Here is a 72089-nt window from a genome sequence, read left to right on the forward strand (position 1 = left end):
ATTTGATATATGACTGCTTGGTAAAGTGCGTCTCAGATATTAGGCAGATGTCGATTTTTTCGGTTTCTAAAATCATTTCCAGCTCGCTTTGATGTTTAAACAAGCCGTTTGCATTCCATAGCATTATTTTTAAAAATCTAGTCATTTTTATTCAACTAGGTGTAGTGTTTTTTCGATCTTCTGCAGTAGTATTATATGAAATAGAGTATGCTTTATTAAAAGTGATATTCTGCTTTAAGTTGCTAAAAATTTGCCAACGAATAAACAAATAAAAAAATATAAAATAAATTAGCCGAAAATTTATTCAAAGTCGAAAATACATACACATTTTTGTAAATAGGAATAAACAGGGAGAAGAAAAATACTAAATTTATCCTTTTTTCTGATTACTTACATTTTTAAAACACCAGAAAAGGAGCAAAAAACTAATATTAACCATTAAAACCATATAATGTGACTAATGGCAATAAATGAGGTTAATTAAATTTGTTTTTTTTTTTGGCGTTACAGATTTTATTTTATTTTATTATTCCACATAAAGCTTCTTATTTTTTTAACAGCTGATATGCGGCATCCCCCGTTTGGTTAACTGCTTCGAAATCCCTTAGGATAGAATGCCTCCATGGTCGTCTGTGTCCTTGAAGGTTCCATTCCAACGCTGTTCTGTTTATGCTTTCTCGGTCCTTTCTGAGAGTTATGCCCGATCCATCGGCATTTACTACCTCTTATCACCTTTAGGATTGGTTCTTGCTCGGTGATCTACCACAAGTCTGCATTTCGGATAATGTCAGGCCTAAAAACTTTATATATAACCCGAAGGCATTTGTTGTACGGTTTGCAATTTCTGCGTAATGCTTCTTGTCACCACCCACGTTCCACTACCAAATAAAAGTATGAATTTTACACATGGGTTAAATATTCTTATTTTAGTTTTCTGTGAAATTTGTCTACTTTTCAAAATTGCCTGTAACCATCCAAAAGCTGACCAAGCTTTATTTAGATGATTTTCTGCATCTTCTTCAGCTCCTCCGTTAGTCCTCCAAAACAGCATAAACTTTCAACATATTGCACCCTTTCGCCCTCGATTACAATATTACAACCTCAGAAGGTCTAGCTGGGAGTCTGCTATAATTGGAACTATGGGGTTTTCAGTAGGAGCGCTTCAACTTTTTTTTTGAATAAAACACAAACGGTTTGACTTTTTTAACTAATTTTTTTATTATCGAGTTTGAACATATACATTTAAGTATGAAATTCGATTTCTTTTGCATAACCACCGCGTGCACGTTTTACGAAGTCCAATCGTTGAACCCAATTTTCGACCACTCTTTTGCATAAATCGGCCGAAATTCCAGCAATTTCGCTTTCAATATTGGCTCTGAGCTCACAAATCGTCGCCGGCTTGTTACTGTAGACCAATGACTTCACATAACCCCAAAGAAAATAGTCTAGAGGCGTCAAATCACACGAGCGCGGCGGCCATTCGACCGGTCCATTTCTGGAAATAATGCGCTCATCGAACTTACTCTTCAACAAATCAATTGTAGCGTGTGCTGGGTGGCTTGTGGCCCCATCCTGTTGAAACCACATGTCGTCTAAGTCCATACCATTCAATTGCGGCCAAAAACAATCGTTTATCATGTCGCGGTATCGATTTCCATTCACAGTAACGTGGCGATCGTTCTCGTCAACGAAAAAATATGGGCCAATTACGCCGCCGGCATGTAAACCGCACCAAACAGTCACTCTTTGTGGGTACATTGGTTTTTCGGCAGTCTCTCTTGGATTATCTTTCGCCCAAGTGCGGAAATTCTGCTTATTGACGAATCCACTGAGGTGAAAATGTGCGACCTCACTGAAGATGAAGTGCGCGATATGCATTTTGATTTGAACGCCCGTTTTCATGGTAAACCTGAGTAACTTTAACGCGTTGCTCAAGTGTGTAGCGTTCCATGATGAAATGTATACTAATGAAGTTTACAAATGACAAGCGAAAAATAAAAAATATTGCGTCGTTCGCCCTGTCTATCGGAAAAAAGTTGAAGCGCACCTATTGAAAAACACCTTATATACGACTTAGTATAATATCTTTTTGAAAATATTTGGTTTTTAATTTAAGAAAAGAATTGGATAAGAAAAAGCGGACTCGGTTTAAGGAAGTTCAGGCAGTATTTCCTTTTTTATAAGAAGTAACTTTTCTTTCTTGACATCAAAGCTCTAAGTGCACAATAAGTTCGGAGGTGGCATAAAACTGTAGATGCATCTGTTTCTGGAAAAACGTTATGACGCACGCCACAAATAGGAAAGAGGAGCTTGGCCAAACACCCAATAAAAGTGTAAGCGACTTATATGTATATGATAAATGCGCCTCTAACCACAAGCTTATTAATATATTAACCAATACTGCAGATGGTAACCGAAGGTTCTAATCGGGGTAAAGTGGTGGCTAAAACATTTCATCGAAATGGGTCCAGTTGTTATTTCGTGGCATTGACCGTAAGAGCTTAGGCAGCAAGCAGATAGTATACATCAGCATGCCCCATTTTTTATTCTGAATCGCCTTTTTTAACCTTTTAGAATCTTAGGGTATCTTGCCGCGTTGATGGTGTCCCCTTGAGCCAGATATTCATTTCAAATTGTGCCTTTATGATCCAAAAACATGGACATCGTTATTATTTTTGGTTGAAATTTGAATTGTTTGGCGGGAAACGAAATGTGTAGAACCACTGTTGAGACTGTATTTATTTTGGGCCTAAAGTGAGCAACCAAAGTTTCATTTTCAGTAGCAATTGGGAAGAAAAAATTATCGGCTCTTGTGTTTGCAGTGCTCCAAAAACTCTCTCGATGTCTCCACTGGATTCAACTTGTGTTGTCCCGTCAGCTGGTTTGGGACCAATTTTATAGGTAGTTTCCGATATCCGAGCATCCAATCTGTGACAATTTCCTCACACGGATGAATGAACATGAACGGAAATATCGTATAACGTTCCCTCTAATTGTATGAGGTTAATGATTTTGTGACCACTGCACTTTTCCACTTTTCTTCGTATTGACTCCGTTAAGCTTTCACCAAATGCTCTCTCAAGCATATTCCGCTCATTAATGAACCTCGTGAACTGAAAAAGGATATGCCTCGCCGTTTCATGCTCTTCGGGATACTGCGGGCATAAGGGCCGCTCTCTCGTTCTCTAGTCGAATTAATGGGTACTTCCAGGTATTTGAGACATGGCTAAGATGTAATATCATGGTTAGCTACCGTGATCACTAAGATCTTCACGTAGCCGCCGTGTTTCCAGTAATGTGATCTCAGTTTTTTGAGTTGCAAGCTCCTTATTTCCGAGGAGGTTAAAATCGAAAATGTCAGAAACATCATTAAAGGTGTCGTCACACCAGTGGTATGTGGGGCATGCCCCACCAACACTTTACCATTCCTCCCCTCTCGGCTGATTCCTCACTGAACGGCTAAAAGCATTTCATCAAGGTGGAGCCGTGCTTGTGCGTCTTAGAGATACCAGGTAACTGCGTTCAGGTTCCTCTCCTAATTGCGTATGGGGGTTCTACGCTATCAATAGCCTCCATTAGCCTTGTGACTAATAGGGCATTGAAAAATTTGAGACATCGTTGCTCGCTATCGACTTATCGTCTGTTTGGGTTCGTCTTGGGGCTTACCTCAGGCGTTCATGTTTGTCGTCTGTTCGTAAATAGTGTCATTCTAACAGGAGATCTGCTTAAAAACGGCTTCTTTGGAGAATGTTCTTTTGTTGGATGTTCTATCTCGATCACATTCGTCTTTGTACTCGCATTCTATGTATGTCACTGAGTCTTATAATAATTCTTGCTGCAAACTTTTTTATTGCTTCCCATTTCTCTTTCATGTTCAGCATTTGCATTACCAGTTTATCTGGTTTATCTGGTGTGGGAACGGCGACGAGGACCTTTGAGAGCTCGGAATGATTTTCGTGAAATCCGGCGCAGTGAAAATTCACTTGTTCTGCACTCTCTGCACTGTGGCACCCAGGGCAAGACGAATTATCTGCTAGATTAAATCGGTGAAGTTTCGCAAGAAAGGCGCTAAGAATTTGGCTTAGATTGTAATCTGTTTTCCAGTGCTTTTTGCTTCTCTATTCATCTACTTTGGGGATCAACTTATATGCCCAGTGAACTTTAGATGAGTGATCCCAATAATTTTGCGACTTTGCTATCGGAAAAGTGCGCTCTGTTATTTTGTCTTCAGGCTTCGGATTGCTTGTCTCCATGTGAGTGATACAGTCGTTTAAGTTCCTCCATCTATCTGTCTGTCCGTTTATTGACCTATCCACCTATCTGCCTATCCGCCTATCACTCTGTTTGCCTATCCGTTCATCCATCTATCTGCCGATCCTACTATCCGTTTATCCACTTATCCACCTATCCATCTATCTGCCTGTCTACCTATTCGTCTATCCATCTATCCTGCAGATAATAAGTTAAAGAAGGAAGAAGCTAAAGGTCTAAAGCACTTTCTCCATCAGTGGCTCAATTTATTTAGAGATCGACGTGTTTTTTTCATATGATTGATTACATTTTCGGATACCTTAAAGCTGAATATATTTGCATGAATTTCAATTTTCTTTTTTTTTTTGATGAATTCTAAAATGCTTAAAATTATAATAATACCTCAGCTATTCTCAGCAAAACGCGTTATCTTTCACTTGCGTGCTTAACAGCCAAGGTCTCTGCTTCAAACCACTTAAACCCTTAAGTATATACTTATGTAAGTTTATGTATATGTATATGTACATATGTATAAGTATATGAGCACCTAAAGCATGCGTGCTGTGCCGTTGATCCTATTAATGCTCTCGAGTCACAATTCTAAATTAAATCTTTCGCTTTACTTTAAGTATAGAATACACCCCCAAAGTCATCACCCATTCATATGCTCTCGATTCGCTAAGAGAGTTGCACGTTTGTTGCTTTTAAACACATTTGGATTTTTTCATGTCAGCACATTTTGCTTACACTTTTATGGTTGCAAACAATAACAGCTGCAAAGTAAAATCAAAAATGCACGAAGGGGAATACATCACGTTTTCGGCGACGGATATGGAAGATATAGCGGAAGCAGTGAAGGTGGCAAGTATGTTGAAGAAAGAAAGAGTCGCGGCAAACGAAAAACAAATAAAAAATAACAGAAAAAACAAATCCTCGAAAACCCATTAAAAGGATTACTTAGCATAAAATTGTAAAGTATAATACATTTACAGAGATAAATGTGTGGTAGGCGTACGCATGTACAGACAAACTTCTCTATAAGGAATTGTAAAAAATTGGAAAAGATAATTCTTTAAATAGATAAAAGCAAAAAGAAATGAAAGTGATGAGTTCTTTTGGATTGAGAAACATTTTCTCATATTTACTCTTCAAAAAAAAAAAAAAAAAATTATGGTATTAAAAATTAAAATTGTAATACATTAGAGAAGTAGTCACAGAGTTTGGTTCTTTGTTTTTCAATGCATGTAAGTTAGTAATTTCCAAAAGTGGTCACCCCTCGGAAGGCAATGGTAAATCTTTGTGTGTATTTCTGTCTTGAAAAGCTCCTCGGAAGCGGCAGCAAACTATAGATCTTTTCATTTGTCAAATAACTTCAAGACGTATATCACAAATTGCAAGCGGAGCTCGTGTAAGCGCCAATTATATAAAGGGTGGTTAAATTTAAAGGGCCGGTGTTGATTTTGAATTAATATAAATACAACCTTTTTAAGAAATTCTTGTTATTTGACATTTAGGTGTGATTTGCATTCAACATCTGCCCTTGAAATTTAACCTTTTATATACCTATACTTTTATAAGTAAATACGCAAGTTTTGATCCGATGAAAAATACGTTAAAACATTGGCATCGCCTTAATTATCCTTCACCTTCATTGGAATCTTTTCTCATCGGAAGATGTGTAATGTAACACAAACTTATTAGCTATGGTTTTCTTCTTACTTAAGCTTATCTGAAATAACTCCATTCTCATACTCTCGTAAGTAATGTAACACAAACTTATTAGCTATGGTTTTCTTCTTACTTAAGCTTATCTGAAATAACTCCATTCTCACACTCTCGTGTACACTTTCCATTTCTTAACGGACTTATTTCTTAACTGATTTTCGTGACATGAAGAAGTAAACTGACAGCTATTACAAAAATGTAGGTGATGGTAAAGCTTCGCTTGTAATTATCGATTCCAATTGCTGTTTTCAAAGTTTGAAGGCTCGTCTAAACCCATAATGCTTCTCGTGGTAAAGAAATACTACAAACAAATGCGTACAGAAAAATACTTTAAATAAATGCACTAAAGGAAGATTGAAAATACTTCAAATTTCAAGTTAAAGCTGTAAAAATTGTTTGTTCCAAAGAAAAATTCGCTTATGGAAACAAAAAAAAAAACACTGAAAGTAGAGTTCAAACGCAAAATTTTTAAGGTTGATTTGGAATAGAGAAAATTTCATCATTCCGAAGTTCGTTTTAGAGAAGTTTGACTGTATGTAAAAGGTATAAAAACAATTGCGCTCAAAGTTACTTATATTAAAATATATGTATTTGTAAATATACAAGGTGGCGCAAAATTAGTCATCTCTTCAGAAAATTTACAATTCATGCAAGTGCCGTTGTAACTCAATCATATTTGACACTTGTGAACTAGACAGCTGCAATATACAAACAAACAGAAATGGGTTGGCGTGAAGGTCACAATAAAGATTTGCATATTTAAAATATGTGTTTTGTATTTAGTGATAAGTTATACAGAAACGAATAATTAGAATTAGTCAGAAACGATGACTAATTTTGCGCCACCTTGTATATACGTTCCATTGCAAATAATATATTTGTGCTATAATACCATAAAGTACCGTGATTTGCACTTAAACTTGAGCACGTGTGTATTAATATGCGCAAATTTAATATATCTGTTGGTTGATTTTCGTTGTGCGACTACCGCTGCGTATGAGTAACATTTTGCTTAGCCGCTCAAGCAGTTGCAGCCTAGGTGACGTGGTGACAAGCAAATAACTAGACACGTTTCGGAGTGAGGTACAAATTGATAATTCTTTTTCGATAGGGCTGCGAAACTTACTTTATGTATTTACAATTATTTATTAATTTATTTATTTATATTTATTTTTTTAACTTTCTGAATGGCTGGGCATAAACACCACCGAGTGAGGCAATTAATTTTATTTATTTTTTTATTTTGTACTGAAATTTTTTAGAATTCTATTATTTTTTGAAAAAAAAAAAAAATAGCCTGTTGCGTGTTATAAAATTGATGTTGGTTACAATTTTTAAGTCATAGAAAGAAATGCTCTACAAAATAATTTACAGAGATTTCTACGTTCAACAGAACCGCTTTATTTTCATATTTTTCTTGTGGTGGGGTGTTACAAGACTGTCTAGGAATTTAAGTTTATAACATTTTAAATTAAAAAAAAAAAACTTCATAACTTGTAGCATATGATGTTGCTTATGCAAACAAGTTTTGAGGGATTTTCATAGCAAGGCGTAACTAGCTTTAAATCATATCGTACCACTTTTTAACTATTGTATATTCGTGCTAAAGTGTTATCATGCTCGTAATAAAACAAAAAAACCCTCTATATGGGTGGACATTTTTTTTAGCCAATGCTGATTTGATTTCTTAAAGTTTAACTGTAAATGCTTACCTTCTTTGCCAAATTCAAATTCATGAAAATCAGTAAAAAAAGAACCCGTTCTTTCACTTAAGTATGAAATTTATTCTATTTCTAAAATGTTTTTCGAGAAAATATTAAAGCTGTTGCGAGCAAGACTAGCGCTTATATTTAGCTACATATTTAGCTTTGCTTTGTTGTTGTTGCGAACAAACACAACGACTTATCGAGGAAAGAGAAGTTAAAGGTTGCGGCTGCATACCGTTAAATCCAATTTGAGTATTACCACACTCAACGTGGTGGTGATTTTTTTTTGCCTCAGCGCTTGCATAGAACAGTGTTTGATTAGATGCAAAACACTCGATTATTTTCCTTACGGATAATAACTTGAAAAATGATATTTTGATTTAAGACTGCGTATGTTGTTGATACTTTGTTTTCGCCAAAAATAGTTACGATGGACGTGGTTCACCTGACAAGCTCCAACATTTTCGACGCTTAACATAACAGATTCACTTTTCATTGCCAGTGACGATGCGATGCAGAAACCCTTTTATTTTCTGCCGTTCAAGACGCATCTCTCACGTCACCAAACGTCTCTCGATATTCTTCTCCTTCAATTGATTTGGCACCCAGTTACCTGCTTTCTGGACCATTCCCATTGCGTGCAAACGTTTACCGACGGTTGATCTGTCAACATCCAACTTTTCAGACATATCATCAAAAGTTCGACATGCGACTTCACCCAATAATTGTTATACCTATTGTTATATCAATGGGAAAATTGATCCTACCAAACTGCATATATGGAGATACTGAGTATGATGATGCGGAGTATACCTTCTTTAAATGCGAGAGGTGGAACATAGAGAGAACAGGTCTGAACCTAGGTATTGGTGTATATAAACCTGAAGAAATTACCGAGAAAATGATGATAGACGAAGAAAAATGGAATGCCGTCGCAAATTTCGAGGAGGATATTATCCGGAAAAAGAAGCGTGAAATAGAAAAATATGCTGAAGAACATTGATCATAGGTTTCTATAAGTGAGTAAGTAAGTGTCCTTCTTAGGACGCCGTCTTGGCCCTCTACCTCGAAGCAATGCGGAGGCAGTCCCGGGGTGAAGGGACAAATAATAGAGAAGAGGAGGGATATTTTTAGTGGAATCACCACACACGTGGCAGCGACGATTACTATATGGTGCGACCTCACCAAAAAACCAAAAAAAATGTAATAGTTATAGTTGAGTATCATCGAATTTTGTTTGGTACCCTTCACTATCTTTATCACTCTCGTTGAAATTGCCACTGTGGAAGCGTCAAAACCAGTCTTTAAAAGTTGTATTTGATGTGGCCTGATTATCGTAAATATTGATGAATACACGACACTTTTCAGCTGCACTTTTCTTTAAAAGGTAATAATTAATAGGTTTCAGATAAAAGAGGATCATTACGCTTCAGACGAATGTCAACTGCTGCGATCGGGACCACACATATACACCTGAAAATCATCAGTATATTACTAGAGGGAACACAAAAATAGAATCAGCAGCGACACCTGTTTTACGAGGGCGGAAAATTATTCCCATACCCAATATTTTTCGGAAAATTATAATTAAAAAATAAAACAATAAATAAAGTTTGGCAACTGATTCCGGATGCTGTTTAATATATTGATGCTATTTGGAAGTAAAGAAAAAGGAAGCGTAAGTGTATTCCTGTTCTGAAAAGATGGTAAAGAATTTTAAAAGGGTCGTTGTTTATATAGAGTAATTTTATGTTATTTAATGAATTTATATTTTCAACTTAACCATTCCCGTGGATTTGTCCAATATATTTTGACAATGTATATGATTGGCATCTACTCGTTATGGTTCTTTGCATACTACAAAAGTAACCTTGTGATGTTTTTTGGCTGTAATTTAAAAAAAAATGAAAAACTTTGATTCTTCTTGTGGATTATTTTTATTTGGTCTTTTAATTTTTTTTACATCAAGTCGAGAATATGATGTCATGTAAATGGCCGCCGCTACAGTTGATTGCCATTTGAGCCCCATTTATGGTATTTTCCATCACTTTGGCCAAAACTTCCGGCGATAGGTCCTCACATTCTTGAATATTGTCTTGATACTGTCTTTAAGAGCTGCGAGAGTCTGAGGCTTGCTGACATAAGCCCGCGACTTCAAAAAGCCTCACAAAAAGAAGTCTGGAGCGGTCAAATCAGGCCATCTTGCTGGCCAGTGCAAATCGCCAAAACGGGAGATTAGGCGCCAGAAAATGCATCCTTCAGCATATCGGTTGTGGTACGTGCAGTGTGTGCCATTGCACCGTCCTGTTGGAACCACATGTTTTCCAGTCCCAATTCATAAAGTTGCGGCAAAAAGAACTCGCTGATCATTGCTCTGTAGCGCTCACCATTCACAGTAACCGTTTGGCCCGCGACGTCTTCGAAGAAAAAAGGTCCGATGACTCCTCCAGCGAAAACAGCACACCATACAGTGACTTTGAGCGGGTGCGATGGCTCTTCGTGGGTTACACGCGGATTTTCAGTGCCCCAGAAGCGTAAATTTTACTTAGTTACGTACCCGCTAAGATGAAAATGGGCCTCATCACTCATGATTATTTTTGATGAAAAATCATCTTACCCTTGGTGGTGATTAAGGATGGCTTGAGCGTATGTTAGACGCGATTGGCGGTCAGCAGCTGACAGCTGATGCACCGTCTGGACTTTCTACGGAAACATCTTCAAATCATGTACCAAGATTCGCTGTAAAGACCGTCGACTGATACCCATTTGCGTGGCACGTCGTCTAGTCGATGTCGACGGCGCTTCCATGACATCCTCGGCTACAGCAGCAATATTCTCTGCACAACGGCTAGTCCGGGGTCTGCCACGCCTGGCAGCATCTCGTGTTGTGCCAGTCTCTTCGAGGCGAGCGGCTAACGTCGCAGTGTTTCACCAGTAGGCGTTGGACGGCGAGGAAATCTGCGACGAAATTCACATTGTGCCAAAGTCACCGACCGATTATTGGTGAAATAAATAGTCAGCAATATTCCGCGTTCTGGAGCAGTGTAGCATAACATTGTTTATTAACGTGTATTTCGCATGTGTTTACTACACAAATGTCAAAACAGAACTGACATTAGGGGCCAATCGCACAATTTATAGCATTTTCTGATAGGAGGATTACTTTAGCGCCACCTGTTATATCGCATGGTGTTTTTGTCAGTAAAGCTTTAATTTACTAATGTTTTTTTTAGGTTTTAGAAAGATGAATATTCTAAATCCAGAATTCGTAATTTGACCTACAACTGTGGTAACTAAAACCATACAGAAATAAAATACAACTTAATATTTTCTATTGAATGTTTGGATCTAAGCAATTTCTGTAACTTTCCATGAACGAATTCTGGATATTGCATATGCCACATTGTCCGGACCCAATGAGTTGTTTTGGTTTCGTCTTTCAACTTTTTAATCTGCCTCGCCGCAACTGTTTGACTGACGTTACATTTGAATTTATTTATTTTCACAAATCGTTCCATAACACGGGTCATTTCTTTTCTCAGGTGAAACACACGACAAGCAGCATATGATATGAGTCGAAATTCATTTAAATAAAAGTACACTTTCTAAATAATAAAGGTTTTACTCTGTTTGCGTGAACCGAAGGATGTTCCGTCTAGGGCTCATTCCAACAATGCAAATTTAAATAAAATATAAATATGAAATAAATAGAGTTCGACAAATTCTATCCTAAATATATTATCGTTCTGAAACAGCACCTTCTTTTCGTCAAATGTGGCCGCGGAAGTGGTCCAATAACTCACTGTAGTATTGTCTAGTGGCCGTTCTTCCTTTTTCTAAAAAATCTATGAGGATGATTCACATCCCAAAAAATCGTCGCTATGATCTTTCTTGCCAATGGAACTGTCCTCGCCTTCTTTACAGCAGATTCACCGGGAGAATTCCATTGTTTTGACTGTAGCTTAGTTTCTAGGTGTGCAATGATGAATCCCGGTTTCATCAACGGAGACAGCTCGTTCGGAACTCGCTTGAATTGTTCCAAATATTGCTTCGAAGTTAACAGCCGCATCCGCTTGTTGTCCACCGAGAGCAATCGCAGCTCCCAACAGGCCGACAATTTTTTCATCTCCAACTTATGATGTAAAATATTAATTTCCGTTCCGGTTGACACAACTATGGCCTCTGTTACTTCTCGCACTTTCGCTCGTCGATCAGCGAGAATCATGTTGTGTACTTTGTGAAGGATTTCCTCGTTAACCACGTCTGCCGGATGTCCTGGTGGCTTCCCATCAAAAACGGATATTCGCCCACGTTTAAATTCGTTGAATCAATATCTAACTGTGCTCATAGATGGCGGATCGTCCCCATAGACAGCATCCATCTTTGCTTTTATCGCCTCGCATTTTGCCCATCCAAAAGCAAGAGCAATACTTTTGAAATAAGTTCAAAGTCTTTTCTTGGTCAGGGCCATTTTGAACCAACTGAAGTGTATAATTAAGCATTAGAGAGCTCTGAAGAGTATCGTAAATTAATTTTGTTTAATCTACGTCTAAATATAGCCTCGGGGTAAATCAACGATGTCCTTCCACCCTCATTGTAAACGTCATCCCCCACTAAAATAAGCAAATTTAGCTTATATTTGTTCATATTTTCTGCAAATTTATAACTCAAACAGATACAAAGTTTTAAACTCTTTAAACCATTGTTTGTGCACTGGTTTTGCCACTGAAGCCCAATGTGCGATGTCACTTTTATTAAAAAGAAATACCACTTTACATACTTTATTTTTGCTTTTCACGTCGCGTCTGGATTTGCCAGCCTTTCAAGGTAAGCCAATTCGTGTGCAGATGCGGAAGCGGATATGGTAGTTGAGGGTGACTATGGAGTGATTTGCAATGGCAACCAAGCCGGAGACATTTGCTGATGTCGCCGCGGCACAATGGCAATGTCGCGGCTGCTTACACTCGCATGTGAGTTTAGTTACGGCGGAGACGACAATTGGACACGCTAGCATGACACATACATGCATATATGAATATGTATATGTGTATGCTTACAATTTTAAATCGATTACATACCCCGTAGTAAAAGGAATTTGGCTATAATCAGTGTAGAATTAGCTCAATGGGGGACTAGTATCGGACTTCGCTCTAGCTCTAACGTGTCTCTAACTCATGCGTGTTTTTCCAGAATATCTTTAAGCAGCGCTGTTAGCATGTATTCATTAGAGACAGGTACATAAGAAACAAGTAAGCCACTAGTTCCTCAGAAAATTGTTGCCGTCTCTTAAGCCGAAAACCCACTGTCCGGCTCTGTGACTGTTTACCTTTAGTTCAGCTTTTCACAAAAGTAACTATTTACAACTGGTTTATCGGGGGACTAATGCCATATTTGCGAAGTGGAAGTCCACTGCCACAATTTATAACTGTTTCGCACTAGTTTGAAGATAGTCATTAAAGGAACTAGTATACAACTAGTACATTACTAGTTTCTCTTGAGCCCACACTTGAGCTTCACTCTGTAACCGTTTTTAATTACTTTTAAGAAAGTCCCAAAGGATCCAGTACAAAACTAGGATATAACTAGTATACAACTAGTTTCTCAGAGGTCTGTTGTCACCTGTGTAAACCGAAAACGCACTGTCCCACTCTGTAACTGTTTTGCATTAGTACGAAGACATTCACAAAAGGAACTAGTATGCGACTAGTATGGAACTAGTTCATTTGAGTACTGTTGTGATCTTTGTAACCACTCTGTAATCCTGTTTTATAAGTGCGGAGATAGTCACAAGGGGAATTAATATAAACAGAATTAGTTTAAACACAACTAGTATGCAACTAGTACCTCAGAGGTCTGCTGTCATCTGTGTAAACCGAAAGCACACTGACCCACTCTGAAATCCTTTTTTATAAGTGCGAAGGTAGTCACAAGAGGAACTAGTGTAAACAGAATTAGTATAAAAATAACTAGTATGCAACTAGTTCCTCAGGGTTATGTTGCTATATTTGTATACCGAAAAAATACTGTCCCACCCTGTAACCGTTTTTTTATTAGTTCAGAGGCAATCTTGAGAGGTAGCCCCGAACTAGTATGAAAGTAGTATGAAACTTGTATACAACTAATAGGACTATGAATAAGTTCGTGCGGTTTTTTTTCGAAATTTGAAACTTTATTGACGTAAAATGGTTACAAATTTAATATTCAAAATATTGTCCATCGCTTACTACTACTTTTTCCCATCTTTCTGGCAATTCACGGATTCCCTTTGTGAAAAATTCGGTCGGTTTTGCCGCCATCCACGAATCGATCCATTTTTTGACTTCATCGTAATTACGGAAGTGCTGGTCAGCCAGGCCATGTTGCATCGATCGGAAGAGATAGTAATCGGATGGCGCAAGGTCTGGACTATACGGCGGGTGGGGTAGGACATCCCATTTGAGCGTTTCTAAGTATGTTTTGACCACTTGTGCAACATGTGGCCGAGCATTGTCATGTTGCAAAATAACTTTGTCGTGTCTATCGGCGTATTGCGGCCGTTTTTCTCGCAGTGCTCGGCTCAAACGCATCAATTGTCGTCGGTAGACATCCCCCGTAATCGTTTCATTCGGTTTCAGTAGCTCATAATACACAACACCCAGCTGGTTCCACCAGATACACAGCATAACCTTCAGGCCATGAATATTCTGCGCCGACGTCGATGTTGAAGCATGGCCAGGGTATCCATACGTTGCCCGACGTTTTGGATTGTCGTAATGGACCCACTTTTCATCGCCAGTCACAATTCGATGCAAAAAACCCTTTCTTTTGTGCCGTTGAAGCAGTTGTTCGCATGCCATAAAACGGCGTTCAACGTCTCTTGGCTTCAATTCATACGGCACCCAATGGCCTACCTTTCGGATCATTCCCATGGCTTTTAAACGTTTGGAAATGGTTGATTGATCAACTCCCAAAGTTTTTGCAACCTCTTCTTGCGTTTGAGCCGGATCTTGATCGAGCAATTCCTCCAATTCGGTATCCATGAACTTTGGCGGCGCACCCTCGCGTTCTTCGTCTTCCAAGCCAAAATCACCACTTTTAAAGCGTGCAAACCACTTCTGGCACGTTCGCTCAGATAGAGCATGCTCACCATAAACTTCCACCAAGATACGATGACTTTCGGCTGCTTTTTTCTTCATATTAAAATAATGAAGAAGAATTCCCCGCAAAAACACATTATTTGGCACGAAATTCGACATTTTCAAGTGTGGTAAAAATATTGTTGTTTACGCTTCAAATAAAAAACTTATACTGACGTTTGTGCCTTACGACAGTAGCTCTCCAATGAATGTTTGGAAATGTGGATCGATGGAATAATAATCAAGTTACGCCATCTGTTGTAAAACCGCACGAACTTATAAATAGACCTATTAGTTACCATTTTTTTAGTTCCGTCCCATTCACAAAATCTGTAGCCTGGAACTAGCTCCTTAACATACTGTTCTCATGTCCTACTGCAGCATAAGCATCTACATACTTATGCTTACATATAGGTATGTCGTATGTGCATGTGAGCGTATGTCACATTTGTTGCACGCTGCCATATGCCTGCCTATAGCCACACATTTTCCGCATCCTTTTTGATATTTCTCACGCACGCCAACAAAAGCTATGTCATGCTGTGCGTTTTTAAGTTACCCACATTTTAAATGGCTGGCAGTCAATCACACAAACGCAAGCGCAGGGTAAAGCACACACGCTGTTAGCTGTTGGAGCTAAAAGAAGAAAGTTCGCTGGTGATGTTGCCAATATTGTTTGGCTTTCTCGGCAGGATTTAGCTAAAAGTTACGCGAATAACCCAAATGACGCTGTTAACTCAAATTATTACATACATATATGTATGTATGTATGTACCTATGTATGTGCGTACACATTTGTGTGCCTTTCCCACGTTAAGCAACTCAAATCACTGTCAAAATAATGGCATTAACACAGCGGCGGCGGTTGTAACTAAAAACACAAAAATTAAAAGTAAATAGTAAAAAAATATACTCAATAAACTTGTATTTGGGGCAGAGGCAGGCGGTCTACGATATGCATGAAGTATATTTGAAGAAAAATTAAAGCACTTTATCATTTTGACTTTTATACAGTTGAGTGGAAAATGTGGTAAGTGCGGCCGGTGGCGGCTGCAACAACTGCGTGATACATTTTTCTTCTTCTCAAATAAGATTTTTAGATTCTTGATACATACAAGGTTACCGGATGAGTTGTCCAATATACTTAAGGATGTTAAAACGGTTTACTATTGTAGTTTTGACAATAATTTGCGGAATAGTTTCCATGCAAAATAAGTTTTTTTTTTGGGCTTTTTCAAGTAGTCATTTTTAATCACCTGTGCGTGGTTTAAGTTTTCTTGATGAGTTTTACTATTGTAATTAACAGTTGAGTTTTACTCTTTAACTAAAAAGTGAAAAAATTGGACGTTTGAATTAAGACTCGTGAGACTTTTCGCGTTGCTAGTTTTTTAAGCCTTAATCTAATACCAATTAATAAGTACGGTAAGAAATTGGTTAGAGCTTTTGATCTTATTTTTGTCAGTGATAATATATTATAAATTGTAGAATTCAAGAATGTTTCTCACTAACATCGCCTACCACGTGTCTATAGTTCCTAATATCAAGTTTTATAACTTTCCGTCTTTTGCTCTTAATGCCGAAATTTCATTTAAAAAGCAAGCTTTGTATGTCATTTTTCATTAGCCACTCACATCTTCTTGACTTTCTGTGAAAAGCTTGTACCACTTGTAAACATTTTTTTGACTCATAGTACCTTTTTTTTAACACACCTTGAAAAAAATTGCCTCTCATTCCTTAGGATATGGAGCAGATCCTAAACATTGAAGAAATATCAGCCTCTTTTTGAAGAGTGAAATCGCAGGCGTTTTAAAAGGAAGCCACCCGCAGCTGTACCACCCTCAATTATAAGCAAAAAGTATTTTTTATATTCTATAATTAATCGAGCTGTGCATTTCGTGTAACCACCAAATTTGTAGCAAATGAATAATTTCACTTTAAAACGAGAATTTCATTGTAAAAGTATTTGTGTGTGTGTGTTAAAATGCGCATGCCTATGTGCTGCAGAATTCCTGTGTGTTACAAATAAACCTCGAATCAATTAGTGAGTTTTGTAATTTAAACTATTTCTCGATCGCCAGATAATTTATTAAATATGTATGATTTTCCGAGCAAATTCCAACTGTGCGAAATCGGCACCATTAACACACAACACTGCCGTTAATAAACTGGCCGAAAGCCACATTGATGTGGTTGAATAATAAATCCCAGGCAATGCCATGCCATCCGATGCAGTGAAATTCCTTTCGGTGAGTGAGCAAATTATGGGTGTGAAATTGTGCGTAAAATTGTGGGTGCAATAATGAGTGGCAGCACATACTTGCACACATATACATCTTCACATATTTGTAAGTATGCATGTCCGTGTATATGCGTACACGTAATATGCATTAGTGTGAGTGGTATTTGGAACACTGTCGAGTAAATCTGCAACAATTCCATAATTAAATCGCATTTGGAGCAAAACATCAAATCTAATGGCCACACAACACCACAACAATGCAAAGAGTGTTGATGATGTTGGTGGTGACAAACGTGTAACATATTCCAACGGTTTATGATTATTACTATTAGTCTATTTTATTAGTGTACAAGCAAATAGTTTGTGGTATGCTGCTGCTATGCGTACCTATATTTATGTGACTATTTGTGGCGAAACTCAACCAAATATCGGACTTGTGGAGTGGTCACAACATTTACCAATCTCGTAACAAGTGTTGAACATGCGTATGGATTTGGTTATGCTACACTTACCCGCATGACTAAGAAGCGACTTTACCGGATTTTCAATTAATATCGCACATTTGATGACCGACAGTGCAGCAGGAAACTTAAAGGGTTTAAGGTCGTTGCAGAAATTTCAACAACTCGATTTTTTTGCTTTTCTTCAAAAGAAGCCTCAGTAATTTTTTAATGACATACTTTAAGGATTGAAATGAAAATAAGAAAAACTATAAAACTTCTATTCGAAAATTAGTCTATCTTAATCCGATATGTATCGTACTGAAAATATTAAAGCGTTTTTCGCAAAACCTTATATTTATAGGCAAAAGGACAGATACAATTTTATTTTATTTTATTTTATTTTGCATATTTCATCTATGAAATGTTGGATATGGGAATACCCTATGATCTGAAAGTATCGAAAATGTTTAAATAAAATAAAACAGAGTTAAATTTCAGGCAAATTTATTTTATCTCTTTTAAAATATAGCTCTCCTTGGTCGCATTCTCATCGATCACTTCTATCGACTGAAATCTCCTTTCACGAAGTGGTAACTTCAACTTGGGAAACAAAAAGATGTCGCACGGGGACATATCAGGTGAATACGGTGCTTGCACGATGGTATTTACTTGGTGTTTGGTTAAATAATCCAGCACAATTTGGGCTCGGTATGATGGCGCGTTATCATCATGTAAAATCCAAGAATTGTTTGCCCACATTTCCGGCCGGCCAGGCAGACATTAATGATCCGATGGCACTAAAAAGTGACAGATGTGTGTCTTACAGTCCTACCAACATAAGAAAACAATATGGACCGGTTCCCACATGCGCGGCTCGTTTAAATTAAACATTCCCAGTGCCTTCTCATCATAGGGTAAGTTTCCGCCCTCGTGAAAGAGGTGTCGCTGCTGATACAATTTTTGTGTTCGCTCTAGTAATATTCTGGTGAGGTCTCGATCGCAGTTGTTGACATTCGTTTTAAGCGTAAATATTCTTTTTTATCTGACGTCAAAAATGTTTACGTTCGTCCCGAAAAAACAGCATTTGCGGGAAGTCATGATTCATTATTACCAAAGTGGCAATTTCGACGTGAGTGATAAAGATTGCGAAGGGGCACACAAAAATTTGAAGTTACTCAAGTACATACAACAATTATTGGATGAAGACGCATGCCGAACTCTTGATGATATGTCTAAAGAGTTGGATGTTGACAGATCTACCGTCGATAAACGTTTGCACGCAATGGGAATGGTCCAGAAAGCAGGTAACTGGGTGCCACATCAATTGAAGGAGAGGATTATCGAGAGGCATTTGGTGACGTGTCAGATGCTACTTAAACGGCAGAAAAGAAAAGGTTTTCTACATGGCATCGTCATCGGTGATGAAAAATGGATCTGTTATGATAACCCTAAGTTGGAGCCTGCCAGGTGAACCAGGTCCATCGACAACGAAAATAAAATATTCATGCTTCAAAGGTTATGTTGTGCATCTGGTGGCATCAAAAGGGTGTCATCTATTATGACATTTTTTTTTATAAAATGTTAATATAATCCTTTAAGAATATATCAACAAATTTTTAGAACGTCAATTTAAGTATTTCTTATATTACCGTCAACCGTGACGACTCTATTCTTTGCGTTCGAGCGCTGGGAGAGGTATACATAGTTACGTTGTGTTCAAACTTAGACACGTTTTTCTCAAAACTATATTTTTCGAGCTACCGTACACGATAACTTGAAAAGTTATTGACCGATCTCCCTGAAATTTTGCACACATCTTTTTTATGTTACTCGTATTACTTTCTATGCGAATTTACAATTCGAAATTTTTTCGAATAAATCATTTTTTTGAAGCAAAAATAGTAGAAAAATTTGCCCCAAAATTCATTTTTTTGAGAATTTTATTCCGCGAATTTGTTTTTTTTTCATTTATTTTTAATTCATATAGAAATTATGATATTAATAAACAAAAAAAATTTTGGTTCTTTTGCATTCAGTCACTGACGCCCGATTAAGAAAGCCCGTTGCGACCTTCCTGGAAGAGTTGAGTGTACATCCGCCATTTTAAATGATTAAAATAAAAATAAAAAAATTTATATTATTTTAATGTATAAATAAACTGTATGCCAATTTAAAAAAATATATATATTGACTTCTTCATTTTAAATAATTTTAATGAAAATCAGCGAAAGCGTGTGAATCGAGCCCTCATATCGGCTTATTGTTAAAATATTTTATATTGAAAAGTTTATATAAAGAACTCGGCAAATTTTATTTATACTCGCCTGTTTAACAAAAACATGTCTTTTTGAATTAAATTTAAAGTCTGACCTGCCCACTGAATAATTTTAAATGGCCGCAGTATTCTGACTGTGCAAAGGTAGCATAATCATTAGTCTTTTAATTGAAGGCTGGTATGAACGGTTGGACGAAGTATAAGCTGTTTCATATAAATTTATAATAGAATTTTATATTTTAGTTAAAAAGCTAAAATTTTATTAAAAGACGAGAAGACCCTATAAATCTTTATATTTAATATTAACTAAATTTTTTTGATTTATTTTATTTTTTTAATATTAATTATTTTGTTGGGGTGATATTAAAATTTAATGAACTTTTAATTTTTTAAAATCATTAATTTATGAATTATTGATCCATTAATATTGATTATAAGATTAAGTTACTTTAGGGATAACAGCGTAATTTTTTTTTGTCATATCGACAAAAAAGTTTGCGACCTCCTTTCTGGAAGGATTGGGTGTACATCCGCCATTTTAAATGATTAAAATAAAAAAAAAAAAAAATTATATGATTTTAATGTATAAATAAACTGTATGCCAATTTAAAAAAATATATATTGACTTCTTCATTTTAAATAATTTTAATGAAAATCAGGGAAAATATGGCCGTTTACAGGTATCTGCCCCCTTAAACCAACTGAAATTATCACTGGCGATCGTTCCCGACTGCAGCGAAAGCGTGTGAATCGAGCCCTCATATCGGCCGGAACGGGACGGTAGATATGACAAACTCATTTTGATGCATGAGAACGCCAGGCCACATGTTGCTAAATCGGCCCAGAAATATTTATAGAAAATCTTTTCTCACCCTCCGTAGTTCCCCAGATATTGCACCTTCGGTTTACCATCTGTATCGATCAATGCAGCCAGCCTTTATTGGAGAGCGGTTGATTTCTTACGAGAGCATCGCCGAAACTTATTTCCATGCCCAATAATTACAAATTTTTACACAACTATACTTAAAGTAGGGATGAAATTTAAGAATATTTGTGAAAAGTTTTTTAGGCAAAGAAAAATCAAGATCAACTGGTATTGAGATTTGGTTATGTGCAAAATGTGCTTACGTGGTCAATTCCTTCTTCATTCATTATCTGCATAGAAAAGCAACGAAGCATGAAGACACTTTCGCGGAAAGTTAAAATTTATTATTTCCAAAAACGACTGATAGTCACTAAACGCCTTGGATAATACAGAAAATAAAAGTTAAAGACAATATTGACCTCCTTTATCCGAGTGATTTCAAGTTGAGCAGCGCTAAACGTGCACTTTACGAGGGTAGGTAAGGTCACCCAATGAACGTAAGGCACATTGATGAAATCCCAACTACATACGCTCTATCCCATCAATGTGGAACTGGTGGAAAGGGCGCCAGATTATTGCAGCATACCCCAGAAGCAAGCGACCAAAATTAATATAAAGCAGTTTTGTATATAGTCGAATAGACTGCACTTTAAAATACTCTATTTAGCGAACTTGGCTGCCTTATGTCAATGTTCAATAAAGAACAATATCCATCTATAGGTACTAAATGAATTAATCGAGCGAACAAATATCGATACGATTTAAAATTTTGTGTTTAAAATCAATTATGGGTTTAACTAATTTCCTTAACCACCCTTTTTTACTTCTCTACTGGGTGCATTCCACAAGCACATGCGTGTGTAAGGGCTCATATGTACGAGTGGTGACAGTGAGCGGTGCCTGAATTAACGTCCAAAATATTTGTGGCCGCAATGGCAGCATTTGGTCAGGAGACAATACGCTCCGCATGCATTGCTGAGTGGGTGAATGCATTAATGCAAGAGTAGGAAATGGCGACGCCACACTTTGCATCGGTGACTGCTGGTGTGAAATGTAAGGTGCAATTGTGATGGGAATGCGTGTTGTGGTCCACGAAATGCTGTTTAGAGTGTGCGGGCACCACGAGCCCTCTGCTGTATATGTATGTAGGTATATCGGTAAGTGTATGTAAGAGCAATGGGAAACAGTGGGCTGACTGAGGTAGTTGCTCAAGTAAAATTAATTTAATTTTTGGAAAGATATCGGTGCTAAAGATTGCAAATCGGAAAAATGTTGATTAAATTTAGTTCACAAAAACAATTACGAGGGGTGCCTTTTATATGTCGGGATTAGAGAACAAAAAAAAATGTTAATCATCGAAAATCACTTTATTGTTTTTCAAAATATTCTCCATGAAGATCTATACACTTTTGCATGCGTTTGAACCAATTGTCGAAGCACTTTTGCCACTCTGAATGAGGTACCTCCAAAACATGCATTCTGAATGCCGCAACCGCTTCTTCAGGTGTTGAAAAACGTTGACCTCTCAGTTTGTTTTTTACGTACGGGAATAAAAAGAAGTCATTCGGTGCCAAGTCAGGACTATACGGCGGATGACCCATTAATTCGATGTTTTGGGTGCTCAAAAATGCAGTTGTTTGAGCCGATGTGTGAGAGCTCGCATTGTCCTGGTGAAGAGTGATCCGTTTTTGCCGATTGGTTTTCCTAATTTCTGGGAAGACAACTGGCAAACAAATGGTTGTGTACCACTCAGAATTTACTGTTCTGCTTTGTTCTAGTGGTACGGTTGCGACATGTCCAGTTTTTCCGAAAAAACAGGCGACCATTTGCTTCGAAGTGCTTCGTGCGCGAACAACTTTTGTTGGATTTGGCACATCTTGAAACACCCATACAGTCGACTGCTGTTTACTTTCGGGCTCATACGCGTAAATCCATGATTCATCACCTGTCACGATGTCATGGACGTGTTTCGAAGCCCCGCGATCGTATTTTTTGAGCATTTCCTTCGACCAATCGACACGAGCCGTTTTTTGAGCGATTGACAAATTGTGTGGGATCCAACGCGAACAAATTTTTTTGACAGTCAAATGTTTATGCAATATTGAATGTATGCTGGTCCCACTAATGTCCCACGATAGGTCACATGACGATCTTGCAATATCAGTTCGCGCACAGCATCAATGGTTTTCGGAACAACAACTGATTTTGGACGACCTTCGCGAAATTCGCTACGATTGAATTCACCATACCATCGATAAACACTGGTCCTTGATGGAGCTTCATCGCCAAGAAATGAATTAAGTTCATCCATGCAATGTTGCTGAGTTAATCCACGTCGAAAGTTGTAAAATTTAATCGCACGAAAATGTTCACGATTTAATTCCATTTTTGGACCGAGATGAATCTTTTAAGTTACTGTAAACAACACAAATAGCGCTGGTATTTCAAAACGTTCTGAGTACGTAAAAGCCAAAAAATGTCAAACTTTGCGATACAGCTGTCATTTGCCAGATTGCAACACCAGGGTTGCCAAATCCCGACATATAAAAGGCACCCCTCATATTTAGGGAAACAAAATTTAACTGAAATTGATGACCTATATAAGTACAAGGCTCATATAGCCAGTAAAAAAGCAGTGTAAAATAATGCTCGAACGAAGCTCTAGAATACATAGGTACGAGAGCTGCTATATATTTCTGCTTTGGTACCTTTCGAGTGAGGTACAAGTAAGTCAGGCAAAATCTGACACTTCAATTGGAAAGTTTGATATATGTATTATATTTTACCGAAATAATGTCTGTGAGCCATATTAGTGCTGCTAGCAGTGGCTTCAAAAATTAATTAACAAGACAAAACTATGTGGATCGACGAACTAAAATCATCATGCAGCAAATAAGCATCAACTTTTAGCAGCGTAAAAAGAACTGGTGCAATACATTTTTTCGTGCTCCCTGTTCGCCCATTGAAGAAAATATCGACGCTATGCGTGATATGATTGAGCAAAATCGTTATGCCAAATACTGTGAGATTGGGGCATATTTAGGCATTACGTTGACGAGCATTAATGGGAATTTTCTCGACGGCCTTAGGATAAAAAAGGTATGTTCGCGTTGGATCTCGCACAAATTAAAAAAACGCACTGGAAACGAGACTAATCAAAGTGTTTCAAAAATTAGTTCAAACGAATGGGAAAAGTGTGTTGATTATCATGGATAATGCTTCGAAAAAAAAGATAAAAATAAAACGGATTTTTTTAGGAAATAAAATACAGTTTTTTTCATTGAACTAAATAACTTTATTCTGTAATGTATTGCCCATTTTGATCAATGACTTTTTGTCATCTTTCAGGCAGCATCATAGTCCCACGTTCATAAAACTTCTGGTTTTTATTAGCAAACAACTGGATCAGGTACGATTTGACATCATCACCATTATTGAAATGTTTACCATTCAAGGAGTTTTGTAAAGATAGAAACAAAAAGTACTCAGATGGTACTATATTGTGGATATGGCAAAACATCCCAACCAAGCTCCAATAATTTTTGCCGAGTGCCCAAGAAGATGTGCGTATCCTTGCATTGTCATGATGGAATACAATACTTTTTCGATTTGTCAATTCGAGCTGCTTTTCTTCAACTGAATTGTTTAATTTCATTAGTTGTTCAATTTAGACATCAGAATTGATCGTTCGGTTGGATGGTAAGAGTTCAAAGTAGACAATTCCTGTTCCGCTAAATATTCTCATAAACCCATTTTTCATCGTCAGTTATCAGTCGTTTTAAAAATGAATAATTTTCATTACGTTTCTTTAGCAAATCGCAGCTGTTAATGCTTTGCGTTAAATGCATTTCTTTCAGCCCGTGAGGAACGTATGTATCGAGTTTTTGAACATAGCCAAGTTCTTTGAAGTGATTTTCAATGCATCTATGTGATACCTGAAGTTTCTCTTCAATCTCTGTTGGTGTACTGTGACGATCCCCGATTATTGCTTTGATTAGGGCGTCATCAACTTCAACTGGACGACCAGTGCGTTTTTCATTTTTGAGTGAAAAATCACCAGAACGACATTTGGGAAACCAATTTTGACACTGCCGTTCTTTTAAAGCTTCATCACCATAAACAGCACACACTTTTTATGAGCTTGCGATGCGGTTTTCCCTTTGCGGAAATAAAAAAGCAAAATATGACGAAAATGCTCCTTTTGAAAAATATGAAATTTCGAAAATATTAATGATATTCGACTTTAAGACTTCATACCAAAATTTCCAACACTGAATAAATCTCAAAATTTGTAAATTTATTTTGAACATTTTTTCAGTTTAATTTTTATTATACTCAAGCCTGCAAATAAATAAATAATCCGAAAAATGGAAGTCCATCCCACTTGACATGGAATCTCTCCGTAGCTAACCACTGTGCGGTCTATGAGTGTATCAATATGTGTTTGTGGTAAATACACAGTCGTCTAGAAACAGTCGTTTATATGAAATACGTTACTACAGCACTTAATAATTATTTATGTTCATAACCAAAGGGCAAACAAAACACAGCAATGCTCGATTGCTGGGTGGAGCAGGGCGTATGCGCAATATGCGAGTGCAATATGTCACCATATTAAATACATCCTCCCACCTCTACCTTTACTATTTTATCATATTTATTTGTCACTATGCGAAATTGCCCACAATCACTTATTTTGCTCTGCTTCTTCACGCCCAGCCTTTTGACTTCAATATTAATTTCAATTATAAATAATTTATGTGCAAAATTAATTTAATTAAATAATGGATTTTGAATTGGTGACCTCGAATATGAATTTGTAATTCTAGGGAATTCGGGAATTAGTCATTCCGATTTTCAATTAGTGCAGGAATGAGATGAACGATTTTGGCATTTTGCATTTCAGCTATTTGAAGTACATTTTGTGCAATGCGCTTTTGCCGTTAAGATTCTCACTTAGATGTAGTTGGCCATTTGGCATTTGTGGGCCATCAGACAAATGGCAACATATTTTAATTAAATTAACTTACATTTGTGCTTTGTATGAGTGTGTAAGAGTAATAAGTGCATGTACAGCGGGTGGACAAATTATTATAGTCATATATTAACATATTTTGCAATTCAATTAGTTTTAAAGTAATTTGCGCGTACACCCTTTTTTAGGTGCCTAGAGGAGTTTCTTTTCTTATTTGTTGTGTGCGGCTAAATGTTGTTCCTCAAATGGATGTCTTTACAGGTTTATACTGCTTTATCATGACAGAAAAATATATGAAGGTTTGCCATTGCTTGCTCAGAGCGGCTGCTATTATAGAAACTATTTCTATCATTTGCTCACAGTGGCATTCGAACCCGGGCAATGTCGAATGTAGCCACTACTATTCAAAAATCTCGAAATACTCTAAGCACACAGCATCTCAATATTGCTCAAACTGAGAGACAAATAAATCTTTTACCATAAATATACTGAATCATAGAAAGTTACCACAGAGCTTGAATTTCAATTTTTGCTAGGTTAGGCAGCCGCGTCGCACATAGAGAGAACGATGCCACTTAGACCATGAAATGGGTCCATTGTGAGCCGCGGGGGCTGGGCTACATTTCCCTTTCCATATTGAACAATCCTGAGCTGTTGACAAAGCGTAAAAGGTTGTTGATACCTAAAGTGTATAGATTATCTATATTCGTTAAGAAGTATAATCTTAAATATCGGTTCCTGCTTCTGGCTAGAGCTGGGCATGTGTAAAACAGGTGTTGAATTGTTTCCAACTCTTCCTCATTTCAGCAGCTACGACAGAAATCATGCGTGTAAACGCCTAATCTCCTTGCATTTTTGCTATCTTCTGAAAAAGTCTACTAAGTTTAGTTTGACGATGTATGCTAAATGAACATTTTTTCAATTCTGAAAGAAAACTATTGGGCTTGATATGATATTGTATTTTTGCAATTTCTGACAAAATTTTCTTTTTAAAAGCCCCTGTTTCAATTTACAGACCACTTTGAAGATAGAGAGAAACATGCCCTCTCCGTTACGTTCAGGAGTCATTGAACATCATTTGAATGCATGAGCTATCCCGGCTATCCGAGCAGAGACTTTACTTATTTTTTAGCTTTAATCTTCAAATCAAATCTTCAAGAAAATGTACCTCTTTCTGAAAGCTTTCAGAATGTTGAGCGTTAGTAATCATTTCATAAAAAAAGAACTAAAACTTACTGACTCCCCTAACTGAATACTGAAAAATGTGATGACAAAAATACCCAATTCAACCACTCAGAGACCACATAAAATGTTGATATATAACTACAAAACAGCTCCGAGATTCATTACAAAAGTTAGTTACAAAATGCACTAAACTCACCAGACTTGAACTCAGTTTTGAGACTCCTATTCAAGGTGTCTAAGTAGAATGGAAAATGACTCTTCAAAGCTCTTCGTTTATGCTTTCAGTAACTTTGTCATTTACCAACCGATCGACTTCGACATATACAATTTCAATCGCCTTACACCGAAATAACGCGCTGAAATAGTATGCTATGCATAGAAAATAATCGTTCCATTGTTCTAACTCAATGCGCATATCGCAAAGAGTATAGCGGCAAACAGGCACCGTCTGACAATGCTATTCATCGTTTGGTGTCGAACGGGACAGTAGAAGATCGTCAACATGCCATTGATCAACGACCATGACGTTCCTATGAACTTGTTGAAGCAGTGAGGAAGAGCATTGCCCAGGAGCCAACAGTGTCGTATCGTCGTCGCGCTCAGCATTTTGGTGCCACGATGCGGGGCATTTGAAAAGATGATTTAAATTTGTTTCCCTATAAAGTGCAATAGACACAAATAATATTGCCGACAGACCATTCACGTTGCTTGGAATACGGCCAAATAGTCGCTCGAATGGTTGACACTGAACCCAATTTTTGGAAGCAAATTTGAATGACTGACGAGGCACATTTTAACCTCTCTGGCAGCGTGAATAAACACAATTGCCACATTTGGGGAACTGAGAATCCATAAGAGATCCATGAAACGCCTTTGCATGATCGGAAAGTAACTGTTTGGGCCGACATTTGCGCCGAAACCATCATTGGGCCATGTTTTTACCGAGAAAAGGAAACGGTCGATGGAATCCGATATCGATGGATGTTGGCTCATTATGTCTGCCCCCAAATGCGTGAGAAAGGTTTAGACGGTTACTGGTTTCAACAATAACGGTGCGCCATGCCATGCGTCCCGGGACGTCTAGTGGCAAAAAGAGGCGACATCGACTGGCCCTCAGATCACCTGACTTAACACTCCCGGATTTCTTTTTGTGGGATTATCTGAAAAGTAAGGTTTACGCCAACAAGCCGCAGACTATTGACCAACTTAAGCTAAACGTTCGTGCCGAAATTGACGCTATAAAATACGAAATGCTTGACAAGGTGATGACAAACGTAGAAAAAAGATCGCAGTTTGTGATTGTTAATAAAGGTGGACACTTGATTGATATTGTATTCAAAAAATAGTTTTAATAAATTGTAAATAACCAAACCAAATAAAAATACCTCACTTATACAAATCAGTTGTTCCTTTCAAAGTTAGATAAAAGATGGCGCAGCCTGTATGTATAACACCAATTGCCATGTACTTATAGAATCTTTAGCTGATTCCGAAAATTGAGTTACTTTTTTATTATTTCGAACTTTTTTTCTCTATTCAAGTTTTGATTTTGTTAGTTTTTTATAAAAGTATATGAATTAGTTGACCTATTTCTGTGAAGCAATTGAAAAATGATGTAGACACACTGCTTTTGAGAGATTACTTTGCCGTTCGTTTCCCATAATTCATATTAAAATTCTCGGATTGGTCCTACTATAATTTTCTTTTTTTGGCGTTTTAGCTTTTTGTTCACAAATACAAAAATTAACTACATTTTAGAAATGAGCTAGCGAGGCGACATAGGAAGTGGATAAGAACCCCAGGGAGGAATTTTTGCTGTGAACCAGTTTCAAATGATTATACTAATTTAACCACATACTGTACATAAGTACATGAACTCATATGCAAATCATTTTTTCTGCTTTTGACTTATTTATATTAATATTCACGGATTTTATTGGGCAATGGAAATCTCAAATTAAAATTTTAAATTAATTTCTAAACTTTTTCATTATAGTGGACATACTTCTGATGTTTGCCAGATAGTGATAGTTAATTCAAAAATAAAAAATGAAAGATCATGCGATGTTAGAAGTGAACTTCCAAATTTATTTTAATACTTATTATGAAAATAATTTCTATGCACATAAATGCACTTTGTTGAGCTCTCACTTAGCTTATGTCATATGTCATATGCCCACTAACCGATTTGGAAATGATTGTGAGCTGGTGGCTGGTTTCGGAATATAAAACCATATAATTGTCATTCATTTTTCTTTTATTTTAATAAAAAATGCTTATTAGTACCTTTTTATATTAACTAAATTCAATTATACACGCTTCTAAACAATGTCTATAAATCATTAACAAAAAAAAAATATAACAAAAAAATTATATTTTTTTTTATAACTAGGGCTTACTACATGCCTTACTAGCAAATTGTAGCTATGTTCACGCTAAAAATTGTGCATGGGAACCAAGCTGGTTTTAGCTAGTTAAATAATAATATACAATAACTACACAAGTTTTCCCTAATTAAGAAATTTTTGAATACCGCGCCAAATAATTCTTGGCCTTCTAAATCCAGGCAGTTATACTCAATAACTCATTATCGTAAGTAATTAACGAAACACTGCAAGTGCGTGTGCCTTCGATGAAAGTTCTTGGTAATGAGATGGAGCTAAGTGCAGTGAATGAGTCATATGAGGCGGTGCTTCCTGCTAAGCATTTTTTCACTTTTTATTGCCTTTTTAGATGTTCTGGGAGTTTTTCAAATATGTTGATCACAGTTCAGGCCGATTAATTCTTGATGCTGTTTTCATCAGTCTTCGAGGTCGATGACATACCACCACGTTCACCTTCCACGATGGACTCACGATCTCTTCAGAAGCGTTCAGGTTTCATGTAGGGTATCATTACCGAAACAGCTTCCCAATATTTCTAAGGCTTGTGCACCATTGAAGCTATTTCCAATACAAAATTTGATACAAACTCGTTGTTGCAAATTCGAATCCAATTTTAAAACTATAAAAAAGCGAAAAGACGTGCCGAGGTAGATTTACACAAGACGGCGCAAATTTTACAAATGTCAAGCAATAGCAATAACATTTTGGTAGCAGTGTTAAATCCAAGCAATCTAATAAGAGAAAAAAAACAAACAGAACTCAAATCAGTTGACTTAGAGCGCCAACTGGCGGTTGTAAGTTGTCGTTTCCAGGCGAGCTAAACGGTTATATTGTATTCTCAAATTTTTATAAGACACTAAGAAACACAGAATCCCTCAGCTAAGTCCAATTATGCTCAACGGGGAAGCTCTTGTGATTTCGGAAGAAACCAAGTACTCGGCACTAAACATGGATAGGAAGTTGACTTGGAATTCAAACATCTTACAAAGAGTTGGGAAAGCGAACCTAGCTTTTTATGCCTGTAAGTGAACTTTAGGTAAGACCTGAGGAATTAAACCTAAGGCTGCTCATTGGCTGTATACTGCTGTCGTCAGATCCATTCTTCTATATGGAAATATTGTCTGGTGGTGTGCTATGCAGAAAAAACCTATTCTAATTTATTGAATAAGGTGCAGAGATTAGCGGAATTAGCAATATGTGGCGCCATGAAAACGACGCCATCCATGGCTTTCGATATCCATATTACATCTGCCACCCCTAGATCTCTTCAGCCAATACTCAGCGGCCTGCTCTGCTTTAAGGCTCAGAGAGAGCTCACAATGGAAGACTATCACCCTCCCATTCTCTGCTTCGAAAGGAATTTCCTACTGAAAATCCCTTCTAGACTGGAATGGCTTGAAGAAGATCCAAAACCCAACACATCCGTTAAGATCTACACGGAATGGCTTGAAGAAGATCCAAAACCCAACACATCCGTTAAGATCTACACGGACGGATCTAAAATGGACACCGGTGTAGGATCAGGGTTATTTTGCGAAGAGCTTTCTATCAGTGAACCCTTTAAACTACCGGATCCCTGTAGTGTTTTTCAAGCGGAAATAAACGCTATTCATGAAGCCTTAAAATGGTTAGAGTTAAACAGAATATCATTAACAGATATCTGCATTCCATCAGACAGCCAAGCTGCGCTACGAGCCCTGGATGCATTCCAAATAACATCAAGGAGTGTCTACGTTGTCGCCAATTTCTTAATGAGATGACCAAACAATATCGTATAATCTTATGCTGGGTTCCAGGCCGCAGACATATACCAGGGAACTGTAGGGCCAAACATAAGTAATTTTATGGGGGATTAGAGTCAATACCTGTGAAATTGCTAGGCAAACATGGCCAAGGTTAAATCTACGTCTGTCCAAGAGTATTTTAAAATTGAGTAGACCTAGAATTAGGACCTTTGTAGGGACCCTCAAAGGACATTGTCTCATAGGAAATCATGCAAGGAGATTAGACGTTTACATGCATGATTTCTGTCGTAGCTGTAGAAATGAGGAGGAGTTGGAAACAATTCAACACTAAGCAAAATACGGTATGTCAAAATATATTTTATTAAGTATTCCGACAGTAGCACGAAAAGCTATTTGAAATAGGACTCAGAGCAATACAGGGTTTGATTGAAAAGTAATGGCCTTCCCGCGCGGAGCATCTGCCAAGCGATCAACCGAATCGGCTGGTGGAGGAAAATGATCGTTGAACCTTCCCCTTCCACTAGAAACCGGTCCCAGTTCGCTGGCAACAGCGGTGCAGTCAACATCGCTCCGCGCGTCAAAGCTGTTTTAAAAATGTGTAAGGATTTTGCAGTGATGAAACCTTGTGCTTTGAGTACGATCCTGAGGGTAAGAGAGAGAGTGCGAAGTAGCACGAGCCAGTCGCCAAGACCCAAGAAGGCGCGCATGTCAAAATCCAAGGTCAAAACCATGCTGATCATCTTTTTCGACTTTCGAGGCATCGTCCACTAGGAGTTTGTACCTCCAGGAAGCACTGTAAATGCGGCATTTTACAAAGAAGTGCTCCTTCGGTGCTTCCCCACCCTCCCTACAGCCCGGACCTGTCCCCTCCGGACCTCTTCTTGTTGCCGCGCCTGAAAAGAAATCTGAAGGGGAGGCGTTTCGACTCCATCCAGGCCATCCAAAAAACTGTGACAGCCGAATTGAATGCGATTCCGGCGGATGAGTTTAAAAAATGTTTCCTGCAGTGGAAGAACCGCTACTGCTGGATACACCGCTGGGTCCTATTTTGAAGAATATTAGTTGTATAAGGCAAAAGGTTTAATAAAACTGCTTAAAAAAATAAGGCTCATTACTTTTCAATCAAACCCTGTACTAGAACTCAGCTGATTCATTTCGTGTAGGTTAGGAACTATCAAGAGAAGCGAACCATCAACACTTTCAGTTATTTACATGGAAAATAATGTATAAAGAACGTGAATTAGTTTAGGCTTTCCCTGTAGGAAGTCTAATAACATATATGATTCCATACTAAGCATTTAATTTGCGCATGCGGAAAATTTATATAAAACGATTAAAAATTTACTTCTTAAAAATAATTATAATGCAGTAAATTTTTATACTCGCACTATCACACCATCACTTTCCCAATTTCAGTTAAGAGAAAATCGATCAGGTCGTTGATGCTCATAACCCGAGGATAACTTTGTAAAATGACTGTCAAACTTTTGTGCATATCACTAAGAAATGCAAAACATGTTGCGCTCAATTGATGATGATGGATTTGGTATTCAATAACCGGTTGCTACGTTATGCACTGCTACATACCGAATGAATACCGTCTGATATGACCAAGCGATACGTACATACATACTCATATTTACACATACACACCTATACAGATGCAGCAGCATTTGCATAAACATTTATATACAGACATCGTATGCACATACATAGATTCGTTGGCATGAATAATAAATCCAATGCCATTCAAACCATATTGATTGAGATGCAGTTACAGTAGCAGAAAAGGAGCAGCAGCAAACATTGAATGGTCGGCAGCAAAAATGCCAATCGAAGAAAGGACAACAGTGACACCGGAAGACGGAAATATGCGAATGCAAAAACATACTATGGCAAGGGTGATGAGCCAAAGAAAAAAAAAACAAGGGTATTTTAGAGCATTTTCAAATGAAATTCGTTAAATGTCAGTAGTTGAGCGAAATTGGAAATGAGTTCCATTGAAATTGAGCTGCCATAGAATGACAATAAAAAATTATTTGCGACTATCAAAACTTGAAGTGACTTGATGATCGCATTTCGAGTGGCCAAGCGTTGTAGTTTTTTGGTCTTCAGAGAAATTATTAAAGCATAACCTTAAAAATTTATGTACGAGTATTCGAATAAGCTATGAAGTCAAAGTGTCTCATATCTCCTCATATCTAAGCTATTTTGAAATAAAGCTAAATATGGGAATGCTGTCAAAGGGATAAGTATAACTTGCAAGACAGATAAAACAATGCTTGTCAGTTAAAAGCTTGCTTGATAGGTAAAGCTTTCCAAACGACACTGTCTCACACCACTTGAGACGATAAAAAAAGTACAGCTGGGGAGTAAAGTATGACCAGCTTGTAAAGAAAGTAGTGTTAGAGGCACACCGGAGCGCCTTTTGTGTCAACGCTCAACATTTTTCAGATCACAACTAAGCTGTCTGGGTTCTTCATTCCGGAATACTACGCATCAAATGACTAGAAAGTAGATGACTACTGAAGTTAGCATCACAAGTAATGTTTGCCGTATTCACAAAACCACAGCTCTCGAATTTGGTTGGTATCCTTACTGGGTATTGTCCATTGCTTCAACCTTTTTTTTGCAGAATCTGTCTGAAAGATGAGGTGAAATCATCTCAGCACCTTCTTTTCAGCTGTCCTGCTCTGGGTTCCTCCAGTTATTTTACACCACCTTTGAAATGATTTTCTGCGAAATACTATTCCTCTGCTTCAATAGCTTCTTCATTCGACGAACACTTTTCATGATGATATTGGTACGGCCGCTGTAGCTGGATGGGTTCGTCGAGATGAGTCAAATATACTTCTTAATTAAATACTCGCTGGGCACCGTCGATCCAGTTTATCACTTGAATTTGTGTTGTTCTTTTTTCTTGCATTTCGGAAATTCCTTTTTTTTTTTTTTTTTTAATATTAACAATAAGTAATTGGTGTTAGGGTTTGGAATTAAAATGTCCCTTCCCTTTGAAAGAGAACATTATTGTCTTTGGTATTATTTAGTTACAATTTTACTAATACATAGTTTTCTATAATTTTATATTATTATATTTTTTTTTATATCACAGTACGACGGGCAAGATCTGTGGGTGTTTTGCGCTTTAGTCTTCTTGGTTTAAGTTCCATTTCCGGTATCAGCGGAAATTCTAATTCTACAAATATTTGTACTTCACTTGAAACCAACTTAAGTGCCCATTGCGAAATTTTATTTAGGTCAGTACAGTTTTATCTGCAAACACCTCTGTGAAACTTTTAAAGCATTAAATACATATTTTACTCTCAAATGGAATTTTTCCTAAGTTGTCTATAAGTTGCATTAACTTTACTCATCCACATGCTGCCACCATGTTGTGCTGCATACTCAATGCAGAATGAGTTTGTGCATATGTTAGAGTGCATACATACAGACATACGCACATTTATTTGTTGCAAATACTGTCGACAAGTTTTCGTAAGCCGGAATTAAAACAATGCCCTCCTTTGAAATGCTAGCTTAGTTAGTGGCACATTAAGTATCGTTAAACATGTGCAACAACAACAACAGCAACAAAATGATAATAAGCTCAAGTGCATGTGCTTAAGTATTTCAATGTGTATACTTAGTATATTTACAATAGGGAATGTTATTCAACTTTGGAAAGTGTTCTAGTTAACATTGACGCAAAACTTATAGCATAAAATTGGCAAGTACATACACATACAAGTTATTAACTTATAACACATACTTATGCAAGCTAATAACTTGCAACATTAGCAGAATGCTCCAATTAGCACAAGGTTTCTTTTATTTTGAAACCAGTTTGTCTCTTGAAAGGATTTTGCCAACAGAAATTCCATAAACTAAAATATGCTGAAAAATCAGCCAACGGATTGGCGGCTTGTTTTTTTCCACAAAACTATGGGATGTTTACTATCACTTCGCATTAATAAAATATAACAGTTATTGCATATTACTATTAATTTTTTGAAACTTTCATCAAGAAGTTTTATAGTGGATTCAATTGTGGTAATACAAGTATTATGTAATTTTAGCGTGATTTGCAATTCGCTTTGATTTTTAATAAGTTCGGTCTGACGGTGTTTTCTATTTCTACTACTTCAAACTTGCACTTTTTTAAAATAAAATAATTTTTCATTCATTTATTCTTTATTTATTTATTTCAACTAAACAACTGTCGCTGGAACTTCCATATTAAAACTTGTACCAAAAAGTTGTTTTTATATATCTTCTTTTCCTTCTTCTTCTTCTTAGCGTCACAGTCCTTCCTTCACAGCTTCTTGCCATCGATTCCGATTTTCAGCCACTTCCCTCCAACATTGCACGCGCATTTTCCTAAGATCAGCTTCCACATCTTCTAGACACTTTTTCCTCGGGCGTCCCCTTTTTCTTTCTCCAATTGGGAGAAGATCTAGTACCTGTCCCAGCCATCCAAGTCGTTGAGACTTAATAAATCTTATTATAGTTTCATTCGTAATTATGTTGTCCAGTTCGGCATTGCGCCTAATGCGATAAGTGCCAGCTGCCAGTTTAAGCGGACCATAGATCTTTCGGAGCACTCTTCTTTCAGTGGTTTTTATATCATTTATTAAACAACAAATGACTTTCCTGTTGGCCAATTGGTTGGTGGAAGTGGTGATTCGTCCATAATCCAACTAGCGCTACCGCACCATTTTCCGCACAATTTTGCTACCACATCCTCGCTACCAACTTGTTATTCGCAATATGACTATGTCCAGTCTGCGGAGTTTAAGAATCTTTTTAAGTTGTTGACGTCCAAGCCAGCAAGTTGTTTGAGACTCTGGAATAGGTTGACATTTTCTCCTTCCATTGGGCAGGGCATGCAAAATCGTACTCTTTTTCTTCGCTTGTTTACAACTGCGGTGACGATGTGTGTTGTGAGGGATGCCTATTTTGGCTGCTTGTTCCCCAGTATACCAGAAGTCGACTGGCTTTCGTTTGTTTGTGGTTGTAGATGAGCCATAACATTTTGCTAACTTAGCATGTTCTCTAGTCTCTCTATCTCTGCATTCCGCGATTTGTAGATACTGTAAGAAAATTGCTTTCTTGATTGCATCCAGTGGTGTGAATACCGATTCTGCAAGAACTTTATTCATGGCAGATCCTCCTGTTGTTAGCTCATCAGCTTTTTCGTAGTTTTTCGACTTTCTTGTAGTAACATAATTTTTTTTTATTATTTTATTTCACTATACGGGTGGTATGGAAAGTACGAGAGAAATTTAAAGCAATGTGAGTTTTTAAACTAAGGGAGTTTTTTTATCCAATATTTGAGCGATTTCCCTCGACTTCAATATATTGGGTAGTCGGAAAAGTATTTTTGTATTTTGTCAATAGATGTCGTTGGAGTCATCTATCTCCAGTGCTACCAATCACATTGTGTCATATCATATGGTGTTAGAAAGGTGACATTTTAAGCTTCATTTAACAAAAAAAAAATTAAATTCGGAGCAGTTGAAAAAAAGTTATAGCTGTTCAAAAATGTGTGAAAATAATGAAGAAATTCGCTATATTTTGAAATTTTTGTGTAAAAAAGGGAAGAATGCCACGCAAGCCACCAAAGTGAAGTTTACCGAGACGATGCTTCGATCAGTTCGTGTAGCACAACAATGGCTCGCTCGCTTTCGTTCTGGAAATTTCGATGTGAAAGATGCACCTCGCGCCGGTCGACCTATCGTTGATAAAGTCGATGAAATTATAGAAAAGATTGACCAGGACCGTCACATAAGCTGCCAGGACATCGCCAATGCACTAAACATTCATCATTAAACGGTTTTGAACCAATTAAAAAAGGCTAGTTACAAAAAGAAGCTCGATGTTTGGGTACCACATGAATTGTCTGTGAAAAATTTAATGGACCAAATTAACATTTGCAATTCTTTGCTGAAACAAAATGAAATCGAACCATTTCTGAAGCGAATGGTAACAGGAGACGAAAAGTGGATCAAATACGACAATAATGTGCGAAAAAGATCATGGTGCAAGGGTGGTGAAGCTCAACAAATGGTCGCAAAGCCAGGATTGACACCTCGAAAGGTTATGCTGTGTGTTTGGTGGGATTGGAAAGGAATCATCCACTATGAGCTGCTCCAGCATGCACGAACGATTGATTCTACACTTTACTGTCAAGAGCTGATGAGATTGAAGTAAGCAATCGAAAAAAAAACGGCCAGAACTGATCAGCAGAGAGGGCGTGGTCTTCCATCAGGACAACGCTAGGCCACACACATCTTTGATGACTTGGCAAAAACTGGGAGAGCTTGGCTGGGCAGTTTTGATGCATCCACCATATAGCCCTGACCTTGCACGATCGGACTACCATTTGTTTCGATCAATGCAGAACTCGCTTAATGGAGTAAAGTTGGCTTCAAGAGAAGCCTGTGAAAATTACTTGTCGCAGTTTTTCGCCGAGAAACCACAAAAGTTTTACACTGATGGAATAATGTCTCTAGAAGAAAAATGGCAAAAGGTGGTCGACCAAAATGGTACATATGTATTTGGTTTAATAAAGTTCATTATAAATATAAAAAAAAATTGAGTTGAAATACGAAAAGACTTTTTCGACTACCCAATATTTATTCCAATGATTCTCCGGTCAGTTTATAGCATCCGTGTGATGATTTGCCGGAAGATCTGCAAAATAGTGTTTGGCACAATTTGGCTGAATTTTTAACGGAGACGGCATTAACTTTCGGAATAGCTTTTCCAACGTAATTTTACATATGAAATAAGTAATAAGCATTCAACAGAAATGTCTGTGGTATCAGAAATTCCACTCATAGTGAAACTTGCAAATAAATTAGTAGAGGACTAATTTTTCGTCGTTAGATAAAATGCGATACAGAAATGTTTGTATTTGAAGCAATTGATCCTTGTGCCCTACTGATTATCATTGTGTCTAATAATTATAATGATGAATGGATTTCGAAATGGATTACTGAATTACTTTCAATGACTTTGGTTACTTTTCCATAAAATACCACCAATTGAGAATCTTTATTAATTTTCTCTCTTCCACCGCTATGCCGACCTTCAAAATGACTACTTTTCGAACACTTCAAACAAGTTCTCTCATATACCCAATTCAAGCATTCAAGAGCAAGAGTTTACCTTGACATTTTTTTCTCTTTTACGTTTTTTTCTGTTCTGTATCCACGTATGCGTGTACATCACAGGTCCCTTGGCAAATTATTTACAAACCCTACTCACGCTTACATGGTGAAACGCATAGAGTAGCATTTAATTTGAGTGACAAGCAATTCTCACCGCATTACCGTCATTTACTGTTAAGCGCTTTACATTTAAAATGAAGTGTCATCGGCGCTGACACACTCGTAGATGCAACCCTGCAGTACCACCCTGCAAACATTGTTTGCTACACGCATTCTAAAAGACACTCCATTGTCATTGGTTTGTCATTATTGTTGTTACAGCTTAATGAACTTGTTGTTTGTGTTCATGTCGGAGTTATTATTGTGATTGCAATTGTCATTACAACAAGCGAATTGTAGTGCCTGGCGGGTGGATTAGCTGCAGAGCTTACGCATTGGAAATTCGTTGATAGTTGTAAACAGTGTTTTGTGTTTTTGTTGGATTCGGAACATGTTAAAGGTCTAATAATCACCACATGTCACCTACCAAATGATAAAGCGTGAATTGCGATTGAACGCGAGCACGTATTTAAAATTGGATGTGAAGGCATGTCGCCCAGATTGGTATTTAGTGAAATTATTAATATTCCACGCGTTTATGTTTTCATTATTTGATTGAGGTTGAAGATTAGATTGCAGTAAATAATTAATTAAGATTAATGTAGAACATGAGCCCTTTTACCAAAATTTATACACCTGGGTTTAGAATTATATTAGTATGACTTATTGGTATGTCTTGACTATTTAATTATTATTTATTTATTATCTTTACTTTTTTATAAAAACATAGTTTCTAGTCTAACGGAAACTATGTAGTTTAATGTTTGAAATAAAACTGAAGTAAAAAGTTTTCATGTAACACTAATGCTATCTGCTGATGATAATAAAACTGATATAAACATCACAAAAAAACCTATTTTGAAGCTTATGAAACTGATGAAGAAGAGCTTGCTAGAGAAATCGACTGGATCCTAAAGAAAAAAAGGCCATCCAAAAAGCGTCAAGCTGAATCTGTAACCAGAAGCTGTAACACCATCAAAATCTACAAATAGTGTTAATGATTCAACAAAAAGTTAGTAAAATACCTCGTCCTCCTCCAATAATTACACAGCCCCACAAAAAAAAAAAATTTAAGTCCCAGAAACTTGACCTCGGTTACTATATGTTTTTGGGGTCGCTGAATCCGAATCCGGAGTCAGTTTCACCCCATCAGGTCAATTTCAAGGTCAAATCATCAAAATCTGTAAAAATGGACCCTAACCATACTATCTTGGGGTTTTTGGGGTCGCTGAATCCGAATCCGGGGTCAGTTTCACCCCATCAGGTCGATTTCAAGGTCAGTTCAAGCTCTAAAAAGTAAATAGAGTGAAAAAATTTGTTATAAGCTGAAACAATGTAAAAGGTATTAAAAAAAAAGAAAATATTGTAACAATATACACACAAATACAATCCCGTCCATTAAATCTATATCACAATTACAATAGATACATTAAAATTTTTTAGAAGAATATGTATTTCACAATACTCATGAAAAATCTATTTTATTACTCTTTTTTATGATAACGAACTATTTTATTGTCAAAAGATCTACGTAGGGGGTTTCGCTTCCGCTTTTTGGAGTTCGATGGCAGATCTCTTTTTAACGACCAGCAGTAATCTGCTAACATATTTATATTCCATGTTCCTTGGTACCTCCGCTCCATTTCTTTAATATCTTGGTGAAACCTTTCTCCCTGCTCTTCGCTGTAATCTCCCAAGTTATTTGGAAAGTCATCTACGTGAGAATGTAAAAAGTGCAATTTCAGGTTCATTAAGCAGCCTTGATTTTTATAACTTTCCACTAAATTCAATACTATTTGTTTGTAGTCCTTTTTTCGATTTCCTAAGAAATTTTCAATTACGTTTTGGAAACACAACCATGCTTCTTTCTCTTTCTCGTCCATTTTGGTAACAAAAACCTTATCATTTATCATCCTACGAATCTGAGGTCTGTCAAAAATTCCTTCACGTACTTTAACATCACTTAATTTTGGAAATTGATTCCGGAGATACCCAAAACAACTACCATCTTTATTAAGTGATTTTACCCATTGTTTCATAAGCCCTAATTTTATGTGCAGAGGTGGTATTAGAATTTTTGATGGATCAACAAGTGGTTGTTCTATTACATTCTTAGAACCGGGTTCGAGCTTTTGTCTCAAAGGCCAAATACTCTTGGAGTAATGATTTGTTCGATCCCTACTGTCCCATTCACATAAAAAGCAAGAGACCTTATACTTTCTACAAATACCTTTGCCGTTTTGTCTGCCTCCCCAGGGTACCTCCTCGTGGTGACGGTGGTGACACTTTTTACATTCTCACGTAGATGACTTTCCAAATAACTTGGGAGATTACAGCGAAGAGCAGGGAGAAAGGTTTCACCAAGATATTAAAGAAATGGAGCGGAGGTACCAAGGAACATGGAATATAAATATGTTAGCAGATTACTGCTGGTCGTTAAAAAGAGATCTGCCATCGAACTCCAAAAAGCGGAAGCGAAACCCCCTACGTAGATCTTTTGACAATAAAATAGTTCGTTATCATAAAAAAGAGTAATAAAATAGATTTTTCATGAGTATTGTGAAATACATATTCTTCTAAAAAATTTTAATGTATCTATTGTAATTGTGATATAATATAGATTTAATGGACGGGATTGTATTTGTGTGTATATTGTTACAATATTTTCTTTTTTTTTAATACCTTTTACATTGTTTCAGCTTATAACAAATTTTTTCACTCTATTTACTTTTTAGAGCTTGAACTGACCTTGAAATCGACCTGATGGGGTGAAACTGACCCCGGATTCGGATTCAGCGACCTCAAAAACCCCAAGATAGTATGGTTAGGGTCCATTTTTACAGATTTTGATGATTTGACCTTGAACTGACCTTGAAATTGACCTGATGGGGTAAAACTGACCCCGGATTCGGATTCAGTGATCCCAAAAACCCCAAGATAGTCTGGTTAGGGTCCATTTTTACAGATTTTGATGATTTGACCTTGAACTGACTTTGAAAATGACCTGATGGGGTGAAACTGACCCCGGATTCGGATTCAGCGACCCCAAAAACCCCAAGATAGTATGGTTAGGGTCCATTTTTACAGATTTTGATGATTTGACTTTGAACTGACCTTGAAATTTACCTGATGGGGTGAAACTCACCCCGGATTCGGTTTCAGCGATCCCAAAACCTTCAAGATAGTATGGTTAGGGTCCATGTTTACAGATTTTGATGATTTGACCTTGAACTGACCTTGAAATTGACCTGATGGGGTGAAACTGACCCCGGATTCGGATTCAGCGACCCCAAAAACATATAGTAACCGAGGTCAAGTTTCTGGGACTTAAAATTTTTTTTTTTTTGTGGGGCTGTGTTATCAATGGTAATAATGATTTTAAAAAACTTCATAGTCAACTTGTTACTGCAATAAAAAATAAATTTTTCATTAAACTTTTAAACAATGATGCCTGGAAAGTAATAACGTTCGATTTTACTACTATCGGTCTGCAACAAAATTATTGTCAAATGAAAATATTCCTTGGCGCAGCTATGAGAATAACCAAAATGGACCAATCAAGGTAATAGTTAAAAGTCTTCACCATTCCTGCGACACCGATTTATAAGAGAATGACTTAAGGTACTTGACCACCTTGGAAAGCTAAAAAGTACAACATATTCAATAATTTTTTTTTCGTGTTCTGTATAATATATTAAAATAAATTTTTTTTTAAATTTTTATTTAGAGCTTATATAATACAAAAAAAAATTGATTTATTAAAATTTCTTTTTTTAACATATATCCAGGAGGCGCCAAAGTCGAGGCCTGAAGAAAATCATGTCTTGCGGCGGACAGTTAATCTTAGAAATGGTAATTCTAAAACAAAAGAGAGAAACAAAATTTTCAAAAGGAAGGTTCCTTGCGTGAGAATTTACCACAAACTGACAAAAAAAAAAAAAATAATAAAAAAATGGCGGATGTTTGAAAAAAAGTTAAGAAAACACCCCTGCTTTTCACAATGTTATGCTTAAAAAGCAATACTTTATTAACTTTTTTTTTGCAAAATGTGGTAAATTGGCATACAAAACATCTTAACAAATAAAACAAGACCAAAATCATTAAAATCGGCTAAGCAGTTTCGGAGATAAAGTGTCCGCCATTCGAAAAAAAGTAATTTCTGGACAAACGCGTTTAAAGTTAAAACTTGCTATTTTCTTTCAGCTGAGTCAGCAAGTAATGAGTGCAGGATGCGCCTGCACATTTTCACTGATTTCACTTTGTTAGAATTCGAATTTAAAAAAACAGTTTCAGGTGATGATTTTTAAAAGTATAAGGATTGAAAAAATGTAAAAAAAAAAAATTTAATTTTTTGAAACTTATAAGGTGGTCAAGTACCTTAAAATCACAAGGGCTAAATGCTTTAAGCGCCACAAACAAACTCAAGTGGAAAACAAAGGAACCACTTGAAATGTTTCTCATCAATTTCGATCCGTTTGAAGATGTGAAAAAAATTTACGGAATTAAAAATATATTGAGTGTAAAAAATGCCAATATTTTGGCCATACTAAAAACTTTTGCGGGAAACCCTCACGATGCGTCAGGTGTGCAGGGAAGCATGCAACCATTGATTGCAAAAAAAACTGAACTAGAAAGCCCAAAGTGTTGTAATTGCGGAGAGTCCCACCCTGAAAATTACAGAGGCTGTATAGTGGCGAAAGAACTCCAAAAGATTAGAACGAAAAAGCGATCCCAAAATGCAAAACCAGTAAACATTACAAACAAATAACACAAAATCCCAAAACGTGCTACAACCACTACAAGTCTTACAAATAATCCGACAAAAGTCCCTACAATAAATAAACCGGCTACATTAGCACAAAGTAACAAAAATGTATTACCGAACGAACTTATTGTGCAAAACCCTCTTTCAGTTATGTTAAGCAAATTAAATGAACAAGGGCAAATCTTCAAATCAATTGAAAAACGCTTGTGTGCCCTTGAACAAAACATGCAATTTTTTGACTATGAATAAAACACTAAAAATAATATTATGGAATGCCAACGGTCTAGCTAAACACCAAATAGAGTTCTGTTAAATCTAATAGTTCTGTTAAAAAACGACGAAATTGACGTCTGCCTAATAGCTGAAACACACTTCACAAGACATTCATATTTGAACTTTAAACATTATTCCCTATACTATAGGTACTGCCCACCCCAACAATTGTGAAAGAGGTGGCAGCGCCGTTCTCATAAAAAATAATATAACTCACCACTTAGAAGTCCAACTCAGCGCCGAGGAATTTCCAACAACTTCCGTTTCTGTCAAGACCTTCGAGCAACAAATATTACTAACAGCGTTATAGGTACATCCCACCCAGGCACCAACTAAAATCTGAAGATTATGTATCGCTCATCGAAAGATACAAAGGAGGCCGTTTTATTATAGGAGGCGATTTCAACGCTAAGCACATACATTGGAGGTCTAGGCTTACAACGACAAAAGGGCACGAAATGTTTAAAGCCATAAGACAAAGAGGTTGCGAAGTAATTCCAACTGGCAAGCCAACATATTGGCCTACAGACACCAACAAAGTAGCTGGTTTGATTGACTCTTTTGTCTTCAAGAATATTCCCCCAAACCATCATTCTATTTCCAAGGCTTCGATCTGAACTCTGACCACTCACCGATCCTTTTAGAAATATCAGGAAATGCGGTACTAAATAAAACGTCTCCTCGCCTATTTAATAACTTCGACGACTGACAGTACTTCCAACTGCAATTACAAACTGTAGTGGTAGATACCGACCGTATCCCGACCATTGATGATCCTGACGATGCCGTGCTTCAATTCACGCAAATAATTCAAAACGCAGCATGGAACAGTACGCCCAGCAAGATGTCACATCAAATAAGAAAAAATACCCATCATATATCAAGTTCCTGATAAATAAAAAACGAAAACTTAGACGTCGTTGGCAGCAAACCAGATATCCTGAGGGCAAATTGAAACTCAACCAAACAACTACACGTTCAAATTCAGACATTCAAAAATGATATTTTCAATCGATTTTTTAAGAAACTCACATCTGATAAATCCACAGACTACTCCTTATTAGTGGTGGGACTATTCGAATAAAAATTATTCGAATAATAAAATCTTTTATTCGAGAGGTATTCGTAATTCGAATAATATTTATTCGAATTTTTTATTTGTTTATTCGAATAATGCTATTCGAATACCTCACTATTCGAATACCTCACTATTCGAATACCTCACTATTCGAATACCTTACTATTCGAATACCTTACTATTCGAATACCTTACTATTCGAATACATCACTATTCGAATACTTCACTATTCGAATATTTTTGGTAAATATTTATTTAGATTAGCGGACTACTAATCGGTTTATGTACAAGTGCATGCACCATGAGAAGGGCCAATGTAATTTTTATATTTTTAAAAGCATTTTCTCTCTGATATAAATGAATATATAGTGACATCTCGTCAAATTAGATTGTAAGCGATGTCAGCATTGAGCAGTTAGTAACGAAGAAGTAATGAGCGAAATTTTCAAAATGAAAACCAAAAACCGCCTGGTTTCTACCTCATAACTGTAGAAATTCTTCAGAGATTGCCCAATAATTGTATTACTTGTCTGTCTCAATTGATTAATTTGTGTTTTTTGTTAAAATATGTTCCTATGTACTGGAAGACAGTAGAAGTAATTATAATTCTGAAAGCCGGAAAATCGCCAAATGATGTGTCTTCATACCGACCTATTTCTCTGGTACCAATGTTGTCCAAACTTTTTGAACGAAATGGCGCATCAAATTAAATAATTCAAAATCAGTGCACATTGTATTCGGCCTGAAAAAAACAATTTACCTACAAAGCAGTCTACATTAACAGCGTAAATATACCGTACATCAACGAGGCACAATATCTTGGAATAACCCTTGATGTTAAACTGCGTTGGGCATCTTAGCTTTTCCTTTTTTAATATATATCTTCAATAAAAATTGCACGTTAGTATCTTTATTTAGTTGTAACGGTTGTAATTTCTAAATGTTATTCTGTTTATACTTTAAGATGCGTTAATAAAAAAAAAAAGAGGTTGTCTGTAAAGTCGGTTTACTGACAATAGTTTAACGTGACAACGTCATAAGAAAATATTGATGGAATGGTTGCAATTTTCAAAACAAAATTTTAATTTTATTTGTTTGATAGATATTTTGCATGGATATAGAGAAGGAGGTAAATGGAATCGCAATGGAATAGGTCAAGTTACATTTACAAAAACGTGAAAAATTACGAAACATTTATCAAATCCATGAAAGATATCTTCAATTTCGATTGTTCATCAGACTTTAATAAGTCAACAACACTAAGAGGCACCATCATCGATTTGCCTTTTTCAAGACACTTTACATTCGAAACACTCCCTTTCATTTCTTACTTTTTCTATCATCGTCCTATTCTCAACAGAGAAATGGTTCATTACCATGCACACAGGAAGAAGGCATATGCAAATACAAGTATGTGAATTTATATACCTACATATGCGCATATACATACATATATATGCTCACTCAAGTAGGACAGAGCCAGATGCCGAACGTTGCCGAGCGCGGGGGCCGATTGTGCTCTTTGTCGTTCGTTCCGCGCTCTCGCTTGCAGTTCAAGCACATTAGCTTACATTTGCTTGCGTACGGAATACATAGATTCGTATATTTGATATGTCCATATGACTTCTATGCATCTTTACATATAGATTTGTTCTTTTTGAAAATTGCGCGAAATTGTATATGTATATGCATGTTTATATACATATATTAGTATACAACATATCTTATAAGTTATATGGTAAATATTACCATACATTTTTACCTTCATATATAATAGTAATAAAAACATTAAAACAACAGGTATTATTAACAAACTTGGTTTTATTTTAAATTCTTCAAGTGAATCAAATTAATAATAATCAGTAAGAAGGCATATGCAAATACAAATACGTGAATTTACATATGCGCATATACATACATACCCAGCAAGAAGAGTGGCGGTCACGTTACCCTTCACGTAACCTGCACGCGTGACCGTTAAGCGGTCACTAACCACGCCCCTTTACAATCACATGTTAAAAGCGTTGGGAAAATCGTGCCAAAAACTTTGTGTACGTGTGATTTTCTATCCCTCTCATACATATGGATTCGTTTGCCAGTGCCAGTTTCATATAAACGTAGCGACGAACAAAATAACTTTTAGGCCAGCGCCGGCAGCACAGCGCGATAGCCTAGCGGCTAGCAATGTGGGCTTCTGATCCAAAATCCTTGGTTCGAATCACAAAAAAAAATTTTTTTTATACATTTATTTTATTTTGTTTTATGATATGTTTATGAGGAGAATTTTTTCATGGCAGAAATACACTCGGTGTTTTGCCATTGCCTGCTGATGGGCGACCGCTATTAGAAAAATGTTTTTATTAATTTTGCTTTCACCGAGATTCGAACTGACGTTCTCTCTGTGAATTCTGAATAGTAGTCACGCACCAACCCATTCGGCTACGGCGTTTGTTTACTTTGACTGATGCAAAAATGAGGAAAAATATTTGAATGGAGTTTGCTTACTGCTTACACATTTGCCAAAGGTTGACAATTTGATTCTCGGCCTACTTTGATATCAAAAAGAGAGAAAAGATATCTTTTTGACTTATTGCTTTGACAGCCACTTGCCGTTTTTTTTTGTTTTTTTTTTTTCTATTGATGCAAAAATGAGAAAAAATATATGAATGAAGTTTGCTTACTGCTTACACATTTTCCAAAGGTGACGGAGAATCAAAAAGAAGTCGATTGTGTTAGAGTTTCGGTGGCGCCCCAGCAAAACCTGCGTGCATATGTGTTTGTAACATATAAAAAAGTGTAATTGTGTTAGAGTTTCGGTCACGCAGGTTTTGCTGGGTATATACGCTCACTTAAGTAGGAGAGAGCAAGATGTCGAACGTTGCCGTTCGTTTGCTTTGTTTGTTTTGTCGTTCGTTCCGCGCTTTCGCTTGCAGTTCATTCAATGCAATGAGCAAGGTAACGACAAATGAGCAAGGTAACGGCAATGAGCAAGGTAACGACATATGAGCAAGGTAACACTAATGAGCAAGGTAACACTAATGAGCAAGGTAACGACACATTTTTTCGTGCGTGCAGCCTGTTAAATCGAATTATAAGACGTTATCACGTCAAAAAGAAATGTAACACTAAAACTTTTCCTTCACAATTGGGAATAAATGTATTTTTACAGATTGCGTATACGAGGGTAGTCTTTTAAATTTGCACCCCATAATGAAAACACAGTAAGATTAAAAAAAACTGCTTGATTATGTTACAAAATATTCTCTTGGAAGTTAATACAACTCTGCATTCGCTTCAACCAATTTTCAAAGCGCCTTTGCCACTCTCAAGTAACGAGCTATTTAACTTCTTTAACAGCTTCTTCAGGCGTTGAATAATGTTAAGCTCGCATTCATTTTTGATGTTCGTAAACTAATGAAATCATTAGATGCCAAATCAGAGCCGAACGGCGGATGACCAACTAATAGGATATTTTGAGTGCTCAGGAATTCTCTTGTGTGAACCGATACGTGAGAGCTCGCATTGTTTTGGCGAAGAATGACTCGGTTTCGTCGGTTGATTTTCCTTATTTATTCTAAAATCTTTGGCAATCAAATAACTGAGTATCACTCAAAATTGACTGCTTTAGATTTCTTTAGTGGTACAGTTGTGATATGACCCGATTTTTCGAAAAAAAAATCAGGCAACCGTTTGCTTCCAAGTGCTTCTTCCGCGACCTTTTTCGATTTAGCTCGTCTTGAATCATTCATTCTATCGATTGCTGTTTTGTTTCAGGCTCGCGTGCATAGATACAAGATTCGTCACCTATCACGTCGTTAAAGACGCGTTTCGAACTAACGCGGCTGAGTTTCTTCAACATTTGTTTACACCAATCGACACGAGTTTCAATGCATTTTCTCGGCAATTGTCGAGTTATGCGGTAGTCAATGAGAACAAATGTTCATGCAATATTTAATGCATGCTGGTCCGACTGATGCCCAAGGTTGACTCTATTACGCGATATGTCACATGCCGATGTTGCGTTATCAATTGACGCAAACAGCATCGATTGTACCTGTAACAACAGCCATTTCTCTTCCTCCGCCATTCACAAAATTCATCCTGCAAGGATCCACGATTATGTTAGAACTCGCTGATCAATGCAATCATGGCTCGATAATTCACGACGAAAATCTTAATAAGACTTAACACTAAAATGTTTATGAGTTAATTCCAGTCTCACAATGGACCCATTTCGTGGTCTAAGTGGCATCGTTGTCTCTATGTGCCATGCGGCCCTAATTCCATCTTTTCATCGAGATAAATTATTCGACCCACTAAGAAAAAAAATGATGCGCATAAGTGAAAGTTATAAGCAAGTTTATGCTAAAATATACCAAAGTTTTCGATAAAAATATCAAATTAAACTCCATCGCGCATAGTGTTGCAAAGGCGCGAAAAAACAAAGGCAGCTCTCGTGTCTGATTAAAATTAATTGAGAAATTTGTTTAAGAACATTAAGTCTTAGAAGAAAATAAGTCAAAGGCTAAAGAATTTTAGGAAAAATTTAGTTATTTTAAAGTTCTATAAACAGGACCATTGATAGCATAACTACTTGTAACTGGTTTCAAGAAAAATAGCTCAAATTTATTAATATAGCGTTGAGGAATAATCTATGGGGTAAAATCTATAGAACAAAAAAGTATAAGACCAATTTGATTATATGATATTTAAAATAAGCAAATAAAGTTCTAGGGGTTAGTTCATAATTGGAGTTCATAATTTGGAGCTTAGTAATTTTTATTGGATTTACCTTTGATTATAACTTGTTGAAGTCGTTGAGAAATCGATTTGTTTAAGGTTATTGATAATATTTTGATAAATTTTTGACCATTCAACATTAATCGCACTTCTAAGGCTTTTAGTGCTATCAAACTGTCTTCCATTTTCGAAAATCGATTGAGAAAGTATTGCCCATACATTTTCGATTGGGTTAAGGTTAGCGCTGCAAGCAAGTCATTCTAAAATTGGTATTTTTTTTGGTTGCCAAAAACTCTTTTGTTGCTTTGGAAGGATGAACGGCTGCTGTGTTGTCATGCTGGATAATCCACTTTTCATAGAAATTATCGTCAAAAAACGTAATAAGTCTTTCATCTAGTAATTTTTTGGATATGAAACGTATATTTGACACTAATGGCTACCCAAGCCACGACAGAACCACCTCTAGAAATACGAGCCATACTCTTCTCCTCCTTTTTCTTTTGCTCGTCATACCAATACATTTGAAAACCATCTGGTCCGTCCGGAGTAAATTTATTCTCATCGGAAAAGTTACTTTTTTTTATTTACCTTTCCAACTGTTTGAGTCGTGTGGTTAACTTGGATATAGGTACTCTTTTTACATATTCTGGACTAGAATTCGCTTGCAAAATTTATTGCATGTCACGGGTAGTAACTTCCAAATTAGGAATTTGTTTAATTTCAGCGAGGCTATTTCATTTATTTCTAGTTAAATGTTTGACCTCCCGATCATCTCTAGCGCTAAATTTTGGTTTTCTGCCACTTCCCTCGGTACATCCGAACTTTTATTTCACATGGAAGTAATGCAAAATCACAGTTTTTCTTCTTTTTTATTTTAAAACAATTTTTCGTTATAAATATAAGGCGAGGGAGAGAGGCCGTGCTAAAAACGCAAACGCTTCTGGTCTTATAATTATTTCGTTCTATACAGAACAAGAATAAAGTTCTATACAGAAGAAGATAAAGAATAAATGCGGAATATTTCCCGTAATGAGATACCGTTTTAAACATACAATCAACGAAACGGTAATGGGAGATTTTTCTATTATTTGCTTAGAAGAAATCAGCATAATCAACTTTATGTTTTATTTCTTTCGTGCGGTGAATAAATGGCAAATGAGAGGCAGAGAATAGCTCTTTTGAAGTTTAAGGATTTTAAGTTGATTAGTTTACGTAGGCAAACACGTTTTGGATATGTATAGGTCTCCAAATAAGGCCCCGAAATGATGATCCCATATTAAAGCTTGGATCGAACTAGAGACCTATACTAGAGCTTCAGGGTTTACAGACTACTAAAACCAGTAAAATGAGAGAAATCAGAAATGAAGAAAAAAGTTTACTATGCCGATGAGAGCATAGCACACGAGCGATTAACGAACGATTTAAGCAATAAAAAACGTAAAAGTGGCAGAAGCTTATATGGTCAGCTGGGGTATATGTGAACACGGTGTGTAATTCCGAACAAACACCGTTGGCGCTTCTATAAGCAATCTAGAAACCAAAGAGAATTAACCCTTTGAGGACGAGTGTCGGCATATAGCCGCCTAATCCGTTTTACCGTTCCAGACGCGTATCGCCACCAGCTGCTCAAATTAGTTCGTAGCTGCTAGGTTCACGATGTTTGTCGCTCTGAGCGATAAGATACGCATAGGTATATTAAAAGAGTCACGTTTTAATTCAAAGACATTAGGGGCCATTAACGATGAAGTCTTATCTTCCTTATAATGTAAACTTACGGTGTGAAACTACGGTAGAGTCAGAACGAATTTCAGTTCTTCGATTCAGTCTCTCAGGGTTACTGCCAGAGCAGCCAGCACGCTTTTTAACAGGTGGCGCTAAAGGAATCCTCCTATCAGAGAATGCTATACATTTTGCGATTGGCCCCTAATGTCAGTTCTGTTTTGACATTTGTGTAGTAAACAGTAAGGTAAAGTTACGCTACACTGCTCCAGAACGCGGAATATTGCTGACTATTTATTTGACCAATAATCGGTCGGTGACTTTGGCACAACGTGAATTTCGTCGCAGATTTCCTCGTCGTCCAACGCCTACTGGTGAAACACTGCGACGTTTAGCCGCTCGCCTCGAAGAGACTGGCACAACACGAGATGCTGCCAGGCGTGGCAGACTCCGGAGTAGCCGTTCTGCAGAGAATATTGCTGCTGTAGCCGAGGATGTCATGGAAGCGCCGTCGACATCGACCAGACGACGTGCCACGCAAATAGGTATCAGTCGACGGTCTTTACAGCGAATTTTGGTACAAGATTTGAAGATGTTTCCGTACAAAGTCCAGACGGTGCATCAGCTGTTAGCTGCTGACTACCAGTCGGGTCTAACATACGCTCTAGCCATCCTTAATCACCACCAAGAGGAAGATGATTTTTCATCAAAAATAATCATGAATGATGAGGCCCATTTCCATCTTAGCGGGTACGTAAATAAGCAAAATTTACGCTTCTGGGGCACTGAAAATCCGCGTGTAACCTACGAAGAGTCATTACACCCGGTCAAAGTCACTGTATGGTGTGCTGTTTTCGCTGGAGGCAATCAACTGTGGCGGCGGCCATTTACATGACATCATATTCTCAACTTGATGTAAAAAAATTAAAACACTAAATAAAAATAATCCACAAGAAGAATCAAAGTTTTTAATTTTTTTTTAAATTACAACCAAAAAACATCGCAAGGTTACTTTTGCGCCACTTTGTATATATAGGGTAGGCCATGTAAAATTTGCTTTTTGAATCGGCTATAAGAAAAAAACGAATCAATATTTTTTCAAACTTTTTTTTTTATTTTGAATATTGAACATTGTCATTTATGAATAAAAAATAATATCGTTCAAATGACTGCCACGACTGGCTTTACGGTAGGCCATTCGACCAACCCAATTTTTAAGCACATTTTCGATTGTTTGGGCTCCAATTTCATGAACGGCAACTTCAATTTCGTGTTTTACAGCGTCAATCGTCTCTGGATGGTTCGCATAGCATTTGTCCTTAACGGCTCCTTACAAAAAATAGTCCAACGGGCTTAAATCACAGCTCCGAGGCGGCCAATTGATATCGGGATTTCGGCTGATTATTCGGTTTTCAAAAACGGTAGCCAAAAGTTCGAGTGTAACTTTGGCAGTGTGACAAGTTGCACCGTCCTGTTGAAACCAAATGCCGTCCATGTCATCCTCTTCAATTTTTGGAAACAAAAACTCGTTGAGCATGTCACGGTAACGCTCGCCATTTACTGTAACCGCGGGTCACCGCTTATTTTCGAAAAAAAATGACCCAATGATGCCGCCAGACCAAAAACCGCACCAAATCCGACAATTTTGCTTATTGACGTAGTCACCGATGTGAAAATCAGAAAAGAAGAAGAAGACTGACCACTTTGGAAATAGGTTTTCAATATTTCCCAATTTCATTCAAGCGTATAGCGTTCCATTTCGTAAATGTCAAACCTTTAAGTAAATTATGAACACATTTGACATGTCATTTGTGTTACCATTCTCAAAAAAATAGGTGGTTCAAAAAGCAACCGCTATATGGCCCACCCTGTATTTTATAGTTTATTCTACGCACGATGGCTAAGCGATCTACAGATCATACATTAGATAGTGAAAGTTCTGACGAATATTATTACAGTCCAATCGTGCTAGTCCGACACATACGGGACTGACTCGTTGTCGGATTATCAAATATTCCGGACTACTGAAGGTTCCATTTAATCAATGTTAATTCGAAAATTATGATCAAAATGCATAATGCAAAAATAACCTTTTTATTAATATTTCTTTTAGTGGGGGAACAAAAACGTAACTGCTAAACTTAAAGAAAATAATTATACGAAAAGACAGAAAAAAATCACATCAACACCGTCAGAAATCGCGAGAGAACTGGCGCCGTTCAAATTTAATGACAAAAACGTTGTGACCGGGAAACAAAACACAATCCCCCTCTGCTGCTCTGCTACGACTGATCAAAATAAAATAATGCCAATTGCATCCATAGACGTTATGAGGTTGTCGGATTACCGAACGTGTCGGATTAAGAAATGTCGGACTATCACGATTGTACTGTATACTTTGAATCTGATAAGACGGAAGATGACAGCATTAATTCGTCAATTTGAACGATACCACAAAATGCCGGAATATAAAAGGTATACATAAATACGACCAAACTTCTTTTTGTTGTTTTTTCCCCCAATTTTTTTACTTATAACTATTTTTTTTTTTTTAGTTTTATGAAAAAGTTTTTTTTTATTAAATAATTAAAATATTTAAAATTCTTTTAACTTTCCACGTATTTATTTTCTTTACTGCGCACTCCAATCCCTCTCGTCCTCAGCGACGCTCGCCCGTCGAGTGGCTCCGTCCCCAAAGGGTTGAATTGAATTGAATTTGAAGAGGTCGAGCCAAGGAGCACCAGGAGATTTGGTGGCTCCTAAAACACTCAGGCTAAAAAGCCCATTGTATTTAAAGCTCTGGAAAGGGGGTAGATAGTTAAGGAGGGAGGGAGAAAAGTATCAGAGAAAGAGATAGGAAAGAATAGAGACAGAGATAGAGATAGTTAGTCCTGTGAGAATTTTCCAGATTCTTTGGCGAATCTGTAAATATCCTCCAGTTTTAGAGAACGAATATTACTCATTCTCATGACATCGGAACCTAATACTCGCTCTAGCAAAGGCAGGACACTCACAGAGAAAGTGCTCAGTGCTATCCGGCTCCTCCAAGCAGGACAGGCATACCGGGTCCTCGATGATTCCAATGGTGGTCATATGCTGACCCCATGGGTTGTGTCCTGTAATGATGCCGACCATCAACCGAATGTCTTTCCTTCTAAGTTTTAGTAGAAAGTTTGACAGTTTTCTGTTCGAACTTGTCACAAAACACTTTGCAGTTCTGCAGCGTTCTAGACCGGACCATCGCTCTTTATGTAGATTGCCTACATAATCGTTGATCCAGTTCTTGATTCCTGCGGGACTGATTCCGATTATTGGCTCTGGCCCCTGTGGGGGCACCGCTGATCCACGGTTGGCCAATTCGTCGGCAATTTCGTTTCCTTGAACACCGGAGTGTCCCGGAACCCATATAAGTACAAGCCTGTTTTGTCTTGCGACAGAATTAAGGTTTGCTTCGCGTTCTCCAGGGCCTTCAATGCAGCCTGACTGTCACTGAAGACTCCAATCTGTTTCCCGCTCCATCTCCTCTCGATTATCCATTCGGCTACTTTTAGGATGGCAAAAACTTCTGTTTGAAAAACAGTTGCCATTCCCCCCATAGCATAGTGATACTTATTACTATCGTTTAAGTACCATCCGGCTCCAGACCCTATTTCAGTCTTGGACCCATCGGTAAAGAAAATATCCGTCAAACCTCCCTGCATGCATTCTGGATTGCTCCATTGCTCACGCAATGGAAATCTGACATCAAATTTCCTTCCGAACGAAACTGTGGGTATCAGGTCATCTTTAGGTGCCAGAAACAGTGGATACTGCTCCGACAGCAACTTAAAGATTTCTCTGTGTCCCGAAGTTCCATCTTCGTGCCAGAAACCATATTTATGGAGTCTACACATTGCTTTTATTGCTTCCTGTTGTATCTTAAGATCCAGGGGGAGCAAATTAAGCATAGCATTTAGGGCATCACCAGAGGTATTTTCGGACTGCCTCATCATTAGAAACCCAAATAAGATGTTGTTCTTAACGATTTCACATTCAGTTATTGTGCATTGCCCTATCCGGATTCCGATGAATTTAAGCAATAAAAATCAAAGTACATTGAAAAATGAGTACACAATAATAAAAAAAACTTCTTAGCGTTTCACACAAAAGAATATCAATTTGTGGCAAGGAACGAAATTCTTAAGGCACCTTTTTGGTTTAGCATTTCGAGAAAAAAAAACGATTTTTTATCATGTTACTACTGTGGGCAAAAAGTAAGGTTAATTTATTTGTCAAACTTCGCGGGATTAAAATTTCGCTCTAGTTATTTTTTTTTTTATGAGTTGGCAGCACTGTTAATAACATCTGGGCCCACTTTCATGTGAATGTCATAATCAGTAATATATTTACGCTTGTTCTTACCAAACGACCAAGAGTGCATTTTTCGATTTTTACAATGTCTGATTTGATTGAGCAGAGAAGTGCCATCAAATTTTGTTTGCGGAATGAAATTTCGGCTGCCTAAACGTTTAGCATATTGCAGAAGGCATTTGGTGATTCGACCATGTCGCAAAATGTTTATAAGTGGTACAAAGACTTCAAAGAGGGTCGAGAACGTGTTGATGACTTGGAGCGCTCCGGACGACCATCGACGTCAACAGATGACCAACACGTCAATAAAGTGAAGGAGTTAGTGCTCAAAAATCGTCGGTTGACTGTTAAAGACCTTACTGATATGATCGGAATATCAGAAGGATCTGTGAAAACCATTTTGAAAGACCATTTGGGCCTACGAAAAGTCAAATCTCGTTTGGTACCGAAAACTCTCAATTTCTTGGAAAAAAGTCGTCGCATTGATGTGTGTGAAACAATGCCTTCAGACTATCAGGCCAAGCTCAAATGCATCATTACGGGAGATGAGACTTGGATTTATGCTTACGACCCTGAAACAATCGACCAATCAAGCGAATATCGTGCTAGAGGCGAGGCTAGACCGAAAAGAGCACGTCAAAGTCGTTCGAAAATAAAGGTTATGATGACAGTTTTTTTCGATTTTCGTCGTGTGGTGCACTATGAATTCCTTTCAGATGGCCAAACTGTTAATAAGGAATATTATTTGAGCATTATGCGTCATTTATGTGAAGCAATTCGTCTAAAAAGACCAGAATTATGGGCCAAAAACTCTTGGTTTTTGCATCACGATAATGCACCGTCTCACACTGCACTCATTCTTCGTGACCATTTCGCCAAAAATTTCACGCATAACGTCCCGCAACCACCGTATTCACCTGGCTTGGCTCCGTGTGACTTCTGGCTATTCCCAAAACTCAAGAGACCACTCCTGAATCGAAGAAGGTGCTGATGGCTATACCGGAAATGGACTATTTGGCATGTTTCGGGGATTGGAAAAATCGTTGGCATAAGTGTATTTCATCGAGAGGGGATTATTTTGAAGGGGATGAAATTGATTTACAAGAATAAATAAAGATTTTTCTTGAAACTATTTTTTCCGAGTTAGTGTTGGTAATCTCTCAAAAAATACCGAACCGATTGATTTGAATTCTTAATATGTTATTGAGTAGACTTTTGGCTCTCGCGGGTAGCAGAATTATTATTTTATAATCAATTTAAAAAAAAAACAGCCTTAATGGTAAGGTATAGCTCTCTCTCTCCTTTTCCTCTACGTTATATTTTTTTTCTCTTGTTGTATGGCCTTGAAATTTTACTTCCATTCTCGCTCGTCCATCGACGCCTAAGAAGTTTCACTTCAAAAACTCCTTTTTTTTTGTTTTTCCAATAAACAGATAAAATATCTAGAACATTTTTTTTTTTTGTAAATCTGCCACCCGTCTTAGTGACATATCTTCTCATGAACAATCGACCGAATTTTTTTTCAGACGTACTTGAGCAGCCCAATCAGTTACGCCAGCGGCATTTGTTACGTCAGGGGATGGAATTTTTTTTTTTTTGTTTTGTAAATAAAGAATTGATCTAATGACTAAAAACGATTTTCAATTGATACGGATTGTTTTTCTTAAATTTTCAACGCCTTCAATTTACACGTCTCTTGACCAGAAAGGTGCCTTAAATTTACCGAAATCGCTACATTTTATAACAAACGAGTTGTTTCGCATTTATTTTAGAATTTTCTGCATTTTTCAGATTTTTTTCAATCTCACTCATTATTTCGAATAGTATAAAATTGCAACTGCTAATTAATCTAGCTGTTGTTTTTGCTGTTCTTGCAAAGAAATACGATATATTGGTAATTATTAATTAGCCTATCAAACAATTACATTAAATATTTGTTCAATGGCTTGATTTCAATTATTTTTTCTAACAATTAATTCTATTTGCAATATTATATCAATTTCACATTAATGAAACTTCCACACATTCTTTATATACATATATATATGCTTTATGTATGTATAATTTCATTTATGTAATATTTTTCTCAAATTCATTGAACAACTTGCCGTCTCATAATTAATTCTATGCAATTCACAGAACAGCTGGCAGCTACCGGTATTCAAATTTTCATTTTAGAAATTTCAAATATTTGCCATATGCCAATATTGAATACGTAAGCAGTTGTGTAAATACGTGTGTGTATGTATGTATGTGTATATGCCCACAATACAGAGAAACGTTAAAGGTAAATAGAAATTTAAATTTTTTATAGTGTTGCATATGAATATCGTAGAAAAATAGGAAAATTGGATTTCGCTTCATATCCCCCATTGCCAAAAGTACACGCTTCATATCTCGTTAATGCAACGGAACTACCAGAAACGCCTGTTTCAGCTGTATGCAAAATATTTGGAATCAAAAGCGCTTAAAAGGGATATGAAGAAGCAGAAATTCATTAAAATTTCAAAACTCCAATACGCAGCCTGTTGGCTGTGTGAAAATGTATGCCCGCATACGTTTGGGTGTAGTTGAAGCATGAAGAGCAAGACGAGTACGAGTATAAGGATTGTATGTTCAAGGAAATGAAGCGCACAGACAGCTCAGAGAGGCAGCACCAACAGCGACAAGGTATCAAGAATTGCTTCATGCTACCTCCGGGTAGACGATAGCCGCACTGCCACACAACCACACAGCTACACTGCCGCAGAGCCACATTGCCTTCTGAGATTAGTCAGCCAGACAAAGTGCAAGCAGCTGAGACTGCTATGTATGTAGTATTGGTAGCGTGCAGGTGTGCGAATTTATGCTAAATATAAATCTTCGTAGCTGCTCGTTTGTAGTCAGCAGCATCTTACAAATGTACGTAAGTATTTTAAATCCTTTTACTTGCACGCCAAGCCCGCCCACCAGCTATATGTACTACATATTTGTATTATACATAGGTATATAACTACATCTGCTTATAAAGGGTGGTTAAATTTCAAGGGCCGATGTTAAATGTGAACCACACCTAAGCGTTAAGTTCTTTTCTGCATTTCATTTAGCATTTTTTAATTTCAGACTAACTCAATTTGAACCATGGAAAGATACACAATCGAGCAACGCATTAAAGTTATTCAGGCTTATTATGAAAACGGGCGTTCAAATCAAAATGCATATCGCGCACTTCGTGAAGAAAATCATCTTCAGTGATGAGGCACATTTTCACCTCAGTGGATTCGTCAATATGCAGAATTGCCGCATTTGGGCGAATGATAATCCAATAGTGATTACCAATGCACCCACAAAGAGTGACTGTTTGGTGCGGTTTATGAGCCGGCGGCATCATTCGGCCGTAGTTTTTCCAAAATGAGGCCGGCCAGGCCATTACTGTGAATAGTGTTCGCTATCGTGAGATGACAACGAACTTTTTATGGCCCGAATTCGAAGATATGGATGTGGACGATATGTGGTTTCAACAGGATGGTGCCACTTGTCAAACAGCTAACGAAACAATGGTCCTTTTGCGCGAAAAATTTGATGGCGGAGTTTTCTCACGTCGCGGCGATGTCAATTGGCCGCCAAGATCATGTGATTTGCCACCGTTGGACTTCCTTCTTTGAGGTTATTTGAAAGAAAAGGTGTGCGTTGAAAAGCCAGCAACAATTCAAGAGCCAAGGGATGACATAATTAGGCACATTAACGGCATAGAACCTTAATTATGCCTCAGCGACATCGAAAATTTGGACCATCGGATGGAGGTGTGCCGCCGAGGCCGTGGCGGCGATTTAGTCGATATTTTATTTTATACGTAATTGAGCCATACAAATATTATCATAATAAAGAGAAATGATAATAATTTCTTAAAAAAATTGTATTTTCTTCAAAATCAATACCGGCCCTTAAAACTTAACCACCCTTTAGATTGGTTCTCTGGATATTGTGTGTATGCCTTAAAAATGCTTTGTAACAGCTGTATTTCCTTACCTATGGTGAGGAATATCAAGTGAGAGTATGTGTGTGTGTGTGTGTGGGTGTGTTTGTCGGTGTATTCATTTATGAATGGCAAATAATTCATTGACACTAAGATGCCTGCATTCAGTCAAAAGTAATCTGGACTGGTAATCAGTTTAGAAGAAGCTCAAATATGAACAAATGTGAGCCTATTTTGTGTTTATAGGATTGAACGAGCGTGAGTATGCTTAGTTGTGTGTAAAAATTTGGCACACACTAATACTTGTATAATTAAGTAGTTGTGTGTGTATTTACAAGTAGAGTGACTGTGTAGACAACGCGGAAATATCATTGCTGAAATTATAAATTTGAGCTAAGCTCTTAAGATTAAGAGTTTTAACTTGAAGTGGAATATACAGCCCGCCACAAAGAATGGCACAAGAAGACTTTTACAGGTGTTGACTATTTTCCGCCTCTTTTTTGATTGTTTATTATTTTTTATACAACTTAGTTTATTGATTAACAAAAACCATATATATTCAAGTTTCATACTTTCCATATAATTTATAAAAAAAAATATTCATATACACTTTTATAGTTTATTATAGTAGTTTTTTCATATTTTTTTTTTGCTTACGTTGTTGCGCATTTTCTCCATGTAACAAGGCATGCAATTCTAAATAAAAGCTGTGGAAATTTAATAAAAAGCACTTCGAAAAGTCAAGACCGTAATCAGTGATTCAAAAAACCTAGAATGCTCAATCAGATAACTTTAGATTAACTTTTTGACTTTGCGCTTTCTACAGGGTGGACCATGTAAAATTTGTTTTTTGAATCGGCTATAAAAAAAAACGAATCAAAATTTTTTCCAACTTTTGTTTTTATTTTGAAGATTGAACATTGTCATTTATGAATGAAAAATAATCTCGTTCAAATGACTGCCATGACTGGCTTTACGGTAGTCCATTCGATCAACCCAATTTTTAAGCACATTTTCGATTGTTTGGGCTCCAATTTCATGAACGGCAACTTCAATTTCGTGTTTTACAGCATCAATCGTCTCTGGATGGTTCGCATAGCATTTGTTCTTAACGGCTCCCCACAAAAAATAGTCGAACGGGCTTAAATCACAGCTCCGAGGCGGCCAATTGATATCGGGATTTCGGCTGATTATTCGGTTTTCAAAAACGGTAGCCAAAAGTTCGATAGTAACTTTGGCAGTGTGACAAGTTGCACCGTCCTGTTGAAACCAAATGCCGTCCTTGTCATCCTCTTCAATTTTTGGAAACAACTCGTTGAGCATGTCACGTTAACGCTCGCCATTTACTGTAACCGCGGGTCCTCGCTCATTTTCTCGTTGTGGATGCATTTGCTTCTCTACAGTAACGTGTGGATTTTCTGAGCCGCAAATCCGACAATTTTGCTTATTGACGTAGCCACCGATGTGAAAATCAGAAAAGAAGAAGAAGACTCACCACTTTGGAAATAGGTTTTCAATATTTCCCAATTTTGTTCAAGCGTATAGCGTCCCATTTCGTAAATGTCAAACCTTTAAGTAAATTATGAACACATTTGACATGTCATTTGCGTTACCATTCTCAAAAAAATAGGTGGTTGAAAAAGCAAACGCTATATGTCTCACCCTGTGTAGATAGTCAGAAGCCCTGGAATAACATTTTTTTGTTTGGTGTAGTTGTACAATTTGGCTATATGTCGCTTAAGAACTAAGGACAGAGGCTTCACTTGAAAAGAAAATTTTTGCAATTTGCTAATTTATTTTAGACAAATTTAACATGGAAGACTAATCGTGGTATTTTCATCACATTTCAGCAAAATCATTCTTCTAAAACTCTCCGATGGCATACCAGATATGGGTAGAAGTAAAATCATTTGGCAAAGTTTATTGCGTGAAAAAAGTGGTTCGATCCTAGGTAGGCTTTGTAATAAAATATGGAAAATCTTCTGTCATTCTACACTTCAAAGCATCGTGGGGGAAAAGAGACTGTATGGGACAACACAATTCGCCACCTGTTTCTGTTCTATGGCTAGAGAATAACTCTCTCTCACTGTATAAATATATCGTTCTCTCTCTCTCTCTCTCACACTCTTTCTCACTCTATATATATCCCTATCTCTCTCTTTATTTCTGCCTCGCTTTCTCTCTCTCATTCTGCCTGGCTTTCTCTCTCTCATTCTCCCTCGCTTTCTCTCTTTCCTTATCCCACTTTAGCGCTACCGTACTATTTGAATTGATACATTTGAAATTACTATTTTCAGTTTAAATCTTCAAAATCTCTTTTTCCATTCCTTACGATGTGTTAATTTGCTATTATTTTTTTGCAAAAATTTATGTATAGCATAAGCGGTTGCACTGAAATTGTATGGTAATATGAAAGTGCAAAGTATTTCAAAAGCATACTTTTCAGTTGACGCGTTCGCTACAACAACCATTATGCAGAAGGCAGAGATAAAGTGCTTGTGTGAGTTTTATTTCGTTTTCAGCATCAACGTCAGCTGCCAACAGTCTAAAGTAATTTATAATTATTAGTGAGGCACCACCAAGGAAAGGTGCGGTTGGCCACCGAAATTGTACAATTTATTATGTTTTAAGACTTTTGCCAAAATATTTCGGTGAAATAAGAAGACTTCTCCAACAATAATAAATAAAAATATAATAATAAAAAAAAAATTAAAAACAACAAATAAATTAAATAAAAAAATTTAAACTGATAATTTCACATCAAATAGCAGAAGAGTTTAAGCTAAAAGATTTGCAAAAAAATGTTTAAAAATTTTGTCGGCGAAATCAAAATCCTTCATATCGGTGCAGCTCACAAAAAATCTTACAATTGTTCCCAGATATTTTGGCAGAAGCTTTAGAATTTAATAAATTTTTTAACGTCAATGGAAACCCTGCAATGATTTTCTTTTGTTTGGAGAGAAATCCACCCTAACACTTATGGTTTCACACAATCGTGCTACACAAATTACTTTAATTGTTTTTTGATGTTTCTAACAGCCGAGTTTTAAGCTGCTTAAGCTTAATGGCAAGGGCAGCTACTGTTTTGGACTTTACAAATCAAGCCGAAAAGCAGCACTTGAAGTCCCTTCATTTGCAGCCCTACTCGTACCTTTGAAGTTTATGATTAGCGCTGTAGGTGTAGCGGTTTCTCATAACAAGCTTGCTATTCACAGGTTTTGCTCCTTTGAGCTACGTCATTCAGTGAATAGGGGGGAAAAAAAAAACAAAAATGAAATGAAAAGTGGGGTAATTGGGCGGCAAGGCGCGCAAAATTGTAGCACTCCGATACAAACATTTATAACTGTAATCCTCACTTGTTGCCTCACGCAATTGCGCTTATAAGAGTATGCAGTGCTTTTACAGAATTCTGAATGCTGCACATCACTCATACGCCCTGCCCTCCAATAGTATACTAACAAGTATGAAATGTTTTATGTTGGCTGTGCTTCTACTATTGCTGTTGTTGCCTCTGATTCTTTTTCGACTTCATTTTTCTTGAGAAATTCCATTGTGTATCGATGCGCCATCAAACTGACAAGAGTTCTATTTCGCCTCCGTCGCATCCTTCTCTTCCTGCTCTCGATGCTCTCGAGTATGTTGCGTTCTATCGCATAAGGCGTGGAAAATTCAGGCTCTCGAATTCCAGTTTAGTTCGCAATTTGAACAGTGATTTCTTTATGCGCACACATTTTTGGTATTTTTGACATGTTACCGGCTTTGTGTTCGTAAAAATTGTTGAGCGTAGCTGGCCATGCACCGTTTAAGATTTATGCATGCAAAGGGTAAAAGTTGAGTGCGTTGTGTGACTATCGAATTTCCAAGTGATTTCTTACTTTCAGTGCAGAAGTACGTACATATGTATTATATACGTGCAGCTATACGAATGTAGGCTAATATTAGGGTGATAGTTCCAGTTTTTAGCATTTTAAGACATGCTTAAATTCAGGCAGCTGCCATAGGCGAGTGGGTGTGTTTACCGATTCGATGTCAATAGAGGAAGTGAATTAAGTCAGAATTATAGAAGACGTTTTTTTTTTAATAGCTGCCGAGTAAAAATCACCATTACTGTTCGGAGATGACAAAAGTCTCAGTTAATCTGGATGGTTCGAAACAACATTTACGTAAAATTAGAAACGAAATATGTGAAAAAGGCATAGCATACTTAATTAAATGAGAATCGAGCTGTAAACTCTGGCTGCTAATGTTATGTACCTTTTTAGTTGCAGAATTTTATATTTTATAATTAATTATAATAAATAAATAAACGAAAGGTTTAAAGGAAGAGACTTTTAGTAAGCGTAAATTTAAACTTCAGATAACTGCTGCGTTTTTCTCGCGGCGACAGCCAACGATGTGGTATTAACGATTGAAATAGCCGTTAAGGGGATGAATATTAAACCTAAGAATTAATAGGATTTTAACCCTCTAGTATCCAAGACCGCCTGTAGACGGCCTAAGTTTATTTCACGCTTATTCCCTTTTAAAATACCATTTCGTTACTTTTTAAACTCTTTCTAATTCCGGAAAGTCCCAAAATTATTGCTGGTGCATTTGCAGCAGCATCTTGTTTTTTAATCAGCCGTCATAGTCATTTGAAGTTGGAAAATAGTGAAAAGCGGTCAAATTAATTATTCTGCAAAAGTGGTGTATTTTAAAAATTAAATAAAAATATTAGAAGTGTATTTAGCTTATAATAAAAAGTATCATAGTGTTGCTGGTTGTGTTCAAAATACGAAAGTTAAAAATAATAACAAAAAAAAAGTGTTTCCTGTATTTTATAAACCTTTGAAGACAGCCCGTCTAGAGGCGGTCCTGGGATAACTCAAAATAAATAACACTATGCGGTAAGTTTGAATTTTGATATTTTTAGAGGGGGGCTAAGCTTAAAGTTTTGGTTTTTTAGAAATGGATCAACGACAAAAGTGTAAATTATCATCCCTCAATGATGAAGATATTGCAACATTTTTGGATTTATTGGAAATCGACGATGATACAGACGTGGAAGAAGATTTGGAAGATCTTTTAGACGAAGATGTGGACGATGCAGAATTACCAATCGACACTGGAATTGACGAGGTGATTAACAGGGCGGTAAATTTGTCAGATTCTATGCTGGAATCAGAAGTGTGTGTTAATTTATGTACATGTTGTCAATTTATGTCTCGTTGATCATTTCAATAACAGGTTTCAGTCCATTCCGATCACTCAACGTTTATGTGACGATGAACAAATGTGCGCACCGAAGATGAGGACTTTCCTTCGACAATATCTGCCAGATAAACCACATAAATGGGGTATAAAACTCTTCGTTTTGTGTGAGTCCTTCGGATTTTGTTATAACTTCGAAATATATTGCGGCGCAGGAGACAATGCTGTTCTGACTGATACACCAGATCTTGGGGCATCTGCGAATGTGGTGGTCCGATTGTCCCGTAATATTCCAGATTTTAAAAACCATATAACATATTTCGACAACTATTACACGTCACTGCCACTTCTGGTTTATCTAAAATCACGCGGAATACATTCGCTGGGAACTATTCGTTCAAATCGAATTCCGAATTGCAAACTTCCGACATATCTTGATCTCAGGAAACAACCCCGTGGATATTCAACTGAATTTTGTGGATCTGCTTTAGGAGATGACATTTCTTTATCAGTTTGGAAGGACAATAAAATAGTGTGACTCGCATCGAGTTCCGCAGGCGAAAAGCCCTTCCAGAATGAAACAAATGTTATAAATAAGGTGTCGCGGTTCGTCCGCTCAGAAAAACAATTTGTTGATGTCGATTGCCCCAATGTAGTCCGTGAATATAATAGTCATATATGGGGGGCGTCGACCTCATGGATGGACTAATTGGGCGATATAAGATTCCGGTAAAGAGCAATAGGTACACAAACCGACTTTTTAATCACCTGCTTGATATGGCCATGATAAACGCTTATGTTTTGTTCAGAAGAATTAACAAGATTGACACGCATGCTAGGCAGTACCAACTTCCGGGCAGAGATCGCATACGTACTATGCAAACAACAATATTCTTCAATACCAAAAGCTCCAGGTCGTGCATGACAAACTCCTCAAGTAAAATTTACTGGAAGAAAAGCTTACTTACCTCCTGACGACGTTCGCTACGACGGAGTGGGACATTTTGGAAAGTTTTTATCACGCACCGGTAAAAATAGGTGCGAATATCCTGGCTGCACCTCCGAAACTCAAATCGTGTGCCGAAAATGGAATCTGAATCTTTGTTTTTCCCAGCAAAAGGACTGCTGTCACAATTTTCACCATAAATAATTTGCACCAACCGCCTATTTATGCCCAAAAGCATGCCTTTCTTTTGTAGACATTTTTCTAAAACTATTTCAAATAAAACTGACTGTTTGTTTTGTATTGATTTCTGTTAAAAACTTTCTGTTTTGTTCAATAAAAGTACGTAATACACTGAATTTGCAAGTTTTTCATTTAGATTTTTTTTGGCGTTCTTTCCCAAGGCCGCCTGCAGGCGGTGTAAGGTTTTATCCCTATATAATCGGATCAAGGAACAAAATTTCACTTTCTTGATAAATAACCTATAATTTTACCATAATCCCTACCCAAAGCAATTTTTTTCATTCAAAAATAAAATTTGGGCACTAGAGGGTTAAGGTCTTAATCTGTTTAAATGTGCCAGATATTAAGTCGAGATTGCTTGACTTGCTTTTTGATCGCATCTTAATATATCACTTTGAAGCTTAACGTATATAACTGCCATGCCACATTAATATTGCAGGAACTCGCACCATCATCGGCTTCCTCTGGATATGTGTGTTCTGTTGCACATCCTCTGTTGTTGATCCTTAGTTTGCGAGCGCTGAGCGAAAACGTCAAGTTGCCCTTAAGGAATACTTTCATATTATTTCGGTGAACAAAGCCTACTTTTAGGATTTATTTTGGCGATGTTTATTCTTTTAATCTTCATATAATAATTCAACATTTGAGCAACACCTTCTTAAATTTTCATTGCCAAATTGAGCCAATAGTAGTGAATCTTTGCAGGGGCCTCGTAAGTGATGTTTTGTGGTACTCATAACTTATAACTTGCAACAAGTCATCTGAAATCAAGCGGAAAAAATAAAATGGATTTCCCTAAGGGAGATATTTCTAAAGATGTAACTGCGAGAATTTTTTCGACTTTTTCAATATTAAATTTAAAAATTTTTCAAGGTAAAAATGTTATATTATGCGGACGATGCAGTACTCATGGCGAATTCAGAAGAGGATATTCAATGATTGCTATATTCTTTTAAAAATTTTTCCCAAAAATACACTATGCAAATATTCATATCAAAGGCGAAATCATATCACAGCACCGAACAGGTCATGGAATTTAATTTATTAAGCGCCCAAATAACAGCTTCAATAATATCTACCATCGAAATGCAAACGCTTCAAGCAATAGGTGGCTACACAAGGCGCGATCTTTAACGAAACGAGGAGATACGAAGAATATGCGAAATCACTGACGTAGTAAAATGCAGCCGCAAGAGAAGGAAAGAATGGAACTATCATGTAAAGAGAATGAGAGGCGATTGGTTGGGAAAGTTTGTGATGAAAGGTCAATTTTAACACCACGACGCCCAGGAATACCACTAAAGCGTTGGAGTGAGTGTTGGGCCTCTGGATCCCGATTCGAATAATGCAATAATTATTTAAAAAAAAAAAAATAATAAAAATACCAATCTAACGGTTAGACGCGATAGAAGTGATCTATCTGTGGAGTTACAATACGAGCACCGTCATTTTGATTGTGGTATATGGCAACACCGCGTCGTAGGACGCTCGGTGTAAGCAAGTATTAGGTAGCGTAGTATAGGTATACATAATGCCTTCTCGCTCACCGTGGCACCGTAATACGCAGGCGCGCACATACACGTACTAGCATACAAACAAACATACATACGAATGACGCTTGAAGTAAACACCAAAGCAAGTAATAGGCAGTGTAGTATACATACTACAATACTCACTATACTAGCGTGGCTCAGCAGTACGCAGCCACACACATATACGTATATCAACATATAACGCTTCGTAGCCAAGAGTGTCGCTTTTCGTTTCATCGAGTCCCAAATCACTCCCAACGATTCTAAAGAAGTTTTCACTTCAATAAAATATTGAAATGTGTTTTCGTCAAATAGGACCTAGTCCTGCAATAAAGATGACGAAGGAGAAGAAGAAATGCTTCAACTTCTTGTAGTTCTTGGAAAACTGGAAACCTTGAATTGTATTAAATAAATCGGCGAACTTGTTATCGTAAGATTGATAATTATTAAAAAAAGCCAAAAAAGTAGTAAGAAGCATCTGCTGAATTAAGTTAAAAAGTGCTGTGCACAATTTCAAAGCGATCTATCAGTAGATTTTGAGTAATGACTTCAATAATAACTGAAAGATTCCCAGCTTTCGCACAAGTACAGAAATCCGGTTTGAAGCGACAGACGCTCTAATGCTGGAAGCTTCATTCATTTTATTCTTATTGACTTGAAGTTTCGATACAAAATGCTTGACATATTAGCATTTATTAAAAAAATATATAAAATGTTAAAAAAAGTTGAAACATCAGTAAACGTTAACTGGGCTAAAACATTATTCTAGTCACTGGGAGATCAGAGATGGTCGAGGAATTCTGAGGGACCAGAGCAGTTATGACAATTGATTAGAATTCAGTACGTCGAATAATAAAACAAAAAAAAAAAAAACACGAAAAAAATGTTGGTTTTGTTCGGATTCCTGTAAAATTCATAGTCGGTTTTTCAAATCATATTTTCAAGAACACTAAACTTATTTTTGATTTTTATTTATTTATTTGCTATCATAGAATACCGAAATCTTTCGTACTAACATATATTTACTTATTTTTATTTCAAGCTTTGAAGTGCAACATTCTTACAGACTAGCATTAATCCAAAAGTAGATCAGTCTTTAAATTAGGACAAAAATTAAATTTAGACAAAATACCTGAGCTATGTTCAAATACTAGTGATGTGGCGGAGAGAAAAACATAGGTAAATATCTAGCTAGAGACGGTCTCAATCTGACGCATTAAAAACTTATTACCTTCGAAGGAAGCCTTTCCTGAAATAATCACTTAGGCCAGCGATTAATCCAATAATCAAAATACTTTCCGAACTCATTTTCCAGAATCGACTTCAGTTATTGCTCTCGATTGCTCTTCTATGCCTTCTACCGACTGAAAATGACTTTCTTGAAGTGGTAATTCTAGTTTTGGACAGTAAAAAAGGGAACGAGTCTCCCATCAATGATATCTGTTCAACCGAATTGAGTGGAACAATTCTTCCATGATGTTAGTTGAGTTTCTGGTTACAAATTCGTTCATGATGATAACTCTCGTGGTTCAAAATCGCCAACTTTGACCAAAGCGAGCAGCTGATTGAGTTTTTTTCATGCGAGATTTTGGCTTCGGTGCTAAGTGACCAGCTTTTTTTTACATTCTGATTGAAATTTTGATATTCGCAAAACCCAACACAAAATAAAGTGTCTCTGAAAAGTGACGCCTAGATGCCAACTGTTTTTTTTTTCTTTTGCGGTGAGGTTGGGTTAAAAATGCCTTCGCACCATTTCCACCCCGGGACTGCTTCCGCATTGCTTCGAGGTAGAAGGCCAAGACGGCGTCCTAAGAAGGACACTTACCATACTTATTCACCCTGCGTCCAGAGTCGCCTGTTTGGAGAAACCTATGCTCAATGCTCTTCAGCATAACTTCCCATTTCACGCTTCTTTTTTCGGATAATATCCTCCACAAAAGTTCCGACGGCATTCCATTTTCCTTCGTCTAACATCATTTTTCATTTTCTCGATAATTTCTTCAGGCGTAAATACACCAATATCTCGTTGCAGACCTGTTCTCTCTACGTTCCACCTCTCGCATTTAAAGAAGGTGTGCTCCGGATCGTCATATTCAGTATCTCCATAGATGCAGTTTGGTTGGCTCACTTTTCCCATTCGCCACAAATACCCCATTCGCCACGGACCCATGTCCGGACAAAAACTTTGTGAGGTAATACCCACTTTCTACACACTTTTTTATTTTTTTTTATTAGTCTCGCTGTCCATCTACCATAACGTTCAGAATTCCATCTTGCCTGCCAAAGTGTGAGCGTTTGAACTCTAATATCGGAGATGCCAATAGTGAATAACTCCTAGACGGTACCTCTTCTATGTCATCTTTCACGTTTTTCCAGTAGACAGATTTACAATTTTAACCATGGGTACTTGCAGGAAAGTACAACGAGTTCAAAATACTGAAACCTATTATGGAAATGGTCGATCTGTTGGAACAAAATATCACAAAATTCGTGATTTTTTTTTGGTGGAAATAAACGTCCGAATGCTTCGACAATTGAAAAGTTGGTCAACAAATTTCAAGAAACTGGCTCTGCCGAGAATAGATAAAGGACTGCCAGACCAAAAACTGGACGTTCGTTTGAGAATATTGCTATTATGTTGGTGTAGCGCAAAGAGTTGCTGAACAAGCTTCAACTTCGGTATCTCGACGTCCTCAACAATTAGGCGTTCATGAATGGATGATTTCGCGAATTTTGCATGATGTTGAGGTGCTCATAGTGGACATGTAAATGATGCCATTTTTCGTATATAATTAAGAGTTGCGTTTTCAACTAAAATAATCAAACCTGAAATAAAGTAATTTTTTATATATAGTTTTTTAAACAAGAAAGACCCTTTACAATTAAAATAATCATGAATACGAGTTAACGATTCATTTCAAATGAAGATAAATACTCCGCCAAAATTTCAAGTACATCTATAGAAAATTTCAAGTAGATACATCATAAGAAATACTTACGGAGATTCTTGACTTCATCCGAAGTAGACTAGTTGGGGAAAGTTGGCCCATAGAAGACTTTAAACAAGTTTTTTGGATTTATTTTCAAAGCATCGATTTTTGGTTTTTTACTCTCTTCTAAAGCAAAATACTTCCTAAATGCTCCGCCAAAATATAAATGCTGCTGTTACTTTAATAACTTCTTCTTGTATAGATTCACCTTGAAGAGAGTTTTTTGAGGTTCAGTTAATTTTTACCACCCCTGTTACTTTTTATTTTGTTTACTTTATTTTCATTTTTTCGCATACATCCTAACATTCCTGAAGCACGAGTAATTTCTGGTCTTGTTGTAAGCGCTGGCCATCACTTTCATTTTACTGACTTTTTAATAAAATTTGCATACTGACCTTGCACTGCTTTGTTCGTTCATAAAGCGTACGTTCACGTCTTTGCTCCCTTTCTTATTCTTACTATTCTTCTCTACTCTGATTTTATGTTTTCCAGAATTTTTATATTTAAGCTTTGGTAATATGCTTTCACTGACATACCTACATTAATCCGCACTCAATTTTACACTAATCCTGCTTCACAGAGCATTTACGGAGCTTGTGCATTGATTGGTGGATTTGTAAAAAAAATGTGTTTTAGTGATTGAAGAGCTGAAGTAAAATCAATACCAAGCTTCACGAATATTCACGAAAAAAGTACGCATATTGGGATTAAAAACAAAAATAACAAAAACAACCAAAAACTTATGCTTCATGATTTTGCTTTTAACGCCAGAGTTATTTCCTTATTTTTTTGTTGTAGCTTGCGGAGGGTAAAACCACCGTAAAGGCATTTTTTGTTTAATGCAATCATCAGTTTTGTATGTGGAAAGTTAGCGTCCTCCCCAAGTCAGCCTACCCCACTTCTACTTAATTTAGTAGTGACCAGATATTGGTGCAGATTCGGACTCTGTTTTTGTACTCGCATACACTGAAAAAGCTTTGTTCACTTAGCAGTACTCAGTGTCTCTGCGAATATTAAATAATAAAAATATTGGTCGCACAATCACATCGGATAAGCCTTTGAGTGCATTTATGAAGTAAGCCTTTCAGAAAAACCATCGGCTATATCGAGGTGGGATAAAATTATGTAGCCTCGTTTTTATAGGCGTGGTAGCTGAATAAGCTCAATACAAAAGTGAAAGTGAAATGTCTAGGAAAGAATGGCGTGCACTCGTACACATATGTATAAATACATTATATATGTAGAGTTTTGTGTAAAATATTGTTAACTTCAAATTGAAAATGCAAGCGTAATACAAAAAGTTCATAGGTTGGATAAGCCAATTACATCAGCAGAAATACTTCAAGAGTAGGATAAAACAAGAAATGGAGAAGCGTCTGGTTTGGATAGAGTTATTTACAAATTTTTTAAGAATGCTGACATGCAACTTATTGAGGAACTGAGCTAAAGTTTATACTAAATTTCAAAATAGTGGACAATCAGATGTCACTTTAAAAGAAGTATAATAAACCCACTTTGTTAAAAGGGTGGTAAAAACATGGTATTAAATTACAGATGACCACAGATCCATTGTGGTAAATTGTTTGTTACAAATATTTTATCATAAACATTGTTAGCGACAAATCAAAAGAAAATAAGGAAAAAAATAGTCAACTTCAAATTCGTTCTACAATTGAAAAAGAAAATATTTAAACTCTCCTCCTATAAGATTATGAAACTCTGTGCTATATTTGCGGTATTCTGTTTTCTGTACTATACCGGCGGAAAGTGAACAGATTTTTTTTCCATCTGGATATATCTTCTTTTGTTTAATTGTCATTGAAAATTTTTTGAAAATTTATTCCTCCAAAACTTTAAAGTCCTTTAAAAAATTAAATTGATAAGAGGATAAAAAAAATGAGTGTGCAGCCTTACTGCATGAAATCTATAATTTTACCTGAATATGGACAACAAAAAGCAAAAATATTACCAACTACAAGGCTATGGATTAAAAACATATACAGTGGCAATCACAATAATAGCGCGATATATGGCCAAGTATGGACTATTTATATACAGGGTGGGCCTCTTTTTGTAGGTGGTCATTGCTGGCGGCCGCAGTAGTCGAATGGGTTGGTGCGTGATTACCA

Source organism: Anastrepha ludens, chromosome 5 (assembly GCF_028408465.1).
Source record: "Anastrepha ludens isolate Willacy chromosome 5, idAnaLude1.1, whole genome shotgun sequence".
Lineage (NCBI taxonomy): Eukaryota > Metazoa > Arthropoda > Insecta > Diptera > Tephritidae > Anastrepha > Anastrepha ludens.